Consider the following 64,387-nt stretch of genomic DNA (forward strand, 5'->3'; position numbering starts at 1 on the left):
GTAAAATTTTTGCTTATTCCTTTTATACATATCAGTGAAGTAGGACTAGAAAAGTTGAGAAAAAGGGGGGGATTTCTTATAGTGGCAAGCAAAAAAAAAGACCTTTACATGTAATCCATATTTTATATCATAATATTCTAGAAATAAGCCAATGTCTTCTTTCGTAGTCACTTAATATTTAAAAAAAAAATGACAAAATGGGAGAGGGGCGTATAGTTTTGTCCCTCACTTTAATTGGTATGGTACCCTACACCCCTGAATTTATATATCCCCTCCACACCAAGATAAAAGCATAAATACGTACAAACAAATTGCAACTGATTTTATGCTTTTTATGGGCTCTGTAATTTGGGAAATAAAAATATTCTATTCTATTCACAGGCACTTGTCTCAGAAAAAAAATTTCCTATATACCTTAATATAACGTTATATTAAGGTATATAGGCGGAAAAATTCTGAGACAAGTGCCTGTGAGTGTGATTTTATTCGATTCTATTCTTTTAAACTGGAATCCGCTTGTATTACGCTACACTCAAACTATGAACAAAGTGTAGTAGTCAGCCGAGAACCAGCTTACTATTCTTTGTGAGTAGACCCACATATTGATCACGTGACATACATTTTTTTTTCATTTTACGTCCCTGGCAGAGGTTTGTACATGGAAATATTTTATCGTTAAAGTACTCTTGTAGTCAGTAACTTCGTTGACACATTATTTAATTTCAGCATTTTGGTACATAGTTAGCTTTTTATAAATATAATTCGTATGAACACTTTTCATATAAACAGGTTGGGAACAACCCCTCAATGTAATGACTATCCCTTTTATGAGGGGTACTTTTCAAGTGATAAAAAAATATTTTTTTGTAAAAACCACTTCTTAGTACAAAAGGGCATATATTTATATTGTTTGAAGAATATTTTCCCAAAGAACTATACATCTATCTGGTATTATATGGTTAAAACATGTCCAAGAATTTTGTAATATTCAATTCAATTCAATTCAAAATTTTATTGGAAAGAGCACAATAGAGGCGTGATCCAAGTACAGACAATAATATATATTCAACAATAACATCTACTATAAATGAAATAAAGATCAATGTAACAACAAGTCATAAGTCAATTCTAGATATGGTCTATGGATACCATATAAGGCCAACTAAAATTAATTAGTAGATTTTCATCCAAATTTTTGAAAAAAATGGGGCGGGTGGGAGGATTTTATTTTTATTTCCTCTGAAACCCTTTTGTGACGTGTTTTTCATATGCCAGTCTGATTAAAACCAGCCCCCACTATCAATTTGCCTTTGTAGATAGTGGGGGCTGGTTTCAATCAGACTGTTCATATGCAAGGGTAATATTAAGCTTATAACATGTATATATAAGGAATTCTACATAATTTTTCAAATTCTTAATAAAGATTTCAGATTGGCAACCACTGTTCTACATGTGATTGCGGCTTTAGAAACCAATTTTTAGTAAATAGCAAAAAGGTGGAGAAATGTTCTCTTTTAGACTACCTACATCAAATTTATTTTGCTTTCTAAGTAGTACTTTGTAGTGCCCATTACAAGTATTATGAGTACAGAGTGAAATAAAAACTCAAACCAGTGGCGGATCTAGAATTTTTCACAAGTGGGGGCCCACTGACTGCCTAAGAGGGGGCCCGCTCCAGTCATGCTTCAGTGAATCCCTATATAACCAACCAAATTTTTCCCCAAAAAGGGGGGGCCCAGGCCCCCCCCTAAATCCACCTCTGCAAACTGTGTTGCAAATACTATGGTTTATTCTTTGAAGGTTCATGTGGACCCTTTGGATAAAATGGCTGCATTTTCACCTCAAAATTTACTCTGAGTACAGATAACCCTGTGTATCTGGAAAAGTTTTAAGACATAGCATTACGTTAGCCGACTTTTTTGTACTCAATATATGGTCTTAGATCGCACAAGTTCGTGCTTGTGTCAATTTCTTTCTCTCCCAGTCATTTTTTTTTATTGCAGCAATGTGTTCCACGATTCTTATGCTTTGGATATCATTCACAGTCCAAATTTCCTGACACAAAGTCAATGTATAAATTAAAAAATCCACAGGTTTCTAATCACTGACCGCGATTTGCGTTCTTGGACACCGATTGTTACTCGTATATTTCATGCCCTTCTCGTAAGCAATCTCTTTTCTTGGAAGATAATGCTGTCATCATAGAGCAGCAGAATATAAACTTAATCATTTTGGTTAAATTACTCGAAGAAATACAAAAACCGAAATTTGCTACAGGAAGTTATGAATGAAACGAAATTTTTGGTGGTTTCCGGTAACGGAAATGAACAAAATCCGGAAATCGTAAGGGGATGAAAATCTATCAATTAATTTTAATTGGCCTAACATTCAGAATTCTTCATGATACCATACACATATACATCATGATTATTCTAAGTTTTCATAATTTTACTTAAAAACACAGTCATCTATATATATGATATATGTGTATATGCACAAGCGGCTATAAAGGATTATTATCCGATGAAACAGTATGCATATGGTGGTCTCTCAAATCAAGAGCTTCTTCAATATACATACAAATTGGTTTTAGTTCTTGTCAGAATTGGGATTTAAAATTTTGATAAAATTTTCATTCGAATTATTTGAATTTATTTCATTGATTTTATATTTAGATCTAATTTTGTTATATTGAGAACATTCAATCAAGAAATGTATCTCATTTTCAATTTGTCCTGTGCAAAATTTACAAAACCTCTCATTAGAGCGTATTATTGGTCTTGCATACCTACCAGTTTCTATTGCTAATGAGTGTGCACTTATTCTTAATTTGGGGACTTTTTTTCTGAGATATTTAGGAACATTATAGTTTAAATATTCTTGTTGTTTAAATTTAGTATAAATTTTACTAACAAATAAAAGTTTGCCACAGTTTCCATCTTTTATTTTAGATAGTTCAAATATAATTTTATTTTTGTAGAAATCTTCTAGTTTCTGTTTGAAATTAATATTACAATGCTTGTTTAAGGATATATTCCAATATATTTTGATAATTCAGATAATTTATTAGACCATGAATTTTCTCTACTTGTTAGAGTTTTGTCCACTTCAAAAGCAGCCTTGAGAATTTCATGTGGACCACCAGACTGTTCACCAATATCACTGAGACGCACATAGTATTTATACATAAGTTGATAACATTTTTAATGCTAATAAGTAATGTAGCCAATTCACACCGAAATGCTAGATTGGAAGACTTTCCATGAACCCTAAGTATGTTTTTAAATATGGAGTTATGTGTTTAAAATTAACTTTTGTCTAAAGCTTCAAAATTTGGTTTGGATTCTGATATCCATACTTCTGATCCATTAGTTAAAATAGGAATTATCATTGAGTTAAAAAGCTGGAGACAAGTTTTAACAGACAAGTTTTCACTGTATGGGAGTTTAGACCAATGCAAAATATGCTTTCTTAGCTTTATCTGAGAGGCTTGACACTGCCTGTATAAATTTTCCAGAGCTATGAAAATCAACTAATTTTATAATAATCAACGATTTCGATTGCATTAGAACTGTAATAAAAGTAGAAATTTTCTTGAATTACTTTATTTTGAGAAAATTATAATTTTTGTTTTTTTTAAAGTTCACATCCAGTTTCCATTCAGCACTATATTTTTGCAAAGAATCAAGACAGTTCTGGAGACCAGTTGTAGATTTAGATATCAATAACAAATCATCAGCATACAATAAATGGTTCAATTTTTGATCATGTAAATTAACTGCACTTGTCTAGTTGATTTGGTATCAAAGTATTTTCCTATGTCATCGACAAATATATTAAATAAAGTAGGACTTAAACTGTCTCCTTGTTTGACTCCTTGATTAGCAAGAAAAGGCTTAGTAAACATATTCTGATATTTACATGAATATAACGTATTAGAGTACATGTCATGCAGTATGTTATAAAATTTGCCTCGGATTCCTTTGTCTTTACTTGTAATTTTAAGAATAGAGCTGATCTCCAGACACTGTCAAAAGCCTTTTTAAAATTAGAAATACAAAACACACATATAGTTTCTTTTTGCATTTAAACAAATATTTGTTTATTATTGTTTTTAAAATAAAGACATGATCTACAGTTCTGTAATTTTTTCTAAAACCACCTTGATTTGAACATAATAAATTATTTGTTTCAAGAAAATCACTTAAGTCTTTTTTGTAATGTGGAGGTAAATACTTTATCAAGACAGCTTGTTATGCTTATACCTCTATAATTCCCACAATCAGATGAGTCACCAGATTTATAAATTGATGTCAATAGAGAAATGTTCCAAATTTGGGATATTTTTCTGAATTAAGTATGACTTATTAAAAAGTTTTGTCAGAAGTAAAACTAAAGTGTTTGACCCTACCTTTAGAAACTCATTAATTATCAGATTAGGACCTCCAGATTTTCCCTTTTTTAACTTCTTAATGCACTGTCTTTGATTTCTTTACATGTAATAGGGACATTAAGGAATGTATTAGTACAGTTATGGTCTTTGTTCTCTATATTTTGATTAGTATCAGTTTTATCATTTTCACTTGAAGCATTTAGTAAATTTTTATAATGAATCTCCCATTCTTTGGCAGAAATAGCAGGTTCACAGTTATTGTTCTTTTTTTTTGAAATTATTAATGCTACCCCAAAATTCTTTTGTGTTCTTTGGATTTATATTATCATTTATTTGTTTTATCAAGGATTGAAAAAAACCTTTTCTAGTTTATTTTTAAGTTTATTGTACAGTATGATGGATTTTTTAAAATTTGCTTTGAAAGAAACTGATTTTTTTGTGGCTTCTAAATACATTTCATTAGTTTTGGTCAATAAGAAGTCAGTATCATTAAAACTATTATTGTCAATTAGTTTGTTTAAAGATAGAATGTCTTCTACACGATTTTCTTCTAATAAAGGGTCAATATAAATGTCCTTGCCCTGATCAGTCCAATTAAAAGTACCAGGAAGGGACCATAGTTCTTCCTTCTTTATTTCTTTAGGGTGTTTAAAATTAAAAATATTCAATGCTATTAAACAATGATCTGATAGATCAGTAGGTGGTTTTACCATAAAGTTATTGATGGTATAAAATAAATTCTATGATGTCAGCATATAATCTACTGTGCTCTTACCATTACTATTACAAAATGTAAAGTAGCCAAGTGAGTCACCAAGAAATCTTCCGTTCACAATTCTCACTTGAGAGGACTTACAAATATCAACTAGTAGATTCCCATGTAAATTGCTTTTTTGATCTAATTGATTTCTCTCTAAGGGTAAATCAGGTGTATAATCTTCAGGTACTGGACAGTCTGTAAAATTGTCATTAACACCATCATTTTGAATAAAGTCATTTAACCCCACCTGTGCGTGCATTAAAATCACCGCTTATAATCACCTCACCTTAAGATAGAAAAAAAGGAAATATCATTTTCCATTTTTGTGAATGTCAATTCAGAAAATCCTTATTATTATATGGTTTGATGTAAGTAAAACATAAAAATATGTCTTTCTCTAAATTGAGGAAAGTTCCATCTATTTTTAGCTATATTGAGAAGTTGTTCTGTTTTATTTCAGAAATTACATAGTTTCAGCAAAAAAAAACTATATCATATTTACAAACATTTTCAATAAACAAATCATCCTGAAATTTATCTTCATTCAAACCATGGATATTCCAATAGGCAATATTCATATAGTAAGTCAAAAATCTATTTACAAAGGACACGGGGAAAGGGAAATAACTCCATTATTATTACTTTACAGATCTTTTTTGTTAATATATGCAGGGACATATAAGTCATTGATATATATGTGTAATGTGTATATTTTCTATTTCATTTAGTTATCAAAATAATATATAAATATATAAGTTTCTTTTACTTTAACTTAAAACACAATAATGAGTTTCAAACATGGGACAAGGGAAGTAAATCTAAATTTTTCTGTTTCATGAGATGTGTGCTAATTTTATGTATCATAAAACATTGATAGCAATATGTATGTAATAGTGCCTAGACTACAGTATACTTTTAAAGAGTGTATAATACAATATACATGTAATTAATGACATTTGCAAGCAACATAAATAAAAAATTAAAACATACTATTGTGATTTTTGTACAAAAATAAAAATAACTATAATAAATGCTTATTATTCTAATTGGCCTTAATTAAAGTATATGGCTAAATGTACTGTACTGTATAGCTTTTCAGTTAAATCTATAGCTGAATTATTGTGCAAGTTCAATATTAGTCTACTCACTGAGTCTACTGAGAAGTAGGTTCATTTCACTTTTTGTTAGCGATATGATATTGTTGACTACCGGTATAATAGTTATAGGGGTTTTGGTTTTCATTGTACATGTAGTTTTGCCTGTAAGACTGATTTTCATTGTTTTGTCAACCATGGTAGTGGTTTATGTTTTAAGTTTCCGTTTTGTGTTTTACTTGTAGAAATAGAAGTTTTGTACTCATTACAAGGTTTAAGTCTAAATACTGGGTTCAAATGTGTTTTTTAAGATTCTGACGAGGCATTTTTTGACTGATTGATTAAAATAAATGCCATCCTCTTGAAAAATGGACGTGTTAATACCACTTATGTCACTGTTCAAAATGAATTTAACATCTGATTGATTTTCGCAATATTTCTTTATTTCTTCATTGAATTCTTTTGCTTTTTTGTTGAAATGGGGCTGTTTCACACGATCAAATGTTGGTAAAACATGTATGTGGGAACGAGTATGACTGTTTTTTGTGTTTTCTATAAGGTTTTTCATTTCATTTACACATACAGTAGTTGTTTAAATACTCAAGTCATTGCTTCCCACACCTAATACAATATGTCTGGTGTCTTTGTTGGTTGTTTAAAGAATAGTCTCCCCTGCACCTTTTATATTCTTCATTCCTGGTCCAAGAACCTTGATTTTGGATTGTATGTTTCTGTACAGTTTTGAGGACAATAGACTTTCCATGAGAGTCAATAATTATTTCTAGATCTTGAGCATACCTGTATGTTTTTTCTTTAGGAATACTGTTAAAATTATCATCATCTTTCTTTACCTTTTGTTCATCTCTGATTTTTTCATGAACTGTTATCATCATCTTTCTTTACTTTTTGTTCATCTCTGATTTTTTTCACTTATATCTGTCATGTCATCATTTTGTGTTGTAAGACCTGTAAATCGGTTGTGTGTGCTTATGGTTGCCTTGTATTCAATTTCAGGTAAATGTTATTGATCTCATGAAGTTGTTTTTCAAGATCAGATAGTTTCGTGTTAAAAACTGATTTTGCTCCTCAAGAGCCTCGTTTTGTGTTCATAGTTTTGAGTTTGACGACTCAATCCAAATTTGTCAACACTTTCTTAAGTCAGAATTTTCCTTTAATGTGACAGTGTAAGTATAACTTCGTTTCTTTGTAAATTTATTTTTGTCAAAATTGACTTTTCAAAGTCTACAAGTTTCTTGTCAAGGACTGCTGAACTTACAAATTGTTTCTTCATCTGATTAAATGATAACACAAGAAGCTCTTTTTCTAATTTTTGTTGATTTTCTTTCAGGTCACCAAGATTTTGATTTAGTTCTGACATTTTGCTATTATAGTTATTGTTATCTGTAGGGTTGTCATCTTTTAAGCCTGCACAGGTGTTTGACACTTCACATAGTTTACTCTCTAATAGTTGCAATGATGCAAGAATATTTTCAGTAGATTGTTTATTTATCACAGTATCGTGTTCTTGGCGTTACAATTCTAAGGGTTGACATTTTCATAGGTTTTGTCTCACTTTGGTCTAATTGTGTTGTGAAGAAAGTGTATTCTGTGTTTGATGAATCAAGAAGACTATTGTGTTCACCAATTGATTAAAGATATTAAAACTCTGTTTTTGCCCATGATAATTAAATAATGTGTTCCTTGAACTGTTATGAGAAAGGTTGTTGGATATATATTAATTATATATAAATGAAATGTAAGTATATATATAGTTTGTTTGAGTCAGAATTTATTTCTGACACCTATGTTGCCCTCTTTAGTATTTTTTTTTTCTGTCCACTTGCATTAGTATAGTTGTCAAGAGCCCCAAATAGGGAATGGTAGCGAAAAGCAAAAGTTTTTATCCAAAGCAGAAACCGATCTTTTGATTCAACATAGAATGCTACCATACACGCAGCTGGCCTGTACAAATCGTGATAAAGTTTTTCAAAAGGTGCCTTGATAGCAATGCCTGTTGGAGGTTTTGGTTGATCAGGCAACTTATACTTAATAAATTCAGTGTCGGGCATCCAAAGATTGGATTGAGTAACACTCTCAATGGCAATTTTAGGTAGATCGTCAAATATTAAGATGTCATATTATTGTTAGTTTTTACAATGACTTGACAAGTTTTGGGTCAAAGAATGTAGATAATGGGCAGGATGGTGATAATTGGCTGTTGTGGTGGATGTTATCAATATAAGGAGTCTTTATATATTACTTGGAACCATTCCCTTAACTTTTGTCCTTCTATATTTAGGAATTGTTTATCATAGTTTGTCCGGAACCGGAAGTAATATTGATGGACTTGAATGTATATCTTCTTTATTATTAAAAATAAGTGGACCCCTTTTTTAGAAAAGTTGTTCCAAAAATAATGAATTTTTCCACTTTTAAGTTAAAAAAGCTAAGATTTTCTTTTTTCTTTTCTACAACAGCAAAATGACCCCTTGTCTGGGGGACAGTCCTTCATTTAAGGGATATCCCTCATTTGGAGGGTTGTTCCCAACCTGATAAATTATATTTATAAATCAAGGTAATTAGGTCACAAGGTGTACGTTAAGGATAAAGTGATAAAAGATAAAAGTGAACTCAATGAATGCACCAGTGACTTATTCATAAAAAGAGTCTGTGTATCTTCATACAAAGTGTCCTGTTACACACCCCTGTACTGTTTTTTACTAAGCTATGCTGGGGGCAAAGTTGTACAACTTATATTAAAACTTTTCCCTTTAGGGGAATGTTTTATTATCTGAACAAAATTCTGTTACATAATTTGGTGAAATACCTTTGTCAGGTTAAGTCTAGGTTAGTCTATGGAAAGGTATATACTATGAAATTTAGAGCGAGGGGCTTGCCCCAAGCTCTTAATTTCATAGTATATACCTTTCCATAGACTATCCAATTTAGCACATATTTACAACTGGAGTAATCTTTTAATTGGTCTATTGATAGTTTATTTTGGCTGACTACTTGTATCACAGGTGTTTGTAAAACGGAGCTCATTAACGAATTTTGTAAATCTACTCACCAGTATCATTGTAAAATATGTGATTTCAAAAGGCCCTTCACTCCAGAATGAAAAGATGGTAGCTGCTGGTGTAAGTATGTATACTGATATAAAGCGGTGTTTTACTATACATGTTCTTCTTAGGTAAGATGACAAAATGAATTGACCAAAATCAGGTAATAATGAAATTGCAGTGGAAGCTTTACATGTTTTGAAAACATTTTTTAATTTCACAGTAAAACTAAAGCTATAATAAATTTGAAACATATAGATAGTTTGTCCCCAAAGATATAGTCTAGCAGATAGGCATTAAAAAGCAACTACAAATAGATCAGAGATTATAGGTTTTGTGTGTTTTTTTTTATTAGTTCAAAGTAAAAACTAAAAGATTTATCAGAATATGTTTATATATATATATATATATATAGGTGGCACATTATCTTCAGACATAATCACAGTTTTTCAATTCATGACATCGTCCTGAACATGCAGGAAATATTTGCCACTGGACATTAAGCAACCAATAATCAATAAATCAATCAATTCATGACGAAGTAGATCACTTTCCTTAAGAAAGTTTAAAAAATTATTACCAAGTTGCTTTAATTTTCCTTCACAAGTTTTCATAGTACACACTTTTCTGTGTACAAAGTAATTGCATGGATGATACATTATCTAATTTTAAGATATCGTTGTACTCTAATCAAGGTATAAAGAACCATATGTATTACCCTTTATTTTAATGATAAAATTTGCAATTGTCAAAAACATTTTTTAGATCCAAAGATTTTAATAGCAGGATATTTAAAAATCAATGTGAAAACTAATTACAAACTATTTAATTTAATGTCTTTAATTTGGAACACAGCATTTTATTTCAAAATAGCCAGTGGCAATTTTTGTTTTAAATATCTTGATTACGATACAATGAAATCTTACCCTTGTGGTCATTCATGCGTAGTTACTTAGTACACAGGAAAAGTATGTACTATGAAAATTAGAAGGCAAATATAAGCAATTTGATTGGACAAGAAGTTGTAAGTATGTGCTAAATTATTTTTGTACACAGCCAGTTACTCAAGTGTGAAGTGAGTAGATGTGAGTGAACAGTTTTATTTCCTGTATGATCATGTGATCAAAAGGTTAGAAGTTGACTCCAAATTATAAGTTTGATCTTTAATTCCTTGAATAAAGACATGGATTATTTCCTTAGAATTTTGTTGGTACACTAAAGAGGTTTATGAGGAGTTTAAGGTATTAATTAGTTATAATTATTTGCTTCAATGCGATCTCTTTGGGATTTAAAAGCTTTTAATTCTAGAAAATTACTTTTATAGAATCAAAAAGATTTCACAAAATTTTCATGCATAATAAGGTTGGATGTGAAACAAAATGGTGACTATTACAGTTTCTTCACATTAGTTTATATATTAAACACTCTTCCAAATGTCCGTACATGTCTACAAATTACAAGTTTTGCAAAAGCAGAGACTGATTTAAGGGGGTGCCCTTCCCCTTATGGAGCTACATTTATGGGCCCCCCTTTTCAAAATCCTGGATCTGAAAACCTTATATTTATTAATATTTCTAGGGTCATTTGACTTAATGAAAATCCAAATGTATTGCAGCGAGTTTGACTTCTCTCATCAGCAAGTAGATTGTTCTAGTCGACCGGTATGTGATTATTTTTATGACCTGTTTTAATATTAAATGTTTCTTTTCAGTTTTTGGAGTACTATGAACTTACAGTCGTCTAACTTTGTATTCAAATGCATTTAGGATAGCCAGACATTCTTACAACTCCATTATATAGACTTTCAACAATGGTAGACACAGTGTATACAGGTATAATAGTTTAAAAAAAAACAAAAAAACTTTTACAAACCCTGTTTTTTTTTACCTTTTGGATACTTGTAGCTAAAAAAATTAATCAGATATAAATTATAACATATCTTTTCAACATAATAATATCTGTCTGTTTCTTTGCTTTAGTTATGAGCTGATATTCAGTATTTACAAATATTTGCCATGTATTATATAATTTATAGCCATCTACATCTACATCCATATGAACCGCAATAGGTCACGGAACAATAACCTTAATCTTACTTAATGATATTTACATGCAAAGAAATGTTTTATGGTTTAAGTTTTACAGAATAATATTAACATTATATATTGGATATGTTTTTATTCTTGTTGAGATAGATATATTAGAAATTGATTGAAATATGATATTGATTAAAGGAGAATTTTTTGTACTAAAGAAAACATAAACAATCCGGGTTACGTACACTTATCAATCCTTTAAATAAACTTATTCTAAAAGGTTACCTATTCAACAGTGTAAATAAATCTTTGAATATTGTTTTTATTGGTGTAAATATTGATTTTGTTATCAATGAATTAAAACCATACTAAATATTACACATGTGTACTTTCACGGTTCTACAATCTGTCAATACCTATAGTTTGGCATTGCACAAGGTCATGTTTTTCTCTGACTATTATTGACGTCTTTACCCTTAATCCATTGGATGTTGGATGTGAACTGATTGATATTTAAGCCTTAGATACATGATTTTTATGCCCATTTATGGGCATAATGTTTTTCGGTCTGTGGGTCTGTTCGTTTGTCCGTTCATTAGTCTGTTCGTTCGTTTGTCTGTCGGTTCGTTCATCTGTCGGTTATTCGTCTGTCGGTTCTTTCGTTCGTCTGTCTTTCCTGCTTCAGGTTAAAGTTTTTAGGTTAAAGTTTTTGGTCAAGGTAGTTTTTGATGAAGTTGAACTTGTTACTTTAGTACACATGTTCCCTATGATATGTTTTTTATTAGTTGTTATTGGCTTTGAACTAGCTGTCAGTAACTGCGAGTACTCGCAGATCTGTACTTTGTGCCTTTTTGCTTTTGGGATGTATAAGTACCCGTTTTTGTTAGATGTATTTCTATTTGTTACTGTAATAATCCATCTGATGGGTAAAGCCTTTTTCAACTGATTTTTATAGTTTGATGTTGTACTGTTACACCTCTGTCCCAGGTTAGGGGGAGTGTTGAACACTTACAAACATGCATGTTTAACCCCGACACATTTCATTCTTTATGTGCCTGTCACAAGTCAGGAGCCTGAAAGTTCAGTGGTTGTCCTTGGTTCATTTTTGTCATATTTGTTTTTATGTAAACTGTTTATAAATTAGGCTGTTAGTTTTCTCAATTGAATTGTTTCATATTTTTAGTGTCTTAGGGCCTTTTAAACCAGACCATATGATTTAGGTTTATCTCATTGTTGAAGGCCGTACAGTTGCCAGTATAATGACTTGACTCTACTTCATTTGAACTTTGGTGGACAGTAATGTCTCATCATACCACATCTCCTTATTTTTATATGAATGTCTTAGATTAAATAAACATTTTATAAAGAAGTCTATAAATAAAATAAAGTTTTAAGTTTCCATCCTTTCAAATATTTTATACTTATCTGATATTTTAGAGGAACCGAACAACTGAACAGAGCAGAACAGTATTCAATGACCTTGAAGAGCAAGCAATGTGTACAGTGAAACAGCTATCTTTGTAGTTACCAAAGGGTTACGGCAAAAACCTCATCTATAATTATATCTGGTGAGTATTTTTTTGTTGGTTAAAAATTATGCAATAGGGTACTATAATTTTTTTTCTTGGAGTATTTACCTATTAGGTACTTGGGACAGGACAATTTACTTTTAACACTCCCCCTTTTTTCCAGAATCTCTTATTTTTTTGTTTTCTATTAATTTCAATTATTTTTGCGTTTTTCTGTTGTATGAACATAAATATACTAAAAATAATTTGTAGTTGCTATTTTCTGTCAATTTCAAGTTTACTATCCACAGCGGTCACTGATATATATTATATAGAGGGAAGGTATCTCACCTCATACCTCATCACCTATTTTCCTACTTGAATTCTTTGAGAGATCCCTAATCTAATTCATAAAATATTAAATTTCCTTCAGGTCAGTGGGCATGACTCTTTTCTGTTATCATTCCTCATATATTTTCATGTATATTGTTGTATATATATTTATTTTTTATATAGGTTTCTTCAAAGAATTGATGGTAAGGTAGCTACGGAACTGTAGCTCTTAGGTCTTTATAATATATCATAAGGACCTAATTAAGAGCTATGGTTCCACACCTAATAGTAAGATTGGTGGATTTATTTCATTTTATATATTTTCATGTATATTGTTGTATATATATTTATTTTTTATATAGGTTTCTTCAAAGAATTGATGGTAAGGTAGCTGTGGAACCGTAGCTCTTAGGTCTTTATAATATATCATAAGGACCTAATTAAGAACTACAGTTCCGCACCTAATAGTAAGATTGGTTGATTTATTTCATTTTATATATTTTCATGTGTATATGGTTGTATATATATTTATTTTTAGCTCACCTGGCCCAAAGGGCCAAGTGAGCTTTTCTCATCACTTGGCGTCCGTCATCCGTCGTCCGTTGTCGTTAACTTTTACAAAAATCTTCTCCTCTGAAACTACTTGGCCAAATTTAACCAAACTTGGCCACAATCATCATTGGGGTATCTAGTTTAAAAAATGTGTCCGGTGACCCGGCCAACCAACCAAGATGGCCACCATGGCTAAAAATAGAACATAGGGGTAAAATGTAGATTTTGGCTTATATCTCTGAAACCAAAGCATTTAGAGCAAATCTGACATGGGGTAAAATTGTTTATCAGGTCAAGATCTATCTGCCCTGAAATTTTCAGATGAATCGGACAATCCTTTGTTGGGTTGATGCCCCTGAATTGGTAATTTAATGGAAATTTTGCCGTTTTTGGTTATTATCTTGAATATTATTATAGATAGAGATAAACTGTAAACAGCAATAATGTTCAGCAAAGTAAGATCTACAAATAAGTCAACTTGACCAAAATGGTCAGTTGACCCCTTAAGGAGTTATTGCCCTTTATAGTCAATTTTTAACCATTTTTCATAAATTTTTGTAATCTTTTACAAAAATCTTCTCCTCTGAAACTACTTGGCCAAATCAAACCAAACTTGGCCACAATCATCATTGGGGTATCTAGTTTAATAAATGTGTCCGATGACCCAGCCAACCAACCAAGATGGCCGCCATGGCTAAAAATAGAACATAGGGGTAAAATGTAGATTTTGGCTTATATCTCTGAAACCAAAGCATTTAGAGCAAATCTGATGGGGTAAAATTGTTTATCAGGTCAAGATCTATCTGCCCTGAAATTTTCAGATGAATCGGACAACGCGTTGTTAGGTTGCTGCCCTTGAATTGGTAATTTAAAGGAAATTTTGCCGTTTTTGTTTATTATCTTGAATATTATTATAGATAGAGATAAACTGTAAACAGCAATAATGTTCAGCAAAGTAAGATCTACAAATAAGTCAATTGACCAAAATGGTCAGTTGACCCCTTAAGGAGTTATTGCCCTTTATTGTCAATTTTTAACCATTTTTCGTAAATTTTTGTAATCTTTTACAAAAATCTTCTCCTCTGAAACTACTAAGACAAATTTAACCAAACTTGTCCACAATCATCATTAGGGTATCTAGTTAAAAAAATGTGTCCGATGACCCCGCCCGCGAACCAAGATGGCCGACATGGCTAAAAAATAGTACATAGGGTAAAATGCAGTTTTTGGCTCATATCTCTGAAACCAAAGCATTTAGAGCAAATCTGACGAGGATAAAATTGTTCATTAGGTCAAGATCTATCTTCCCTGAAATTTTCAGACCAATCAGGCAACACATTGTTGGGTTGCTGCCCCTGAATTGGTAATTTTAAGAAAATTTTGCAGCTTTTGGTTATTATCTTGAATATTATTATAGATAGAGATAAACTGTAAACAGCAATAATGTACAGCTAAGTAAGATCTACAAATAAGTCAACATGACGAAAATTGTCAATTGACCCCTTAAGGAGTTATTGCCCTTTAAATTAAATTTTTTACAATTTTCATAAATTTTGTAAATTTTTGTAAATTTTTACAAAATATTTTCCACTGTACCTACTGGGCCAAGTTCATTATAGATAGAGATAATTGTAAGCAGCAAGAATGTTCAGTAAAGGAAGATCTACAAACACATCACCATCACCAAAACACAATTTTGTCATGAATCCATCTATATCCTTTGTTTAATATGCACATAGACCAAGGTGAGCGACACAGGCTCTTTAGAGCCTCTAGTTTATATAGGTTTCTTCAAAGAATTGATGGTAAGGTAGCTGCGGAACCGTAGCTCTTAGGTCTTTATGATATATCATAAGGACCTAATTAAGAGCTATGGTTCCGCACCTAATAGTAAGATTGGTTGATTTATTTCATTTTATATATTTTCATGTGTATATGGTTGTATATATATTTATTTTTTATATAGGTTTCTTCAAAGAATTGATGGTAAGGTAGCTGCGGAACCGTAGCTCTTAGGTCTTTATAATATATCACAAGGACCTAATTAAGAGCTATGGTTCCCCACCTAATAGTAAGATTGGTTGATTTATTTTATTTTATATATTTTCATGTGTATATGATTGTATATATCTTTATTTTTTATATAGGTTTCTTCAAAGAATTGATGGTAAGGTATCTGCGGAACCGTAGCTCTTAGGTCTTTATAATATATCATAAGGACCTAATTAAGAGCTATGGTTCCGCACCATATAGTAAGATTGGTTGATTTATTTCATTTTATATATTTTCATGTATATTGTTGTATATATATTTATTTTTTATATAGATTTCTTCAAAGAATTGATGGTAAGGTAGCTGTGGAACCGTAGCTCTTAGGTCTTTATAATATATCATAAGGACCTAATTAAGAGCTATGGTTCTGCACCATATAGTAAGATTGGTTGATTTATTTCATTTTATATATTTTCATGTATATTGTTGTATATATATTTATTTTTTATATAGGTTTCTTCAAAGAATTGATGGTAAGGTAGCTGTGGAACTGTAGCTCTTAGGTCTTTACAATACATCGTAAGGACCTAATTAAGAGCTACGGTTCCGCACCTAATAGTAAGATTGGTTGATTATTTTCATTTTATATATTTTCATGGATATTGTTGTATATATATTTATTTTTTATATAGGTTTCTTCAAAGAATTGATGGTAAGGTAGCTGCAGAACCGTAGCTCTTAGGTCTTTATGATATATCATAAGGACCTAATTAAGAGCTATGGTTCCGCACCTAATAGTAAGATTGGTGGATTTATTTCATTTTATATATTTTCATGGATATTGTTGTATATATATTTATTTTTTATATAGGTTTCTTCAAAGAATTAATGGTAAGGTAGCTGTGGAACCGTAGCTCTTAAGTCTTTATAATATATCATAAGGACCTAATTAAGAGCTATGGTTCTGCACCATATAGTAAGATTGGTTGATTTATTTCATTTTATATATTTTTCATGTATATTGTTGTATATACATTTATTTTTTATATAGGTTTCTTCAAAGAATTGATGGTAACGTAGCTGTGGAACCGTAGCTCTTAGGTCTTTACAATATATCATAAGGACCTAATTAAGAGCTACGGTTCTGCACCTAATAGTAAGATTGGTTGATTATTTTCATTTTATATATTTTCATGGATATTGTTGTATTTATATTTATTTTTTATATAGGTTTCTTCAAAGAATTGATGGTAAGGTAGCTGCGGAACAGTAGCTCTTAGGTCTTTATAATATATCATAAGGACCTAATTAAGAGCTATGGTTCCACACCTAATAGTAAGATTGGTTGATTTATTTCATTTTATATATTTTCATGTGTATATGGTTGTAGGTATATTTATTTTTTAAATAGGTTTCTTCAAAGAATTGATGGTACGGTAACTGCGGAACGGTAGCTCTTAGGTCCTTATAATATATCATAAGGACCTAATTAAGAGCTATGGTTCCGCACCTAATTGTTAGATTGGTTGATTATTTTCATTTTTGTCGAGCCTTCGACTTTAGTCGAAAAAGCGAGACATAGCGATCCTACATTCCGTCGGCGTCGTCGGCGGCGTCCACAAATATTCACTCTGTGGTTAAAGTTTTTGAAATTTTAATAACTTTCTTAAACTATCCTGGATTTCTACCAAACTTGGATAGAAGCTTGTTTATGATCATAAGATAGTATCCAGTAGTAAATTTTGTAAAAATAAAATTCCATTTTTTCCGTATTTTACTTATAAATGGACTTAGTTTTTCTGCCGGGAAATATTACATTCACTCTGTGGTTAAAGTTTTTAAAATTTTAATAACTTTCTTAAACTATCCTGGATTTGTACCAAACTTGGACAGAAGCTTGTTTATGATCATAAGATAGTATCCAGAAGTAAATTTTGTAAAAAAATAAATCCATTTTTTCCTTATTTTACTTTTAAATGGACTTAGATTTTCTGTCAGGAAACAACACATTCACTCTGTGGTTAAAGTTTTTAAAATTTTAATAACTTTCTTAAACTATCCTGGATTTGTACCAGACTTGGACAGAAGCTTGTTTATGATCAAAAGCTAGTATCTAGAAGGACATTTTGTAAAAAAATAAATTCATTTTTTCCGTATTTTACTTTTAAATGGACTTAGATTTTCTGCCAGGAAACAACACATTCACTCTGTGGTTAAAGTTTTTAAAATTTTAATAACTTTCTTATACTATTTTGGATTTGTACCAAACTTGGACAGAAGCTTGTTTATGATCAAATGGTAGTATCCAGAAGGAAATTTTGTTTTCTTCCAGTTAACATTACATTCAGTCTGCAGTTAAAGTTTTTAAACATTTATTAGATTCATAAACTATCCTGGATTTTTACCGAACTTGGACAGAAGCTTCTTACAATCAAAAGACAGTATCAAGAGGAATATTTTTATTGATTTACTCCCTGATTTTTGTTGAGCCTGCGATTAACAGAAAAAGTAGGCGAGACACTGGGTTCCGCGGAACCCTTACGAATTTTATATATTTTCATGGATATTGTTGTATATATATTTATTTTTTATATAGGTTTCTTCAAAGAATTAATGGTAAGGTAGCTGTTGAACCGTAGCTCTTAAGTCTTTATAATATATCATAAAGACCTAATTAAGAGCTATGGTTCCGCACCTAATAGTAAGATTGGTTGATTTATTTCATTTTATATATTTTCATGTGTATATGGTTGTATATATATTTATTTTTTATATAGGTTTCTTCAAAGAATTGATGGTAAGGTAGCTGCTGAACCATAGCTCTTAGGTCTTTATAATATATCATAAGGACCTAATTAAGAGCTAAGGTTCCGCACCTAATAGTAAGATTGGTTGATTTATTTCATTTTATATATTTTCATGTATATTGTTGTATATATATTTATTTTTTATATAGATTTCTTCAAAGAATTGATGGTAATGTAGCTGTCGAACCGTAGCTCTTAAGTCTTTATAATATATCATAAGGACCTAATTAAGAGCTATGGTTCCGCACCTAATAGTAAGATTGGTGGATTTATTTCATTTTATATATTTTCATGGATATTGTTGTATATATATTTATTTTTTATATAGGTTTCTTCAAAGAATTAATGGTAAGGTAGCTGTGGAACCGTAGCTCTTAGGTCTTTATAATATATCATAAGGACCTAATTAAGAGCTATGGATCGACACCTTATAGTAAGATTGGTGGATTTATATCATTTTATATATTTTCATGTATATTGTATATATATTTATTTTTTATATAGGTTTCTTCAAAGAATTGATGGTAAGGTAGCTGTGGAACAGTAGCTCTTAGGTCTTTACAATATATCATAAGGACCTAATTAAGAGCTACGGTTCCGCACCTAATAGTAAGATTGGTTGATTATTTTCATTTTATATATTTTCATGGATATTGTTGTATATATATTTATTTTTTATATAGGTTTCTTCAAAGAATTGATGGTAAGGTAGCTGTGGAACTGTAGCTGTAAGTCTTTATAATATATCATAAGGACCTAATTAAGAGCTACGGTTCCCCACCTAATAGTAAGATTGGTTGATTTATTTCATTTTATATATTTTCATGTGTATATGGTTGTATATATATTTATTTTTTATATAGGTTTCTTTAAAGAATTGATGGTAAGGTAGCTGCGGAACCGTAGCTCTTAGGTCTTTATAATATATCATAAAGACCTGATTAAGAGCTATGGTTCCGCACCTAATAGTAAGATTAGTTGATTTATTTCATTTTATATATTTTCATGTATATTGTTGTATATATATTTATTTTTTATATAGGTTTCTTCAAAGAATTGATGGTAAGGTAGCTGTGGAACCGTAGCTCTTAGGTCTTTGTTATATATCATAAGGACCTAATTAAGAGCTATGGTTCCACACCTAATAGTAAGATTTGTTGATTATTTTCATGTATATATATTTTCATGGATATTGTTGTATATATATTTTTTTTTTATATAGGTTTCTTCAAAGAATTGATGGTAAGATAACTGCAGAACCATAGCGCTTAGGTCTTTATAATATATCATAAGGACCTAATTAAGAGCTATGGATCGACACCTTATAGTAAGATTGGTTAATTTATTTCATTTTATATATTTTCATGTGTATATGGTTGTATATATATTTATTTTTTATATAGGTTTCTTCAAAGAATTGATGGTAAGGTAACTGCGGAACCGTAGCTCTTAGGTCTTTATAATATATCATAAGGACCTAATTAAGAGCTATGGTTCCGCACCTAATAGTAAGATTGGTTGATTTATTTCATTTTATATATTTTCATGTATATTGTTGTATTGATATTTATTTATAATATAGGTTTCTTCAAAGAATTGATGGTAAGGTAGCTGTGGAACCGTAGCTCTTAGGTCTTTATAATATATCATACCTAATTAAGAGCTAAGGTTCCGCACCTAATAGTAAGATTAGTTGATTTATTTCATTTTATATATTTTCATGTATATTGTTGTATATATATTTATTTTTTATATAGGTTTCTTCAAAGAATTGATGGTAAGGTAGCTGCAGAATCGTAGCTCTTAGGTCTTTATGATATATCATAAAGACCTAATTAAGAGCTATGGTTCCGCACCTAATAGTAAGATTGGTGGATTTATTTCATTTTATATATTTTCATGGATATTGTTGTCTATATATTTATTTTTACAGAGGATGACCTTGAGGTCATTCCGATGTATTGCTATCGCCTAAATTTCCATTATGCAAATTAGTTTTGGGATTTCAACCGATCTATAAAAATTATAGATCCGCAGTCATTACAAGGGAAAAAAGTGCATTTTTATACCTGCGATTCCGTTCTCCGTTCGTACGATGTTTCATCAAAAAATTGAATCATTTCAGTTGTTGATTTAGTACTGAAAATTTGACTGAATTATCTCCTTATTAAATACGGTTTTATATGTTTAATAGGTGTTTAAGAAAGAGGTCAGGTGCTCATGTTCATTCATAAAATTATCGTTCATTCATGAATTTATCGTAAAATCAAAATCACTACACAGGTCACACAGGTTGTATACGTAGTGTCAAAAGATTACTTGTATAGTATCTAAAAATAGACAAACTTAACTGACTCCCCTTACTGTAGTGTGTGATAACATTTTGTGAGGGAATTCGATGTTTGCTATACCACTGTTCATTTCAACGCACTTTATGACGATACCACTTTATCAATATGAATGAAATTTTTTGCAGTGTTTTAAGAAATAATTTTACTTTAAAATCGCGTATCATTTGTGAACTATTAAATGTTTTACAAGGACGAATTTTCTGTATAAAGTCAATAATTGTGTGAACTTTTGAAGCCCAAACTTTTTATAGCCTTTAATACGCTAATGAAAGATCTGAAAACTATACCCATACAGAACGACATGTTTTTGAAATTGTAGCAAAACTTTTGGTTGACAAATTTTAATTCGTTATTGCATAAATATTAACTTGAAATATCTGTCATTTTCTCCCTACCCAGTTTACCTCTATTACTCATTATGATGTGGACTTGACATTGTTATTGAATCTTATGCAATTTGATTGGATTAAGTTATTATTAGATTACCTTCAAACTGTTCATGCTTTTTCGTACGAGTATATTGATTAAATCAGAGCGTGCATGAATGTGTACAGAAAATTAAATGACCTGCAAACTGGACACTGGACCAGTCCATATTACGTTTTATCAATGAATAGATTTTTTTTTTATTTCCCAAATTACAGGGCCCATAAAGGGCATAAAATCAGATACAATTGATTTACATAATTGGTAACAACAACAATAATAGCGGCATATAAAAAGATATTTAGTATATAAGCATTGGTCAGAATCAGATGAACGAAACTTAAGGTATGAAAGGTAACAATTGCCACTTTTTATCTTTTCACATAATTTTCCACATACACATTAGATAAATTATTTTTGATAGCCTATTGCGGAGAAAAAAGAGAAAGTTTACTGTATTAACTTTCTATTCCATTAAATACGCCATTTTTCGAAGATAAATGCAGAAAAACATGAACGGCTACGCCAGGTAAAATTGTTGTTTATCCTAAAAAAAAATACAATTTTCAGTTTCATTAGAATATTATAATAATAATAAATCCCAAATTTATGTAGTCATTAGATAAAGTCCTTATATGTCCGATCTGCCTATTTTTGGACATCAAAAGACAATACGATCGTTTTAAGGTCAATTTCGTCTACCTCACACAATCTTGTTAGGCACTATAATGAAATGGACCTGAAATTTATTTCACATGTTTCCTGAAAATTGATAAATATCAAAGCAACATAGAGCTGTTTGTTCTAGTTCGTATAATGACAATTTAATGTCATGTTTGTTTGTGATGACCCCCCTTTTCGGGATTGCATCAGAATTATAGTTATCTCGTATCGCATGAGGATGACACATGTCAACTGAGCAATTATGTTTGGGACTTAGTTTTAAGAAATGATGTCAAAGTAACATTATGAAAATATTTTTAGTAAGCTGAAATATATATTTATTTTTTACATGTTTATGTCTTGTAAGATATTTTATTTCTGTCCCGTTTTTCAACATTTGCGTCTGGAAAGTTGAAATGTTTTAACTGAATGGTTAATTTAAATTAATTATGAAAATGGTTAAAATTAAATCAATAAAGGAAATTATTGCCCAGTTACAAACACTACCAGGGGATAATCCATAATGATTTTTTTTTCAGTTATATGTTTCAGCACATGTATAATTAACCCCAACTTTAGCCTGGTAAACTTGTTGTCTCCTTGTAAAATATAAAACATATTTAAAATGATTTCCTGCTAAAGTCTTATATTGATATAAAGTTAAAACCGTCTTGCTTCTCACTAGTTAACACTCCTGTCCTGTCAGGTTTAATTCTTATATATATGGATGAAAAATAAAAGTCCACAAAACATTAACTTGGCAGCAATTGCTTATACAGCCTTTAAGACTTTGATTTTTTTTTACAGAAGAGTGTCCACCATGCACTTGCATTACACTATAATAATAGTAGAATAGTATGATATACAAATAGATGAAAATTATATATACATGCAACCGTAATATTAATATAATATATAACAACAAACCAGTGTATTCTCTGGAACTATTATTATATTAGTATAATAGTCTAAGGTATACTGATTTGTATCACAACAATATAATAGTTATTACGGTGAGGTTGAATTTCCTGTCATTTATTCATCATCCAAGCACGAACTTGTATAAGAAAAAAAAATCTCTGTAAATTAACCTCAGTTTAAGGTATAGAGATGTGATCTGTTTCTGTGACATGTGCTTTTGACCATCCACAAGAACCTGCGGTCATCTGATGTTCAGTACTTCAGTACTTTGATTATATAGGTTTCTTCAAAGAATTAATGGTAAGGTAGCTGTGGAACCGTAGCTCTTAGGTCTTTATAATATATCATAAGGACCTAATTAAGAGCTATGGTTCTGCACCATATAGTAAGATTGGTTGATTTATTTCATTTTATATATTTTCATGTATATTGTTGTATATATATTTATTTTTTATATAGGTTTCTTCAAAGAATTGATGGTAAGGTAGCTGTGGAACCGTAGCTCTTAGGTCTTTACAATATATCATAAGGACCTAATTAAGAGCTACGGTTCTGCACCTAATAGTAAGATTGGTTGATTATTTTCATTTTATATATTTTCATGGATATTGTTGTATATATATTTATTTTTTATATAGGTTTCTTCAAAGAATTGATGGTAAGGTAGCTGTGGAACCGTAGCTCTAAGTCTTTATAATATATCATAAGGACCTAATTAAGAGCTATGGTTCCGCACCTAATAGTAAGATTGGTTGATTTATTTTTTATATAGGTTTCTTCAAAGAATTGATGGTAAGGTAGCTGCAGAACTGTAGCTCTTAGGTCTTTATGATATATCATAAGGACCTAATTAAGAGCTATGGTTCCGCACCTAATAGTAAGATTGGTGGATTTATTTCATTTTATATATTTTCATGGATATTGTTGTATATAAATTTATTTTTTATATAGGTTTCTTCAAAGAATTAATGGTAAGGTAGCTGCGGAACCGTAGCTCTTAGGTCTTTATAATATATCATAAGGACCTAATTAAGAGCTATGGTTCCGCACCTAATAGTAAGATTAGTTGATTTATTTCATTTTATATATTTTCATGTATATTGTTGTATATATATTTATTTTTTATATAGGTTTCTTCAAAGAATTGATGGTAAGGTAGCTGTGGAACAGTAGCTCTTAGGTCTTTACAATATATCATAAGGACCTAATTAAGAGCTACGGTTCCGCACCTAATAGTAAGATTGGTTGATTATTTTCATTTTATATATTTTCATGGATATTGTTGTATATATATTTATTTTTTATATAGGTTTCTTCAAAGAATTGATGGTAAGGTAGCTGTGGAACCGTAGCTCTAAGTCTTTATAATATATCATAAGGACCTAATTAAGAGCTATGGTTCTGCACCTAATAGTAAGATTGGTTGATTTATTTCATTTTATATATTTTCATGTGTATATGGTTGTATATATATTTATTTTTTATATAGGTTTCTTCAAATAATTGATGGTAAGGTAGCTGCGGAACCGTAGCTCTTAGGTCTTTATAATATATCATAAGGACCTAATTAAGAGCTATGGTTCCGCACCTAATAGTAAGATTAGTTGATTTATTTCATTTTATATATTTTCATGTATATTGTTGTATATATATTTATTTTTTATATAGGTTTCTTCAAAGAATTGATGGTAAGGTAGCTGCGGAACCGTAGCTTTTAGGTCTTTATAATATATCATAAGGACCTAATTAAAAGCTATGGTTCCGCACCTAATAGTAAGATTGGTTGACTTATTTCATTTTATATATTTTTATGTGTATTGTTGTATATATATTTATTTTTTATATAGGTTTCTTCAAAGAATTGATGGTTAGATAACTGCAGAACCATAGCGCTTAGGTCTTTATAATATATCATAAGGACCTAATTAAGAGCTATGGTTCCGCACCTAATAGTAAGATTGGTTAATTTATTTCATTTTATATATTTTCATGTGTATATGGTTGTATATAAATTTATTTTTTAAATAGGTTTCTTCAAAGAATTGATGGTAAGGTAACTGCGGAACCGTAGCTCTTTGGTCTTTATAATATATCATAAGGACCTAATTAAGAGCTATGGTTCCGCACCTAATAGTAAGATTGGTTGATTTATTTCATTTTATATATTTTCATGTATATCGTTGTATTTATATTTATTTATAATATAGGTTTCTTCAAAGAATTGATGGTAAGGTAGCTGTGGAACAGTAGCTCTTAGGTCTTTACAATATATCATAAGGACCTAATTAAGAGCTACGGTTCCGCACCTAATAGTAAGATTGGTTGATTATTTTCATTTTATATATTTTCATGGATATTGTTGTATATATATTATATAGGTTTCTTCAAAGAATTGATGGTAAGGTAGCTGTGGAACCGTAGCTCTAAGTCTTTATAATATATCATAAGGACCTAATTAAGAGCTATGGTTCCGCACCTAATAGTAAGATTGGTTGACTTATTTCATTTTATATATTTTTATGTGTATTGTTGTATATATATTTATTTTTTATATAGGTTTCTTCAAAGAATTGATGGTTAGATAACTGCAGAACCATAGCGCTTAGGTCTTTATAATATATCATAAGGACCTAATTAAGAGCTATGGTTCCGCACCTAATAGTAAGATTGGTTAATTTATTTCATTTTATATATTTTCATGTGTATATGGTTGTATATAAATTTATTTTTTAAATAGGTTTCTTCAAAGAATTGATGGTAAGGTAAATGCGGAACCGTAGCTCTTTGGTCTTTATAATATATCATAAGGACCTAATTAAGAGCTATGGTTCCGCACCTAATAGTAAGATTGGTTGATTTATTTCATTTTATATATTTTCATGTATATCGTTGTATTTATATTTATTTATAATATAGGTTTCTTCAAAGAATTGATGGTAAGGTAGCTGTGGAACAGTAGCTCTTAGGTCTTTACAATATATCATAAGGACCTAATTAAGAGCTACGGTTCCGCACCTAATAGTAAGATTGGTTGATTATTTTCATTTTATATATTTTCATGGATATTGTTGTATATATATTTATTTTTTATATAGGTTTCTTCAAAGAATTGATGGTAAGGTAGCTGTGGAACCGTAGCTCTAAGTCTTTATAATATATCATAAGGACCTAATTAAGAGCTATGGTTCCGCACCTAATAGTAAGATTGGTTGATTTTTTTCTTTTTATATATTTTCATGTGTATATGGTTGTATATATATTTATTTTTTATATAGGTTTCTTCAAATAATTGATGGTAAGGTAGCTGCGGAACCGTAGCTCTTAGGTCTTTATAATATATCATAAGGACCTAATTAAGAGCTATGGTTCCGCACCTAATAGTAAGATTAGTTGATTTATTTTATTTTATATATTTTCATGTATATTGTTGTATATATATTTATTTTTTATATAGGTTTCTTCAAAGAATTGATGGTTAGGTAGCTGTGGAACTGTAGCTCTTAAGTCTTTATAATATATCATAAGGACCTAATTAAGAGCTATAGTTCCGCACCTAATAGTAAGATTGGTTGATTTATTTCATTTTATACATTTTCATGTGTATATGGTTGTATATATATTTATTTTTTATATAGGTTTCTTCAAAGAATTGATGGTAAGATAGCTGCGGAACCGTAGCTCTTAGGTCTTTATAATATACCATAAGGACCTAATTAAGAGCTATGGTTCCGCCCCTAATAGTAAGATTAGTTGATTTATTTCATTTTATATATTTTCATGTATATTGTTGTATATATATTTATTTTTTGTATAGGTTTCTTCAAAGAATTGATGGTAAGGTAGCTGTGGAACCGTAGCTCTTGAGTCTTTATAATATATCATAAGGACCTAATTAAGAGCTATGGTTCCGCACCTAATAGTAAGATTAGTTGATTTATTTCATTTTATATATTTTCATGTATATTGTTGTATATATATTTATTTTTTATATAGGTTTCTTCAAAGAATTGATGGTAAGGTAGCTGCAGAACCGTAGCTCTTAGGTCTTGATGATATATCATAAGGACCTAATTAAGAGCTATGGTTCCGCACCTAATAGTAAGATTGGTTGATTTATTTCATTTTATATATTTTCATGTATATTGTTGTATATATATTTATTTTTTATATAGGTTTCTTCAAAAAATTGATGGTCAGGTAACTGCAGAACCATAGCGCTTAGGTCTTTATAATATATCATAAGGACCTAATTAAGAGCTATGGATCCGCACCTAATAGTAAGATTGCTTTATTTATTTCATTTTATATATTTTCATGTGTATATGGTTGTATATAAATTTATTTTTTATATACCGGTAGGTTTTTTCAAAGAATTGATGGTAAGGTAGCTGTGGAACCGTAGCTCTTAAGTCTTTATAATATATCATAAGGATCTAATTAAGAGCTACGGGTCCGCACCTATTAGTAAGATTGGTTGATTTATTTCATTTTATATATTTTCATGTTTATTGTTGTATATATATTTATTTTTTATATAGGTTTCTTCAAAGAATTGATGGTAAGGTACTGCAGAACTGTAGCTCTTAGGTCTTTATAATATATCATAAGGACCTAATTAAGAGCTATGGATCTATACCTAATATTAAGATTGGTTGATTTATTTCACTTTATATATTTTCATGTGTATATGGTTGTATATATATATTTATTTTTTATATAGGTTTCTTCAAAGAATTGATGGTAAGGTAGCTGCGGAACCGTAGCTATTAGGTCTTTATAATATATCATAACGACCTAATTAAGAGCTACGGTTCCACACCTAATAGTAAGATTGGTTGATTTATTTCATTTTATATATTTTCATGTGTGTATTGTTGTATATATATTTATTTTTTATATAGGTTTCTTCAAAAAATTGATGGTCAGGTAACTGCAGAACCATAGCGCTTAGGTCTTTATAATATATCATAAGGACCTAATTAAGAGCTATGGATCTATACCTAATATTAAGATTGGTTGATTTATTTCATTTTATATATTTTCATGTGTATATGGTTGTATATATATTTATTTTTTATATAGGTTTCTTCTAAGAATTGATGGTAAGGTAGCTGCAGAACCGTAGCTCTGAGGTCTTTATAATATATCATAAGGACCTAATTAAGAGCTACGGTTCCGCACCTAATAGTAAGATTAGTTGATTTATTTCATAAAATATTTTCATGTAAATTGTTGTATATATATTTATTTTTGATATAGGTTTCTTGAAGGAATTGATGGTAAGGTAGCTGCGGAACCATAGCTCTTAGGTCTTTATAATATATCATAAGGACCTAATTGAGAGCTATGGTTCTGCAACTTATAGTAAGATTGGTTGATTTATTTCATTTTGTATATTTTCATGTATATTGTTATATATATATTTATTTTTCATATAGGTTTCTTCAAAGAATTGATGGTGAGGTAGCTGCGGAACCTTAGCTCTTAGGTCCTTGTGATATTTTTTGACTATTTGAGGACCATCTATGTTCAATAAATATAAGGACCAAAGAGCTATGGTTCCACAGCTATAAATAGTATGGTTGGTTGATCTATTTCATTTTATATATTTTCATGTATATTGTTGTATATATATTTATTTTTTAAATAGGTCTCTTCAAAGAATTGATGGTAAGGTAACTGCAGAACCATAGCTCTTAGGTCTTTATAATATATCATAAGGACCTAATTAAGAGCTACGATTCCGCACCTAATAGTAAGATTGGTTGATTTATTTCATTTTATATATTTTCATGTATATTGTTGTATATATATTTATTTTTTATATAGGTTTCTTCAAAGAATTGATGGTAAGGTAGCTGCGGAACGGTAGCTCTTAGGTCTTTATAATATATCATAAGGACCTAACTAAGAGCTATGGTTCTGCACCTAATAGTAAGATTGGTAGATTTATTTCATTTTATTTATTTTCATGTATATTGTTATATATTTATTTATTTTTATATAGGTTTCTTCAAAGAATTGATGGTAAGGTAGCTGCGGAACCTTAGGTCTTTATAATATATCATAAGGACTTAATTAAGAGCTATGGTTCCGCACCTAAAAGTAAGATTAGTAGATTTATTTCATTTTATTTATTTTCATGTATATTGTTGTATATTTATTTATTTTTATATAGGTTTCTTTAAAGAATTGATGGTAAGGTAGCAGCTGATCCGTAGCTCTTAGGTCTTTATAATATATCATAAGGACCTAATTAAGAGCTATGGTTCTGCACCTAATAGTAAGATTGGTTGATTTATTTCATTTTATATATTTTCAAGTATATTGTTGTATATATATTTATTTTTTATATAGGTTTCTTCACAGAATTGATGGTAAGGTAGCTGCAGAACCATAGCTCTCAGGTCTTTATAATATATCATAAGGACCTAATTAAGAGCTATGGTTCTGCACCTAATAGTAAGATTGGTTGATTTATTTCATTTTATATATTTTGATGTATATTGTTGTATATATATTTATTTTTTATATAGGTTTCTTCACAGAATTGATGGTAAGGTAGCTGCAGAACCATAGCTCTTAGGTCTTTATAATATATCATAAGGACCTAATTAAGAGCTATGGTTCTGCACCTAATAGTAAGATTGGTTGATTTATTTCATTTTATATATTTTGATGTATATTGTTGTATATATATTTATTTTTTATATAGGTTTCTTCACAGAATTGATGGTAAGGTAGCTGCAGAACCATAGCTCTTAGGTCTTTATAATATATCATAAGGACCTAATTAAGAGCTATGTTTCTGCACCTAATAGTAAGATTGGTTGATTTATTTCATTTTATATATTTTCATGTATATATGGTTGTATATATATTTATTTTTTATATAGGTTTCTTCAAAGAATTGATGGTAAGGTAGCTGTGGAACCGTAGCTCTTAGGTCTTTACAATATATCATAAGGACCTAATTAAGAGCTACGGTTCTGCACCTAATAGTAAGATTGGTTGATTTATTTCATTTTATATATTTTCATGTATATTGTTGTATATATATTTATTTTTTATATAGGTTTCTTCAAAGAACTGATGGTAAGGTAGCTGCGGAACTGTAGCCCTTAAGTCTCTTTGATATTTTTTGACTATTTGAGGAACATCTATGTTCAATAAAATAAATTTGTAATAAAATCTATGTTCCGCAAAATAAATTTGACCCCTGTTTTATATAACACGGTAGTTTCTCACTTTCCATTTTGGTCAGATTCTTTTAATCATATGCATTTGCTTTGCAAATGAATGTTTTTCAATAGATAATTAAACTGTTTTTCCTATTTTATTATATTTTATGATAAATTAGAGTTCAAACTTGTGTATCATTACTTTTGTTGACTAGTATATTTATATTTATACCCCACGCAACGAGTTGCGGAGGGTATAATGTTTTTGACCTGTCCGTCTGTCAGTCCGTCAGTCCTGTTTCTTGTCATCGCAACTCCTCTCAAACCACACAACAGAATTTCACGAAACCTTTTTAGATAATAAGGACATACTATGTAGTTGTGCATATCGACAGGAAATTGCGATTCAATTTTATTTCTAGGAGTTACGCCCCTTTGAACTTATTTACTTTAATGTACTACTGCAACAGTTTGTCATCGCAACTCCTCTGATACCACACAACAGAATTTCATGAAACCTTTTTAGATAATAAGGACATACTATGTAGATGTGCATATCGACAGGAAATTAAGGTTCAATTTTTTTTCTAGGAGTTACGCCCCTTTGAACTTATTTGCTTCAATGTACTATGCAACAGTTTGTCATCGCAACTCCTCTGATACCACACAACAGAATTTCATGAAACCTTTTTAGATAATAAGGACATACTATGTAGATGTGCATATTGACAGGAAACTACGGTTCAATTTTTTTTCTAGGAGTTACGCCCCTTTGAACTTATTTACTTTAATGTACTACTGCAACAGTTTGTCATCGCAACTCCTCTGATACCACACAACAGAATTTCATGAAACCTTTTTAGATAATAAGGACATACTATGTAGATGTGCATATCGACAGGAAATTACGGTTCAATTTTTTTTCTAGGAGTTACACCCCTTTGAACTTATATGCTTCAATGTACTACTGCAAAAGTTTGTCATCACAACTCCTCTGAAACCACACAACAGAATTTCATGAAACTTTGTAGATAATAAGGTCATACTATGTAGATGTGCATATCGACAGGAAATTATGATTCAATATTTTTTCTAGGAGTTACGCCCCTTTGAACTTATTTGCTTCAATGTCTTCTGCAACAGTTTTTCATGGCAACTCCTCTGAAACCACACAACATAATTTCATGAAACTTTGTAGATAATAAGGACATACAATGTAGATGTGCATATTGACAGGAAATTATGATTCAATTTTATTTCTCCAATGACAATGTGAGGACGTGGGGTATGTGAGCGCGCTCACTAAGGTTCTTTAATTCATTTCAGAGTTCACTCACAGATGTTTAATTTGTAATTTTGGATTTTTGCAGATTCAGCTTAGAGAGGATGTTTCAGTTGTCGACCTTGAATATGGCTAACAGACCAGGAAGAGTGGCATATAGATTTCCGTAACTCTATACTCTATAATACCTTATATATTTTATTTTTATCACAGATGAAGCTAAATCTACTGTAAGCTTTTAAGAGAGCCTGCTTTGATAGAAGTGACAACAATTTTTCAAACATCACTTATCTTTATTATTTGTTTCTATTACAGAGTTCTTACGGAGATATATAGGTTACAATACTGTATTTATTATTTCTGATGGTCTTTATATGTCCTATGTGTGTAATTGTTTGTTTTAAAGAAATAAAATATGGTATTGACTATTGATTTTAATGGGATAAAACAAACAGAAGAAATCAACTTAAATACCTTTATAAAGTATCAACACCATTTTAAGAAAGTTTTGCAAATACTAATGGTATGATATTATACACCATTACATGTACATTGGCCAGTTGAATTCTTATCAGGATAATTAAAACACAAAAAATTAAAAGATAACTGTATGAGAACATATTTTCCAAGTTAGAAAACTGAAAACTAAAAATTGTGAAAACATCTACCCGACCGAGAATTATTTTACCAGTTTAATATTTAAAGAAACAAGTTGTACCAAGTATATTGACAAGATTTTCTAAAAAAATAGCAAGAGTAAATCCTGAGATTGGAATAGAGCTTCCAAGATTTGTTAATTCAATGGGATATAACTCTGTAAAATATGCAGATTTTAATGCAGTTGATATTCAAATCATTATTCTTTGACTTCCTTTTAGTTTTCCATCTTTATATATTAATTTTACAAACTTAGGTGTTGATGTTATACTATTGTGAACATGTAGTAAGAAATCAAAACAATATTTAGTAAATGTTTATGTTGACAGAAATGGATTTATAAAATATATAATAATGTATCCATTTTAATTCCTTTTTAGGTAACCTTTCTGTGACATGATTTTCATGGTGTTGGATTATAAAACTTTGGGGTCTAATACATCTAAAAGGAAGGTAAGTACCAGAATGTTATATCAGTTTTGAAGAGAAAAAAAACACCAAATGTATTATAAAATTTCTTTGGAAAATTCTCTAGGCTTTTAGGAGTTGGTCAGAAGTCTACTCTTTCGTTTATCAGCTACCATTATATAAGTAAATCTTAGGATCTGATGTAATTACATAAAAAGTTTGCTGGGTTGCTGGATAGCTTTAGACGATTTATAATTACACAATTTATACACATGTTCTCAACATCTATTACACATTTATAGACTACCATTGTTTATATTAAATATATATAAGTATACCAACATTGATCAGTTTAAACAATTTTTGATGATGAAGCATTTTATATTTCAGGTTAACATCACAGCTTGTCCGTAAGGATTGAGGTTGGGAATGGCCATTGGAGCTGACTTTTTTGGTAAGAGAATTAGTACATAGATTTATGAACTATTCAACTTAGAGCATGTCACTAGATTTTTGTCTCGCTTGACAGAGTCAAAAAGCGAGACTTAGGTATGCTGTTTCCGGTGGCGGCGGCAGTGTCAACAATGTATTAGTTTGTGATTAGGTCTAGTTTGTGGTGAACCACAAGTTGTAGGTCAATCATATTTGGTATACAGTTGTATTAGCATTGGCACATCTCAATTCCATGGAGATTATTTGGCCCTGCCCCCTCAGTCATGGTCTATTGACTTTGAAACTTTTGCTTATTTTACATGTATTAGTTTGTGATTAGGTCAGTTTATGAGCAACCGTTAGCGGTAGGTCAGGGACTTTCTATACTAACGGGACTCGTCTCAATTGATTTTAACTGATTACTAAGCCGCCTGTTTAAAGCTACCACCCAACAATAAACTTAGTTTCGTATCTCTGATATACGATGCTAGTAGTTATTTGGGTATTTCACAGTTCATTGTAATTATATAATTATTATTAGTTGTTAATATAAAATCTGATTAATAGCCATTTACGATGACAAAAAATATAAGATTTTGAAAGAATGATGAATTATTAAACTTAGACGTATCGTTTTAAAGAACATCCCACGTGTGTAAAATGGTTTACCGTATCAAACAAGATGGCGGCTACTGAAAATTCAACGAACAAATACCTCAAAGTTCAAAGATCAATATTTAAAAAATGATCCGAGAAATCTTTTGAAAAACAACATTTTGCAATGACAAAATGTATAAAATTTCATAAAAACGAGTTTTTGTTAAACTTGAACATATAGTTATGAAGAACACTCCGTAAATGGGAAATGATTTGCTATAAAGTCACGTGACATCAGCTACGGCCGAGATCAGTCTGATAATTTGTATAGACATCGTTATAAGTGACCAGTCCCGTTAGTATAGAAAGTCCCTGGGTAGGTCAATGATATTTGGTATGCAGTTGTATAAGCATTGGCACATCTCATTTCCATGTAGATTATTTGGCTCAGCCCCCTCAGTCATGGTCTATTGACTTTGAAAATTTTGCTTAGTTAACATGTATTAGTTTGTGATTAGGTCAGTTCAAGAGGAACCATTAGTGGTAGGCCAATGTTAATTGGTATTCAGTTGTATAAGCATTAGCACATCTCACTTCAATGGAGAATATTTGGCCCCATCCCCTCAGTCATGGCCTATTGACTTTGAAACTTGCTTAGTTTACATATATTAGTTTGTGATAAGATCAGTTTAAGATGAACTGCTAATGTTAAGTTAATGATATTTGGTATGCAAATTTATTGGCATTTATAAGTATCGTTTCCATGGAGATTATATAGCTCCACCCGCTCTTCATGGTTCATTGACTTTGAAACTTTTACATAGTTTACAAGTTAATGATTGTGTTTAGGTTTGTTTAAAGGGAACAACTTATAATAAGTCAATGATATTTGGTGTGCAGTTGTATTAGCATTGGCGCATCTCATTTACATGAAGATGGTTTAGCCATGTACCTCAGTCATGGTTCATTGACTTTGAATATTAGCCTAACTTGTTAAGTATTGCCATTTTTATTTCAACATTTGCATAATCAAAATTACAAAAAATTGAGACGTATCTCTGTGATAACAGTTTATTCATGTTTTAAGTGTATGTATAATTCGGAAGGGGGTATCAAGATACAAGTAAGGGAAGTCAAAGATTTGAATTTTGGATATCTTCTCTCTGTTTTTTTTTTATCTAAATTAATCCCACTATATAGAAATTAAGAAATGTAGTATGATTGCCAACGAGATATTAATCAACCAATAACCACATGACAAGGATGTTAGCAACTATAGAATGCCATTTTATGGTCTTCAACAATGAGCAAAACCTATTCTGTATTGTAAGCTATATAAGGCCCCAACATGACAAAATGTGAAATAATTCATATGAGAAAACCAATGACTTGATATAGGATAAAACAATAAACAAAACAAATATGATAGACAACAAACAACGACTTGTTTTTCATCTTTTTTTGCCAACAAAGACTGGTAGTCTAAAAGTTATGTCCACAAGGCACTTTAAAGCTAAGTAAAGAAATGTTATATGCATCATAATTGTAATGCCCAGGTAATTATTCTTTTGCATTAAATATTGTTTCAATTATTTTCACATAGTTTTGACAGATATGTTTAAGAATGAATATTTCTTTTTCAGGTTACTTTAACTGTGGCTGCATGAAAATGATTGGGTGACTGTACCAGTAAAGAATGTAATTTAGACAATTTTTGTGTATGTTTGAGAAAATGTTTATAATTTTTTACAAAAAAACAAATAGTGTAAAGATTCTCCATTTTCAACAAGATTGTAAGTTATAGATAACTTATTTTGAATTTTAAAATCCTCTTTTTTTTACCATTAAAACCAAAGGATATATTCAGGTAGCTCTACTCATGTCCATTCTTGACAATTTTTTTGTCATGCATATTGATACTGAATTGGTTTTTGGTATGTATAGTTTTGTTTTGAGTTCATAGTTCAGATTCAATCATGTATTCATTATTTTTTTTCCCCTGTGGCTAGATTTAATTGGTACTTTGAAAATGAATTGAAATGGACCAATTTTATTTGAAGACCTACTCTTTTAGATATATTAATAATGGTCCGTGTCTAGTCAAAACACTTCCAGAAGTTAAGGATGGAGAATCTTAAAAAAAAAAGAAAAAATGAAATGTATATTTTGGCTTTCACCGTTGTTAAATATATATCTTTTCCGACTTTTTTCCTTTTTTTATGCCCCTGCCATAGGGAAAGGACGTCCTTCTGTCCTTTTGTTGTTCCTTTTGTCCCATTTTTGTTTCTGCACTAAATTTTAAGAGGTATGCCCCTTTATCAGTTGGAAAGTTGCAAATTTGGGCAGTGAGTCACTTACTTTTCTAGAGTTATGCTCCTTTTTCAATTTTTAAAATTGCAAAGCTTGAGCAAGGGCATTGTGTCCTCAGACACATTCTTTTATTTTTTAGCTGAGTTTAATATAATTTATATTTTTATCAATTGTTTTGTTCTTAATAATTATACATTTTTTTATACTGTCTAAAGTATACTTCCTGAGACGGTCTTTAGAGCATTAGGTTTTGGACTCAGGTTTCCAACATTTTCCCACTACAAATTCAGTTTTTAAAGAAGTTTGACCAAGTTCACTCGTTTTAGTTGGTTGTCATGGTTGTTCCTGGCAGGGAGATTGTTGATGATAGAGATTTTGTCATTATTTAGTATTTAACTTGAAATACAGCATAGAAGCATTTCATCAATTATAATTTTTATGATTATCTTTTATGTATATATGCTTACAATTTGTATACATGGATATTGTTTTAAAAATCATTAAAATCTGGTGTCCAGATGAGCTGTCTGGGTTATCAGGAACATGAATATATTGTTAGTTTTGTTTAAGCCTAAATATTTAAGGGATTATAGAAGTTATAGTAATATTATATGAATTATAAGTCTCGTTAATGAAATTTATTTGAGAATGTCATGGACCATAAAAGTACAGGTCAAGTTAGATTTTGATTTTTATACCCCACGCAACAAAGTTGTGGAGGGTATAATGTTTTTGACCCATCTGTCCGTCCGTCTGTCTGTCCGTTCGTCAGTCAGTCCTGTTCTTGTCATCGCAACTCCTCTGAAATCATTCACTCATTCATTTTTAATTTTGGTATTTCATTTACTGTTTTTTTTTCTGCATGCAGATGTATCTGCTCAATTACCTGGTATTAGATCTAAAAATCTAGATTAAATCTGGACGGCCAATGCCAGTAACAGGAAAGAGGTTTCTGAAATTAGGAGTGTTTCACATGATTTTATTTCAATCACTCAGTTAAGTTTAGTTTATGACTATTTTATTTCTGATCGAGACAAAAGGGATAGCCACAACTTATGAACTTGTAGAAATTGTATAAATGGATTCAAGTTAATATTTCGAAAGTTGCACACTGCATACATATGGGATAAAAACACGTTGTTTTGGTCCTTCATGGTTTTTTTATTCACTTTTGTGCTACATTGTGCTCTCTACACAAATGAGATCCTTTGCAGTGTTTTTAGAGGCCAGTATGTGTACATGTATGTTGTGGGACTTGTGTCACATGTTGATTTGAAAAAGCAGTTCAAGGAACAGATTATGTATTGCCTATTGATTGTGTTTTGTGTATCAGTTGAACAAAAAAAACAACATTCATTTTCATACAAAATACACAAAAAATGCTGAAAAGTAGCTTAATACCAACACTTAACATCCTCCATCCTAACCTTAAAAAAAATCTCCTGTGAAATTACAAGGCCAAATTTACCAGACTTTATCTGAATGCTTCTTAGAGTATCTAGTTTAGAAAGACTTGGCCACTGATGCTTAAGAATTAAACAATTTTACCCCATGTCACATTTGCTCTAAAAGATTTAGTTTTTGAGATAAAAGGCAAAAACTGCATTTGACCCTTATGTTCTATTTTTAGCCATGGCGGCCATGTTTGTCGATGGATACAAACTTCGGATACAATTTATAAACAAGATACCCTAAGGAACATTTAGTTAAAGTTTGAAGGTAATTGGCAGAGTAGTTTCAGAGGAGAATATTTTTAAATGTTAGCAAACTTGATGAACAAATTGTGTAAAATTGTCTTTAAAGGGCAATAACTCCTTAAGGGGTTAATTGACAATTATGGTCAAATAATCTTTTTTGTAGATCTTACTCTGCTGAACATTATTGCTGCTTACAGTTTAAATATATCTATAATAATATTCAAAATAATAACAAAAAACTGCAAAATTTTGTTAAAACTACCAATTCGGTGGCAGCAACCCAATAATGGGTTGTTCGATTTGTCTGAAAATTTCAGAGCTGATAGATATAAGCCAAAAACTGCATTTGACCCCTATGTTCTATTTTTAGCCATGGCAGCAATGATTGTCGATGGATCAAAACTTTGGATACAATTTATAAACTAGACACCCTAAGGAACATTTAGTTAAAGTTTGAAGGTATTTGGCCCAGTAGTTTCAAAGGAGAAGATTTTTGAAATAGTTTACGACGACGACGACAGACGACGGACGCCAAGTGATGGCATAAGCTCACATGGGGCCCTTTGGGCCCCGGTGAGCTAAAAAGGTATTGCAAAAATATTCTCTTTTCAATTTTTTTTGTTATATGGATACAAATATAAGTGATACCTGGCAATACAGTAAGGCAGTTTTGTTGTGGTATGAAAGTGTAGTAATTAACATTTACTGTTAATTCACACAAATTAAGAAATAAACAAATGAATAATAAATGTTGAACATTTACAATGAAATATAGTTTTAGAAATCAATTAGTCCACATAGGCCTTATAAATTTTGGTCTTTTTTTTAACATACTGAATGACCATTTACACTCAGGACTGATTCGTCAGTAGGCGCAGTACAGATGTATAATAAAATGCTCCGCTGGGGCGCAGCTTGATACGACCGCAGAGGTCGAACCCTGAAAAGTTGGGGCAAGTATGGACACAACATTCAAGCTTGATACAGCACTGAATTTGGATTGTAATTAAATATTTGACACAGCATAGGTTTCTGACACAGAATGAATGTGGTCTAAGAACTTAAAAAATTTTAATTAACCTATTCAAACCATATCATTATTATTTGCTTTTATATATAAATCAGAAATAACCAATTTAAAATGGAAAATTTTAAAGAAAAAAAAGGAAACCCCCCCAAATTTTTTGAACCCCCTTATGATTCATCACCCCCAAACTCAATCCCAACCTTCCCTTTGTGGTATGGTACCTTGCAGTACAATTTCAGAGAGATCCATACATTTGAACACAAGTTATTGTCCTGAAACTAGAAAAATGCTTGTTTTTTTGCCCTTTTATGGCCCCTAATTCCTAAAATTTTGAGGCAATTACCCCCAAAATCAATCCTAGCCTTCCCTTTGTGGTATGGTACCTTGCAGTACAATTTCAGAGAGATCCATACACTTGGTGACCATCTGCTGTTGTCTGTTCTATGGTCGGGTTGTTATCTCTTTGACACATTCCCCATTTCCATTCTCAATTTAACTTGAACACAAGTTATTGTCTGGAAACTAGAAAAATGCTTATTTTTGGCCCCTTATTCCTAAACGTTTTGGGCAATCACCCTTTAACTCAATTCCAGATTTCCCTTTGTGATATGGAACCTTATAGTACCATTTCATAAAGATCCATACACTTACACACAAGTTATTGTCATGAAACTAGAAAAATGCTTGTTTTTTGCCCCTTTTTGGCCCCTAATTCCTAAAATTTGGAGGCAATTACCCCCAAAATCAATCCCAGCATTCCCTTTGTGATATGGAACCTTGTGGTACAATGTCAGGGAGATCCATAAACTTACACACAAGTTATTGTCATGAAACTAGAAAAATGCTTGTTTTTTGCCCCTTTTTGGCCCCCAATTCCTAAGATTTGGAGGCAATTACCCCCAAAATCAATCCCAGCATTCCCTTTGTGATATGGAACCTTGTGGTACAATGTCAGAGGGATCTATACACTAACACACAAGTTATGTCTGGAAGTTACAAAAATGCTTATTTTTGGCCCCTTTTTGGCCCCTAATTCCTTAACTGTTGGTACCATAACCCCCAAAATCAATCCCCACCTTCCTTTTGTGGTATTGAACCTTATGGTAAAATTTCATAGAGATCCATTCACTTAAACTAAAGTTAAAGTGCGAAAACCAATGTGTCTTCGGACGACGACGACGCCGGACGACGACGACGACGACGACGCCAACGTCATACCAATTTACGACCGCAAAATGTTTTTGCGGTCGTATAAAAATAAAGTGTAACAAAACAACCTAGCATCATATTGCTAGTAGCGCGAGTAGCATTGTTTGGTAAACTTGTGCTTTTTTTTAAATTTGGCTTATGGACAAAAAATGTTTGGTTCAAATCTAAATAAAATGCTTTTATCTCCCTATTACTTACATTGTACATAGAATGGATACTACTTTGACAATTCCTTGTACATGAGAGTTGTCTGTCAAATCTTTATTTCACAAAGAATGAATTGCATAACAATGAACTGAGCTCAAAGCAAAGCACTTTAATAATACACTTAGACAAAGAGCTCAATCCAGTGATATACTTTGTACTACAGGTCCTTCATGAACATCCTATCGGCCAAAACCATATCTCACAAACATGCCATACTACATGGTTGGATCAGAAGTCCTGAAAAAGACATGAATTTTATTATCTTATTTTAAGTATATATACACCGGTTAAAACTTTCACAAATTTGTGGTACTGAAATCATTCAGTATCTAGCAACTATCAATCGCTTCATGCACAAATTGATATAGGTTGAGTGCCCCTCTGTCGGAAATAGGTTGAGTGCCCCTCTGTCGGAAATAAGAACATACCTCCACCTAATTTTAGTTAACTGATGAAGAAACATTCAAAACTATAAAATGTTATCTAAGACTTGTCAGTGTCTATTTACCATCACCACTGAATCAATAATATATGTATACACATATAAGACTAAAATTGACGTACATATATAAGACTAAAACTGACATTTGGTCTTTTACTCCACCTTCATTCCTCAAGTCGTGTTCAAATCTGACTTTATGATAAAATAAGATTCCATATCTACAACCAATGAAATACCCCTCTATATATATATAATAGACTAGCCGCAATGAAATCCCAGTTTTCTAAAATGGTAGGTGGAACCTAAAACTCAAAAAAATTTAAACGATATATTTTAAATATTGAAAATACATGTAATAATAATTCTTCTAAAAAATTCGCTATATTTTTCCTTATTTTGTCTTTTGTTCGAGACTTTATATTGACCTCTAGATGTCTTTCAATTACATCCAGTTTGGCGTGGGTTGATGTTTGATTGTTGTACATGTTATATATCGACGTGGGATTTGTTTATATAAATAACAACTATTCCCTTAAATTCAAATAAAATAGATGTAAATAAGAAATTATAGGCAACCATATGCATACCACCTTCAATAAACAGCTGCGCCATGAGCGCATGATATGCGCGTCACATTTACAAAGAATAAAGTTCAATTACTTCTAAATGTCATATAAGAAAATTTATGAAAATCAAAAAGGGAGCTTACATCAATAGATATAAACAATTCACCAAAGTTTAATGAGAATTGCTGAAAACATTGTCCAAAACTGGAAAATCCCCCCTTTTTAATATATAAAACCCCGTAACTTGGAAATGTAAAATGTAAAATTTATAAAATTCTAAAGGCAGCAGCTTACATCACTAGATATAAACAATTCACCAATGTTTCATGAGAACTGCTGAAAGCATTTTTGAGTTATAGTCTGAACACTGGAAAATCCCCCTTTTTTTAAGAATAAACTCGGAAATTCCCAACATAGAAGAAAAATATTTTGATCAGGGAGAAATGAAACAAATTCTGAGTAGGTTTTTTTGCCTTTATTTGATGCTTGCGTGGTACATGTACCACCAAAAATCAGATTGAACCCCCTCCCTCAAATTTAAATAGTCGTTCACGCTCTTGAAAAACATGTCCCGGGAAAATTATCTCAGCGTGCTGCAAAACAGGCGATACGTCTAAAAACCACTAAAGACTTATAATATGCCACTAAGGACTAGAAGGGGTGCTGTTTCATGTACATCGTTTTTATATTATGGTAGAGATTGATATTTAATGCATAAATTCCAAATTTCATTAAAAAAAAAGACTGAACCAACAAATAAATGAGTAATTGAACAATGTTTAAGCACGTGCCGGTTTTTCTTTGATATTGCCGAATATCAGTGAAACGATCGACACGAGCCAACTCACATAACAACCGATTAAACAATAAACAAATTCAATCATAATCTTTTTATTTAAAGTAATTAACAATTGTAAAGACTAGTGCTAAATATGTATAATCAAATGTTTTGTTCTTATTTACAATGATTAAAAGGACAAATCATTTTGCTTTGATTTGTTTTATTTATCTTCTGACAAAGTTATTTGCTATAGGTGCATGGCTTTGGTGTGCGTCAACTATTAAGTTAGAGTGTTGTCAGCTTGTAAAAATGTTTATTTATTAAAGAGGTACCAAGACAAATGGAAAAGATATATTTTTAATTTTATTCCGACAACGATGCGTTTATTTACAAAATGGTTTCACTAAAAAATATGAGAAAATTTTGCATAACTATAAAAAATCAAAGTACTGAAGTACTGAACATCGGATGACCGCAAGTTCTTGTGGATGGTCAAAAGCACTTGTCACAGAAAAAAATCACATCTCTATACCTGAAACTGAGGTTAATGTACAGAGATAGTAACAGATAGAAAACTCAGGGTAAACATTCATAGAACCGAGACAAGGGGCAGTGGCAAATATTTCATGTATATTTTGAACACAAAGAGGATTACCCCGGTACCCTTTGCCAAACATAATCTTTTTTTTTCTTCTATTTGCCAACGGACTTTCTGTTATGAATTGTAGTTTCACTTTCCATATTCGGTATTTATTCTAATTTAAGCTCCACGTAGTAAAAATCACGTGATTCAGGAATATAGTATCTTTGATTTAGACTATTTCTTTCTTTTCGGGCGGGGACTCCAAGCAATCAACATGCATGTGTATTACGGCACTGTAGATTTTCTTATTAAATAAAAAAAGTTGCCGGTCCGGTACATGAATAGATCGGTTAGAAATCAAAGTTTTACTTTTAATTAGATTAGAGGGTTGAAAATAGAGAGCACAAAAAAGGGGGGTTGGGGGTGTTCCACAGGGAATATTTCCTTCTTATGAACTCTACATCTGAAAGGTTTATATATTTTTTTTATTTAATTGAAAGAGGGAAAAACAAATGTAAGACAAATTGTGAATGGTCTTTTCTTCCTTTCTCCCATGCCAAGAAATTGCCTCCGTTGAAATTTTGCAAACATCCCATAGAGCAAATTACATGGATGATTAATTTTAACCATTTGGTATATGGCTGTGTTTTAAGTGAGACGTACACGCGGGTCATAAATTAATTTATTGAATGAAATCAAATCTTTAACTACTAATGGATGCCGTGGGAGGTCGACCGGAATTTTTAGCGAGGATTTCTTGGCATGTAACAGATAGAAAACTCAGGGTAAACATTCATAGAACCGAGACAAGGGGCAGTGGCAAATATTTCATGTATATTTTGAACACAAAGAGGATTACCCCGGTACCCTTTGCCAAACATAATTTTTTTTTCTTCTATTTGCCAACGAACTTTCTGTTATGAATTGTAGTTTCACTTTCCATATTCGGTATTTATTCTAATTTAAGCTCCACGTAGTAAAAATCACGTGATTCAGGAATATAGTATCTTGGATTTAGACTATTTCTTTCTTTTCGGGCGGGGATTCCAAGCAATCAACATGCATGTGTATAACGGCACTGTAGATTTTCTTATTAAATAAAAAAAGTTGCCGGTCCGGTACATGAATAGATCGGTTAGAAATCAAAGTTTTACTTTTAATTAGATTAGAGGGTTGAAAATAGAGAGCACAAAAAGGGGGGGGGGGTGTTCCACAGGGAATATTTCCTTCTTATGAACTCTACATCTGAAAGGTTTATATATTTTTTTTATTTAATTGAAAGAGAGAAAAAAATATGTAAGACAAATTGTGAATGGTCTTTTCTTCCTTTCTCCCATGCCAAGAAATTGCCTCCGTTGAAATTTTGCAAACATCCCATAGAGCAAATTACATGGATGATTAATTTTGACCATTTGGTATATGGCTGTGTTTTAAGTGAGACATACACGCGGGTCATAAATTAATTTATTGAATGAAATCAAATCTTTAACTACTAATGGATGCCGTGGGAGGTCGACCGGAATTTTTAGCGAGGATTTCTTGGCATGTCAAGTCTTCATGAAAGGGGAGATGTATAGAGCAGAGAACTATCGATCAATATGTCTGACCTGCATCTACTGCACACTCTTAGAACACATAGTCACAAGCCACATCATGAACCATGTAGAAAGCCACGAAATTCTCTACCCATTACAACACGGCTTTCGTTCTAAACGATCTTGCGAGACCCAAATTTTTGGGAGACATCACCATTAACTTGAGTACAGATAAACAGATCGACGTACTGCTTATGGATTTCTCTAAAGTGTTCGACAAGGTCATTCATAGTCTCCTCGAACATAAAGTAACTCGAACACTATGGAAACAGAGGAAATGTCAAAAGATGGATTGCTAGCTTTCTGTTGCATCGGACACAAGCAGTAGTAGTGGATGAAGAGCGTTCATCACATATTGATGTTTAGTCTGGGTTACCCCAAGGCTCAGCCCTTGTGCCTTCATTATTCCTGTTCTACATCAACCACATGCCCGATAAATTAAATCCACTATCCGACTATTTGTAGACGACACAATAGATATATTTATTAAAGGTATTGGTCACATGACGTAGTAACGGTCAAGTGATTGTTTACTATAAACACGTGTGTGTGTTTACATCAAGCACATGGTGTGTGTTTATGTTCTATTTGATTGGATGGTATATACCCGCAATGCGGTTTTACGGGTATATGCGCTCATGCGATTCGTGAAAAGCATGATTAAGTATTACTTAAGGGTTCGTTTGAGAAAATAAAGTTATTCGAAGTTTGCCTATAGTTAACGTAGCAGCAGTTCGTTATTATGTTTACCCACCCACCCACCCACCCCTTTTATGAGTTGGTTATTGTTAATGTGGGCATATACAAATATTACACTATATTAATATGAATTTTTCCTCTTTTGTAGATAGTTTTTGATTGTGTTACTGTATATTCTATTATATGATTGGATTGGTAGTGTGCTTGCCTGAATTTATAGTGAAGGACTTTAGTTTGAAGAATTGTGAATGTAATTAATATTAAAGGCTGCTACACCTGTAGGCACACTTATCCTATTTATGTGTTGTTTTATTTATTAAATAATTTATATTCGTTTGAGCTGTCGAATTAGAATATAACATACCTTACTATATTATCAAACACAGACTCGAACGACCTACACAAAAATCTTGATAAACTTGCAACATGGGAAACCAAATGGAAAATGTCCTTCCACCCAGACAAGTGCAATGTACTTTTACCACCAGCCGGAAAAAAACAATACCATTGAAACATCCTACAATCTACATGGTCACACTCTAGAACCTGTTAAAAGCGCCAAATACCTAGGCTGCATAAAACTTGCAACATGGAAACCAAATGGAAAATGTCCTTCCACCCAGACAAGTGCAATGTACTTTTACCACAATCGGCTTCCTAAAACGAAATCTAAACATTGGATCAACTTCTGTAAAGAAAAATGTGCATAAAACACTCGCAAGACCTATAACAGAATATGTCAGTCCTTTGACCGACTAGAGATGGTCCAGAACGGGATAGCATGATATGTGATGATTAAACACCACAATCAATCAAATGTATACATAAGCAAGTATAAGCAAGATGCTAATTTCTTAGAATGGAAATCGTTGGAACAAAGACGAAAAGATGCAAGACTTACCATGCTCTTTAAAGTTATAAACGATAAGGTTGCAGTAATAAAGGAAGGTCGTCTGATGCCACCGAAACGACATTCAAGAAACATGCATGACAGAAGCTTCCAAATTTCAGCATCAAGTGATTACCGGAATTATTCTTTTTTTTTCACGAGCCATCAGAGATTGCAACTTTCAAAGCCTCGGTGACAAAGCTGAACTAAATTCAAAACACATTCGGCGGAGGGGAGGGTCCGTATGCGCATAAAAGTCATAGCAGAATAATCAGTTTCGTTGATTGTGGCCATTATCTGGTAGAAGCAGGCGGTGCAGATCAGTGAATGTGCACATAAAGTTAAATGTAGTATACAATACAGATATCAGTCTACCTCACAGTCAGTTCTTGATCGAAAGTTAGTCTTCATTTTAAGAGGGCAAACGAGTTTACTTAGAACAGGTACTGTAAAATCGGACATGGCAGGAAAGAAAAAGAGGGACGAAAGATACCAGAGGGACAGTCAAACTCATAGATCGAAAACAAACTGACAACGCCATGGCCAAAAATAAAAAGACAAACAGACAAATAATAGTACAGATGACACAACATAGAAAACTAAAGACTAGGCAACACGAACCCCACCAAAAACTGGGGGTGATCTCAGGTGCTCCGGAAGGGTAAGCAGATCCTGCTCCACATGTGGCACCCGTCGTGTTGCTTATGTTATTACAAATCCGGTAAATAGTCTAATTCGGTAGGTCACATTCGTGAAAAAGGAAGGATATTGTAGTTACGACATAAGGAACATATCCGATATCATCTGTGAAACGGTTATTCCATAACGGTCAACCAACTCGTGATGGCGTCCGTAAAATTTACGAAGGGATGATTTCAACTTCACCATTTGGAACTCTTGGTTTAATAGCTTCCTTGTGAGCAGCAATCCTCTAATAAGGAAATCATGATAGGAAATACAAGCCCGATAATATCGTATCAATTGGGAGATATATACTCCATAAGCAGGCGCTGCTGGAATGTTGCTATATAGAAATGGAAAGTTCACAATTGGGAAGCTGAAATCATCTCTTTTGTCGTAAAGTTTTGTTTTCAACCGACCCTCATTGTCAATTTCTAGATGTAAGTCAAGATATGAGGCAGACTTAACTGTATCTGTAGTATCCTTTATCTCTAGTTCGATGGGATAGATTCGTTCAACATAGTCACCAAATTTTGTATTATTTAGTGAGAGAACATCGTCTATATAGCGGAACGCAAAGTTAAAGGATATTGCTAACTTCTTATCTTTCTTCCTAAGAAGTTCCTGTATGAAGTCAGCCTCATAATAATAAAGAAACAAGTCGGCAAGAAGAGGGGCACAATTGGTTCCCATTGGAATTCCGACAGTCTGTTGAAAAACACGTCCTCCAAACGTAACAAATATGTTGTCAATCAAGAAATCAAGCATTTTGGTTATGTCAGTTTCAGAGAATTTTTTGTTTGAATCGGAGTGATTCTTTACAAAGTAGGATTTATCCCTCCCCAAGACAATTAAGATACTTGTATCTACGTTCGCCATTCTTTTTAATGAAACAAAGTAATACCAACTCTTTCAATTTGTCTTTTAGTTTGGAATGGGGAATACTTGTGTAAAGTGTAGAAAAATCAAATGTTTTAATACTATTGCAAGATGAGAAAAAATGTCTGTTTCAGATCTAATCGGTAGATATGAACAAAATCATTATTAAACTCACTCAAAAGTAGATCAGCTGTACTGTTCTGTACAACTGGACATCGTGAGAATAATTGACCATTTAGTAAGATTAGAACATTTTCAACAACCATTATACAGAAACATAACAATAATATTGTTTACATATGAAACCAGAAGTAATCCGTGAATATTGTTTAAATATTTGAATTAAGTTAGTAGTAACAAAATGTGAAAATTAAAGACCAAATTCCAATGCCTATTTACATTTTATTGTCCAGTAGGTGTCGTTTTTCAAAATCATCTGGTGTCTTTCGGCGTATTTGAGTAAATATTTGCAATGTTGAACTAGTGAAGCATTTTTAAAAACAACAAAGTATTACAACATACACAAAGGTTACATAAGAAGTTTTCTTGTTTGGAAGTGTTCCAACTCGACAAAAGGCTAAATTTTATTTGATATATTGATAGTAGGTATTCAATTCATACAAAAGCTAATCTTTTCTTGGCTGAAAGACGAATCTTTTGATTCCGTCATATGTTTTCAATTTGTACGATAACATCATATCTAATTGTTCGAGTACTTCTTGCAAACGGTTATGCTTAAAAATACACAAATGGTATTAATTTGAAAAAAATAGTTGACAATATACTGTAAATATAAATCGATATAAATTTATATCAATAAATTATTATCATATGATAATGATCTACATGTAAAATAATGATTGAAATTTAATGAATTTTATTATATTTTGAGAGCTATCAACTTTGAAATTGACATCTTTATTATGCCAATTGCAGCTACATAACGTATAATAATTAATTTAAAGTGAGATTTAGTGAAACTGCTTTCATCTCAGTAGACAGTTACTGCCGCAGTTTTGTGTTTAAACTTTCAGATTCAAAAGTAAATATAATTATTTTTTCCATTTCGAAATTCTAAATATAAGAATTGGATGGTGTGTTGTTTATACAAAATGAAAGCAAGTGAGCATCACATTTTAAGCAAAAAGCGCGGTAATATAGTTAATCGTGACTGATATCAAGTGGTCATATTTTTTCACTCTTTATATTTCAAAGACCAGTAAATTATTAATACAGAAGATAAAAAAAAATTCAAGTTAAATATTTGTCTTTAACATGGCAAAAAAAAAAACTGAATGGAAATTAATTTTAAAATCCTACAACAGATTATAAAGTTTGGACTTTAAGGCATGAGTTTGAATTCAAGCATGCCAGATGAAAATTAAATTAAAAAAAACAGATATTAGTACATTAATCTTTAAAGACGAAGTTCAATCGTGATACCCGGATCAAAGCATTCGTTCATGTCAAATATTATACTTACAAGGAAAACATTATTTTTTTTGTTTTTTATGATCGATGGACAATTATCAAAAGCTTTTGAATATTATGGTAGATTTATTTTGATCATACAATTTACATAAACCATACACAAAAAGTAAATATGGCCAATAAACCCCGTTTTTCATTAATATATAAACGAATACTTATAACTAAATGAGGATTGGTGTTCCTGAAAGGTAAGCAGTGACTACTCCAATAATGGGCAGGAAAGCACCGTAAACAGACTATAGTCGGTTTAGATATTTATTTAACACAATTTATTTATTAGGACACGTTAAGTCAATGTGTTTTATGTTTGAATTTCGAACGCTGACTTGTAATACTCTCAGATCTCAGATTACAAGTACTAAAATGAATATACTATATTTCATTAGAAGCTGTCTGTTTCGTTCGTTTGGTTTGGAGATTAATAATGCTTTGCAATTAAGCCATTTTTTGTACAGGACTTAATAACTCGTTAAAACTTATTAAAATAGTTTCTTTCATTTTAAAAATTCCTACCGTATAATGCTATGTAAATCATAAATGAAAAAAAATCGACCTTGCTTAAACTTTTAATGAAAAAAAATCCCTGTTTATGTACATTTAATTGACAGTAATTATTTGTTTGAGGTGGAAAGTGTTTACATGATAAATCATGATATATTAAATTCATTGTTATTGCAAACAGTATAACTACTATTTAATTTTGTACCTATTAAATAAAGGTCTGTATTTTTGTATTCATTAAACTAAAGTGTCACATATTTGTTTATAAATTTATATACATATTATATACTAGTAATATTATACATTGTACAGTAATAAAATAAAATAAGACAAATACCCAGCCAAAGTTGGCTTATGAGACACTTTATATACATTATATAAACTATTTAAAAAACTAAAATACAAATGGTGGAACTATACAAATCCTTGGTGGAACATAGTAAAATGTCAATAATGTTAATTATTAGAATTTTTCACATAAAAAAAGAGAAAAAAGTAAGACTATAAATAAAAACAACACAATGGAGTATGACGTAAAAATAAATAAATTGAAAATAAAAAAGAATAGCTATAGTTGAATAGTGTCCTTATATAATGATAGTCTGGATTGGGGGTTCTTTATTTTTCTGTATTCTATAAGATTTTAGGTTCATTTTTCTCTATTCTGCATAAATTTTGCCTGTTATTCTCTTTTCTTTATATTTTAGCACCCCTCATTCTGTATTCTGTATTTTTTGGAAAATTTTTCTCTATTCTTTATTTGTTGGTCCATTTTCTTTAGTATTTACCCATTACTCTATATTCTGTTAATCGACCAAATGTTCAAATGTACTCTTTCCTTACAATTAAGACATAGTTGTCAATTAAGTGAACTATTAACAACTTTATACAAACTTCATAGTTTCGACATATGAAAAAATATAAAATACAAGATTGTAAACGTGTCAGGAACGGGAGAAAGGCTCTTTCCTAAATCTATGGAATTTTAACAAAAATTGTACAAGGTAAATTCTCAAGTGTCCCAATGTCAAACTAGATAATTATGTCTTGTAATTTTTCAGTTATGAACTTAAAGATTTAATTTGAATCAGTTTTGCGCGAAAGGACCTTTTTCAATATTTAATCCTGTTCAGGGCCAATTCTGGACTAAATTTAATGAGTAGCATATTTTAAGTATATGCCTAATCAGGAAAAATAAAACCGTTATTATAAATCAATTGATCATGACTACGTTTAGATGCGACATGTCTTCGAATAGAAATTGGTCGCAGAATACACTTGAAACATAATGAAAAATATTACGTTTTCTTAGTTCTACTTTGCCAAATAAGTTTGCGCACACCTCTCCTCTGCACATAGTTTTGAAAGACAGAAAATCACTTGATCTATTCTCTATCGCCCTTTTAGTAAGTTTTGTCGTGAACCGAGTTTGAACGGTACACCAAACGGAATTTAAACTGTATAAATAAAAGGAGATGAGCGGTATACATCAGTGAGACAGCAACTCAACAACAACAAAATAACCAAACGACACCAATATTCAGCTTTTAATAATAGAGAGGTGTTTACACATTGTGTTTAGCTCTGAATCGTCCCAAATCTTTATAAAAACTGTGATGAAATTCCACCAAAACAATAATAGATCTGTCACTAAAACCCAATTCTCCAAATAACGCTGCCGTTAAAGAGTAAGCCCCAAAATAAAATAAAAGATTCATAATTTATAAGTAACAAACCTTATATACTGTTTATGTTCCCCCTTTCTGTGTACAGGAGAACTGTCCCAATTGAATGGCCATGGACACTGTCGTCTGCATTTAAAATCATGTTGGCTGGAATTTTTTTTCTCTCCAAAACGTTTAAAAAAATTGATGACGTCATGTTTTAAAACAGTTCTCTCCAAAACGTTTTAAAAAATTGATGACGTCATGTTTTAAAACAGTTATTGACCAATCAAATCGGTATATGTTAGTTATACCGCACAGAACGGTAACCCGTTGACCCGAACTCATGATGTCGTTCGGGTCAAGTAGGGTCACCTAAGATGTGCACAATAATTAGTAATACCGACTTGATTCTATAACCATAACATATATTTTGAATTTTAAATTTACAAATAAGAGTTATAGATATATTTTGAAATTTTCAATTTACAAAATAAGAGTTATAGATATATTTTCAATTTTCAATTTACAAAATAAGAGTTATAAATTTTCAAATTCTAAAATAGGAAATATGATATCAAAAAAGGGATAAGCATGAGAGAAACAGATTCTCAAAACACGGCAATCGAAATTTGACCATTTTAGATTTGCTAAATATTAACGAAACTACGGACACAGCATTCCTTCTTTTGCTTTAAAGGGGCATTAGCTGTCAAATTCATGTTCACCGATTTGACTCAAATTCTCATATTTGATTTATAACATACTAAAACGTTTATCCAAATTACAATAAGTCTGAAATTAACAATGCATTGACTCGATAATATATATCAGCATTTCATGTGTATTTTAGTCTAGACGCCATCTAATTAACCATCGAGATGACCTCCGAAAACTGCCGACGGTCACATAACCCGATTTAAACATACACATAAATATGAATAGATAGCGATCTGTGCAATTGGACTTTTCTAGGTTTTTTTTAGTTCATGTTATAGGTTAAAAACATAATTTAATCATCGTTTTTAACTGTATAAGAATGAGTTTTTGTGGATCGAGGCAGTCAACGAAATGGTTCACTTTCGATATTGACATTCTTTTCCCTTTAATGGCTGTACATGACTAATACATAAGTAAACAAACTCTAGCTAATGGGTTAAATTGCAGGTCACACGAATACGGATTCAATGAGGTCGAATTATTCACTTGTTAACTTATTTTGACAAAATTGAACTAAACTGGCTGCTGAAAGCGAATTAGTATTTCACTATTTCACTTTCATATCTGATTGAAAAAAAAATCATATTTTATTTTTTTTAATTCTCGTAGCTAATGCCCCTTTAAGCTCTTAATACTTTTCATGATTTTAAAATGCTATCTCGTCTTTAATTTTATATTTATTTGAATAAATGTAATCATCTTGGTTTGCCAACATGAAAATATTATATTCGTTTATTTCCAATATTTTAAGCTGGTTTTTTATGTTTTATGTCTAGGTGGGTCAACAATTGTTTGTCCAATATTTCATGATGCGATCTTTTGACTTTAATCATGAGAGCATAAACTACGATCAAAACGGTTTTCCCAATATTAAAGCCTTGGAGCATGTCATTTCATTTAAAGTTAATCGAATGATTCCTTGGCTTATATTACCGTTTGGTTCTTTTTTATCTCTTTTTGTCTATAACATATCAATTTTCCTTTTGAAGCTTCTAAACAATAAATGCTCTGTAAAACAGTGTCGGACTTCTTTGTTGTGGCTTAAATGATTTTTCGGTGATAACGACCTCTGAACCATTTACATAGTTGTTAAAAATTAAAATTCAAAATAAATTTACTTCAATTTAATTTCCGAATTGGGTTTTGTGGATAACATAAATATAACATCACACTACAAAATACAAAAGTCCAGTTAAGACAGATTTATGAGACACGATAAATGCTACAGAAGATATATTAAAAGATATCAAAGTACTAAAACTAGCAGGTTTATATACAATTTACAAACTCTGATATTTAAAAAATAAGGTTGCAGGTATTGACACAAAATCTAAATACATTGATAGCTATAAAAATAAGAATGCCAATTTTAAACAATTTTCAAAACTCTAAAAATTTGGTTCAAATTTTAACTTCTTGAGATAGAACTTCTCTAAAATCTTGATAAAACGGATATCCTAAAAGTACATGGGGTTCATCTCCCACGAAAAATCAAAATTTAGAGATAGCAGTGCGATAACAGAATGACATTACAATGTATGCTCTGACTTGTGTAGAGACTAAAAAAGGAACATGCACGCAGTTGGTCCCATCAAACCAATGTCGGAAGAAAATTTGTTGACACTCCTATAATTCGTTCAAAATCCAAACCTCAAAATTTACAGTTACATAGCAATAAAAAAATGGCTACCTTAACTTTTCATATAAATTTATAACTTTTACAATTGACATATTTATATTGAGTATGCCTTCAATTTCACATGCACTCCTAATGTCTTATATTGTTGACTTAAGAGGGTATTCTAGAGCAGTTTGATAACATTTCTTACCAGTTTTACAGTGTGATTTGATGAAATGCTCTACTGAAAAACTAGTTTTAACGCGCAACATGTTCGTCCCTGTCCCAAAGATTCTAAATTTGCAAAAACACACAATTTTCTTCATTTAGATAAACATTATTACAAATGTATTACATTCCTCTCTCAAAATTTGCACATTTCATTAAAGATCTAGACCGATTGTTTTCTGCTATTTAACAATCCAAGATGGCGGAAGACACCCGATCTACCTTAAATATTTACTTTGAATATACACTTTATGACGAAAGCTGTAGAAAGGAAAGAAAGAAGTACGTAGGTAAATTTAAACTAGGCATAGCTTAATGACTCTTCTGAACATTTGAAGGTCCCCATTTTGTATTGGCTACCTGAGATCACCACCAGTTTTTGATGGGATTCGTGTGGTTGCTCAGTCTTTAGTTTTCTATGTTGTGTTTTGTGTACTATTGTTTGTCTGTTGGTCTTTTTTCTTTTTTAGCCATGGCGTTGTCAGTTTTTCGACTTATGAGTTTGAATGTCCCTTTGATATCTTTCTCTTTTAAACTATACAAAAAAAAAACACAGTCAAAAATCGTTTCCATCTGTAGTAAGTGTTCTCCAGCTAATCTTTCTGTGATTTTAACTAGCTCCCTACCTTACTATCATCAAATAATGTATCATTAACTTATGAAATAAAGCATATGAAAATAATGGGATTTATCATGTCTGGAGTGCAAGAAATGCTTTGGATGTTTAAGATAAATTACGTGCTTTTGATAGTCCTTTTACTTCGATTGACAGTTTGACTATTCGACTCTCTACATTACACTTCCAAACAATCTTATTAAACGAAAGGTTTCCTATTTAGATAATGATCCTTTGAAAAAATCTGATTCCAAATTTAATTGCTGTAACTTATATAAACTTTCTTCTGTAACGAAAAAGGAAATATGCTAGATAAACTTACTGGAAGTGTAATGAGATTATTAAAGCTGTCTATTTTCTCCATGACAACATGTAGTTATTCCTATGGGTACCAATTGCACCCTTTTAATAACAGAATTGTTCCTGTATTTTTCTTAATCACATTTTATGGCCAAACTTAGTAAAGATCCGTCTAAATTTCATTTAATTGAGATATTCTACCATACTTACCGTTACCTTGATCATATTTAACTAATCAAGAATTGTCTCAATGTACTGATAGTTACCCAAAGGAAATAAATCTAATGTAAACAGCAATAACTGCCCTATCCTGTATTTATATTTTTCAGTTTTATACGGGAAACTCATTACCAAAATTTACTACAAAAGGGACGATTTTTTCGTTCCCTATGGTTAATTTTCCTTTTTTGAATAGTGATTTTCCTTTGATACCATCTTACTGTATATATATATCCCCACTCGTTCGCTATTCCCGTGTCTGTAGGTACGTTATAAGTTATAGATTTTAATGATCGTAATGTGTGTATCAATGGTAAATTATTAATTCAAGGATTTGTTTCCACAAATTACATAAAACTGTTACCCAATTCATTTATGTATACAAAAATTTAGTTCGGAAGTTTGGTTGTACATGTAGAAAACTTATAACTAACGAGATATCACACACATCCTTATCTTTATTGTCCCCCGCGTATCGCGTTGCAGGGGACATGGAAATACCGGGCGTTCGTCCGTCCGTCCGATCTAACGAGGCCATTTTCCATAAATTTAATATTTTCCAAGGGGCATAACTCTTTTAAAAAAAGTCGATCGGCCACCATTATAGAACTTGTCCGAGATATTGCTGATATTAACCTATATTATAAGTTTTATAAAAATCTGGCAATAATTGTACCTGTGAGAGCGATGACAAGACCGGACGGACGGACGGACGGACTCTCTTGGGTACAATTCTTGCCAGATTTTTATAAAACTTATACTATAGATTAAAATCAGCAAAATCTCGGACAAGTTCTATAATAATGGCCGATCGACTTTTTTTAAAAGAGTTATGCCCCATGGAAATATTAAATTTATGGAAAATGGCCTCGTTAGCGCTCTCACAGGTACAATTCTTGCCAGATTTTTATCAAACTTATACTATAGGTTAATATCAGCAATATCTCGGACAAGTTCTATAATGGTGGACGATCGACTTTTTAAAAAAGAGTAATACCCCTTGGAAATATAAAATATGTTCAACGCGGGGGACATTGGAACTCTGTTCTTTTATTGAGATATCGTTTTAGAGTCGTAAATTTAGATACGATCTATGTAGGTTATCGATCCTCTGAATAAACTTATTCTCAAAGGTTAGCAATTTACATTGTAAATAGATCTTTGAATGTTGTTTTCATCGGTACTAACATTAATTTTCTTATCAATAAATTAAAAGTCTTGGATACATGTTCATGGTGTTTTATTAGTTGTTATTGGCTTCGAACTAGCCTTCTGTAACTGCGAGTACTCTCATGTCGGTACTTTGTGTCTTTAGTGTTTTGCTTTTACACCATTGTCCAAGGTTTAGCGTGGGCAAGTTTAACCCTACCACATTCTTATTCATAAATCAGGCCGTTGGTTTTCACATTTACATTGTTAAATACATTTTGTTATGTCTGGGCATTTTATAGCTTTCTATGCCGTATGGTTTTGCTCATTGCTGAAAGCCGTACGGCGACCTTTTGCTGCTAACACCCACGTTATTTGGTTTATGGTGAAAAGTTGTCTCATTGGCAATCATATCACATCTGCTTATTTTTATACATAAAAATCACAAAACAAAGAATTAGCCTCAGTTGAGCTCTTTAACGGACTATGGTTATACATGAACTGAGAATTAATTGCTTACACAGAGGCGACCATAGCCTGTTCAGGTAGCTTGTCCACGGGAAGTAACGTCGTAATATTGAGGAGCGTTTTATACAATGATTTTGTCATAGTTTGGTTAAGGTGGTCATGGTTTAGTTAGGTTACTTTCCAGAACGATTGCCCCAGTTATTTTCAAATGAGCAAATAAAAAGCAAATAAGATGTTTGAATCTATATTGAAAGTCAAACGATCTACATTGGAATTGTTGTTTTTAAGAAATTAACACAGGATAACCAAAATATCGAAATTGATATGGTTTGGTTAAGCGATTGACATGGCTCGGTTAAGTGCCTAGAAAATCGTCATGGTTTTGATCATATTTGTCATGGTTTAGATCCAAATTAATACATACATATTAAATGTATTTGTTTCACATTAATATTGATAGTTTGTTAAAAGGCGCTTGTGAAAAAAAGAAGTTACACAATTTACCAATTACCAAGAGAAAAAGCCTTTTTTAACAAATTTGGTAGGCGTAATCGGTAAACCGTACATTATACATTTTTGCTTGTCGTGTGTTGATAGAATTAATATAGCCATTGCTCTATTTAACTGGCATTCGATCAAATAAATTACAAAAACAGAAAGCGTTGCTTCTGTTTCACCTAGAATCTTTTCTCCGTATATCCATGATTGACTTTGTCGGGAATATTATGAGTGGCGTCACTAGTCTATTTTCAAAGTTCCAAATGTAAATATATGAAAGATCATAGTTTCGAATTAGAATTAGGTCGATATAATGTCTATTTTTATCAATGACTAGTATTATTACGAATGAATAAAAATGATTATGTTTTGTCATATTGTATAAATGCATTGTGTAGCATCACTTAACCCGTTTAAGCTTTTTTTTTCTTTTATGCAATAAAGTTTCGATAATATCAGAAAAGCTCTGTCGATCTAGTATTTAATATGAGAAATTGTACATTATTAAATGTGATTGAAAAAAAAATGTAATTCCAAGATGCACGTGTTATTTTGTTTGGTACATTTAAACTGTGTACGACCTTATTTTTGACCCAAGACAAGAAATCATCGTTCTTAATAGCAGAGAATATAAAGATGGATATTGGCAGCAGAAAACCATTCTGAAATTAAGAAAAAGTAACGTTTTGTCTTGGATTCATAATTTTTAGATGTTACTGACTTGGAACTAGCTTCCAGTAAATGCGAGTACTCCCAGATCGGTTCTTTGTGTCTTTGGTGTTTCTGTTATTTGATTATTTTTGCTTTGTATCTATTTGATGAGTCAAGTCCTTTTCAACTGATTTTTATAGTTTGTTCTTCTTTGTTATTTTGTTACACCACTGCCCAGGTTAAGGCGAGGAGAGGGTTTGGAGCTCGCAAACATGTTTAACCTCGTCATATTCTGTATGTGCCTGCATGTCCCAAGTCCACGGTCTGTAATGCAGTGGCTGTCGTTTGTTACTGTATATCATATTTGTTTTTCGCTTATTGTTTAGAACATAAATCTGGCCGTTGGTTTTCTCATTTGAATTGTTTTATTTTTTTATTTGTCGGAGCCTTTTATGGCTTTCTAAGAGGTATGGGTTTTGTTTGTTGTTGATGACCGTACGGCGACCTATACTTGCTAACATCTACGTCATTTGGTCTCGGGTGGAAAGTTGTCTCATTGGCAATCATATCGCATCTACTTATTATATACTACTATGTGCTTTCTTAGGTCCTTTTGTATTCCAAATTAAAATACTTTTTAAGAAAATTGACTTTGAAATGCATTTTATATATGTTATCCTCCTGATTTCTTTATACATGTGTTCTATAATATAACTATAATGACAAGTTATTTTCTCGAGCGATATATTTTCCCGAGAAGGAAATCAACGTAAATATGTAAAGCTTAGATCTACTCGTATGGAAACAAAACAACAACATTAGAAAATGGAGACAATAAATGTGACCCGCCATGAACTTGATTTCCAACTTTTGGAGGTATAACGTCATTGATAGAAAAACGCCGTTAACCATCTTGCTGCCGAGTTTTGTGTTTAGAAGATATAAATGTCCCTTTGGTAGCAAGGGGGATAACTAGAATATTACGTAACGTTTTGTAAACATACTGAATTGAATTGTTAGGAGTCCAAATCCTCGAAATATCCACATATAACCAAACAGAAAGATCAGAAACAATATTAGACATTTATCATAGAAGTCCAAAGAGGTCGTAGTTATGTTAGCATAGTAGATTAAAAATATATTTTGAAAGTAAATCAAACGCTTACAAATTAAAAAATGTTTTCAGATAATTCCTTGAATTTCTTCTGGTATTTAATATTGTTTTATCATTAAGTTTTAAGTTTTCGTTAAAGGGGATAAGCAGAGGAAATGTTCAATAGTAGAGGGTCTGGATGGGGTTTCCAGAATAGAGAATAATAGGCAAACAGTGCAAAATAAAGGTCTAAAAAAAATAGACAAAAATATACAACAAAATAAGAATAGACAAAAATATACAAAAAAATAAGAATGGACAAAAATATACAAAAAAAATAAGAATGGACAAAAATATACAAAAAAATGAGAATAGAGAATAATAGTGTGCTAAAATTACAGTATAGAGAAAAATGATATAAAGAATTAAAGAATAACAAAATGAGGGACCCCCATCCACACACTCATAGTAGATGTCATCCAAATTTGCAATGTAGACAATAGTTTGTAAAAATTAATGATTTGTATTAGAATATTGTGCTTAAGATTTTGATATTTATGTTTCTAAAGATGTTTAGATATGATTTTATAGAATTAATTATTTACTATTATTCATTGTCTCTTCATTCCAGTTATTATGTATAATCCCTGACATTTTTTCTAGTCAGGGATTATACATTATAACTGGAATGAAGAGACAATGAATGAATAATGTATAATTCCTGAACATTTTAGTAATTATATATAATCACTAAAGTCACCAGTGATTATACATAATCCCTAAAAATTTCAGGGTTTACACATAATCCCTAATTCTACAAAGCCACCGTAACATACACGCACTATCCCACGGAACATACAAACCATGGTAGTGTGGGTTATTTACACTCTCGACCCAAACATGCTGGACGTGTTTTCTTTCTGCAGGTCAGACATTGGGTAAACATGACCCTGCCTATAAGTCCCGAAATGCAAACCTGTTTCATGATATACACCACCCTCCCAAAAAATGTTATAAATGCTAAATTGTTGAAATACAATAAAAAAATTTAAAAATAACTATTACCTTATCAACATTGTAAATATTCGGGACATTCTTGTTCTAAAAAAAAAGTTAAATTCCCCCTTGCCAGGATTCTAGTTTGAGTTGTAGTCCCTTTACCATCAAAAACAGTCAATTTACTATGCATTGACGTCACTGTCCAAAGGGGTTCATATTAGACAATCTGGTTAAAACTTTAACTAAAGCATAATGTCATACCCTGACTGCCAGGTATGGAAGCGTCCACTGGTTGGCACCGCCAATCTGTTTCTTTGCAAGTGGTGTAAAGAGCTTGGTGTGAATTTACAAATGGTCAAATGATCTAATATAACAGAGAGTGCTTGAGCTTTAGAAAGTATTATAATGCTTAAGATTCTCTGACTTTTTGTCTATTTTTTTTTTTGGGGGGGGGGGGGGGATTTAAAGAAAAAATCCGAAGAAAAGGGGAATGAACCAATGGATCCATTCGTTTTGACCAGACAATTATATACATATAGTATATTTATATTTTATTTGTTTATATCTTTCTGAGATACATATCTTGGTAGTTCTCTTTGAATAGTGAACACATTTTTAATTGAAATTACAAATGTTTTATTGAGTGAACGCGTTAATGTATGTATATAATGGTTCATAATGAATAAATGTAAAACTTGAAGATAATTCTTAGTCAAGTTGATTTTTAATGTTGTTTATGTAACGCCAAGTGGCTGGTATATTTCGTCTAAATTCTGCATGATAGGAAAGTTGTGTTGTAGATTTGCCGTAAAATAGACTAGATTTTAATGCACCAGAATCACAATCTAGTTTTAACATGAAAGTTTTTTGCTGGTAAGACATTTTAATCATAACTGGTTCAATAACTAGGTTTAAATAATTTCATCTTTTTGACCATTGGTTTACCTTCAACGAGTTGTCATAACAAATCAACACCTTTCACACGGTGATTAGTTGGTGCGTGACTTCATTGATTTCTAAAAACGGAATCTACTAGAAGGTAAGATTTAAGTTTAAATTTATAAAATAGAAGATTATATAAAAAAACACGAAATTAATAATTTTTCAAAGAAAAAAAATGTTTTATTTATGAGTTTGCAATTAGTTGCACAGGCGTTTTCCTATTTTATTGTTTTAATTTTTTTTTAGTAAATATTCTTTTATATTTTTACTTTCTTTTTTTCAGTTGTTTAATGTGTTCTTGCTCTCATCCTTACGATGTTACAATAACAATAGTTTATATATTTCGTGGAAAATAAGGATAGGTGGTTAACATATATAGTCACTACTGAAAAGGATGATTTGTCCTATTTGATAACTTCGGAATATATTATGCGGCGCGGATCTTGATTTTTTTTTACGATAGAGGTTGTATGAGATTCTCTGACTTTTTATGTCTATTTTTTTTAGGGGGGGGATTTAAAGAAAAAATCCGAAGAAAAGGGGAATAAACCAACGGATCCATTCGTTTTGACCAGACAATTATATGCATATAGTATATTTATTCAGCCTTTTATTTGTTTATATCTTTCTGAGATACATATCTTGGTAGTTCTCTTTGAATAGTGAACGCATTTTCAATTGAAATGCTCGAAAAAGTTAGAAAAGTCATATGCCTGGGGCCAATTTTCACAAAGCTGTGTAAGGATGGTCTTACGACATATCTTAGTCCTAAGTGGGTTTCACAAAGTGGTCCTAACTTAGGATCTCTCATAATGTTGTTCATAAAGTTAGGACTATACGAGAGGTGTCTTATGACGGTCTTAGGATAGTCACAAGTTTATTTATAAAATACACTTATTTTTTTGTATTAATTTTGCAAATTATCATATTATGGAATATTAAACAATACGTTTAGTTAATTGGGAAAGACATTCTACATTTCATGAATTTTCCATAAATACATGTTGATATTTAAAAATTTAAAGAACTTGCGACAGGTTTAGGATATCTTTGCTAAGATCATCCTAAGACAGCTTCGAGGCGAGGTCTGATGTATGTCCCAAGATAGTCACAAGAGGACCATAAGACATGTCCTGAGATCAATCTTATGACAGGTCTTAGGATATCTTCGTGAAACTGGCCCCAGGAGCCTTTCAGTTACTTTTCTGACATTATTGGAACTTCGGTATATTCCTTAATTTTAAGACAAGTTGCTTATGCTTTCTGAATCTCAAATTAATTGATTCTATTTAGAAAACAAAAACACATGCCTATCTTAAACGGAATTGGTAATTAAAGAAGAAATGATTGGAACTACATGAATACCCGCTTTCGATAATTTATTGACCATTATATATTGACTTTTTGAAAGCTTTAAACACAAACAACAATATTTACTTATAAAATGGAGTTGGTAGATAAAGAAGACATGATTGGAACTACATGAATACCTGGTTTTCGATCATTTATTTACCATTATATATAATGACTTTTTAAAAGCTTTAAACACAAACAATAATATTTAATGATAACGCGTTTAGCAATATGACATGTCAATGAATGTGATAACAGTTATGTTAATTGTTTATAGTACCCGAATAGAGTCATGATAAAGCAAAAGCTGATTGGTTTTGTCATTATGTAATTATTAAGCTGGATTAGCAACACAAGTTAATTTTCACTGGCCTATTGGTATTTTGTTGGAAGAGATTTTGAAAACCATGCGATTGTTGCTACACATGAAAACAAAATGGAAATCTATATACTAAAACCATGTCCGATATAAATTATAAATCGTTCCTATATTAGATATAATATTTATATATGAATATAGAATATATTTATTTCAGGCAAAATGGAATTCTTCCAAAGTTGTGCGAGCTTAGACTTTCGGATAAACTCAACTGACGAAGACTGGATTTACCAAGAAGAGCCACACACTGCTCGTAGGAAAGAGATTTTAAGAAAATACCCAGAAATTAAGAAACTAATGGGATATGATCCATCAATTGCTTATATTGTTACAGCAGAAGTCATTGTTCAACTGTTTATGTGTTGGTTGCTACAAGGGGCTAATTGGAGTTCAATTTTTATTCTAGCCTACTGCTTAGGTGGAGTATTGAATCATTCGCTCGGAAGTGCAATACACGAAATAGGACATAACTTAGCCTTTGGTCATGCAAGACCCTGGGCTAATAGATTGCTTAGTATTTGGTGTAACATTCCCATAATAGTACCAATGGCTATAAGTTATAAGAAATACCACGCAGACCACCATAAATACCTCGGAGAAGAGAATCAAGATGTTGATATTCCTACGCGCTTAGAAGGATATCTTTTTCGCCACCCCATAACAAAAGTGTTATGGCTACTTATTCATCCTGCAATTCACGGAATTCGTCCATTCTATAAAAGTCCAAAACCTTTGACTGCATGGGAAATGATAAATAGCGCTATACAAATGACCTTCAACTTAATTATCTTGAAATATTTGGGCGTTAAATCAATCGTTTACCTTTTAAGTGGCACTCTTTTTGGACTAGGCTTCCATCCGCTTGCTGGACATTTTATTTCCGAACACTATTTGTTCAATAAAGGACAAGCAACACATTCATACTATGGGCCTTTAAATTTTATTCTGTTTAATGTTGGATACCATATCGAACACCACGACTTCCCATACATACCATACCATAAATTACCGGAAGTGAAAAGAATTGCCGCGGAATATTACGACCAACCTTATCATACATCATGGTTAAAAGTCTTGTGGGATTTCATTTTTAACAAAGACATGGGACCTCATTCTCGTGGTGTTGGATATTTGAAAGATGAAAAACACATGCTGTTATTGAGCAAGAATGGCCACTTTTTGAAGAAGGAATCGTAGAATTTGAACATTTGCAAAATAAAAAATTTCCAAGTGAAATTTTCAATCATATAAAGAAAGATGAAACTCATACAATTGCTGCATATCATTAAATATATATTGTAATTTACTTGTCAAAGGGGAATATAAAAAGTAATCAAATATTTATAGATAACTTTGAGAGCACCGTTGATGACCAAAACTAAATCAATGCATTGATATATTTGTAAATCAATGCATTGATATATAACATGAGCAACACGACGGGTGCCACCTGTGGGGCAAGATCTGCCTACCCTTCTGGAGCACCTGAGTATTTGGTGGGGTTCGTGTTGATCAGTCTTTAGTTTTCTATGTTGTGTTTTGTGAACTATTGTTTGTCTGTTGGTCTTTTTCTATTTTAGCCATTGCGTTGTCAGTTTATTTTCGACTTTATGAGTTTGAATGTCCATTTGGTATCTTTCGCCTCTCTCTTAAATGTTTGGTCTTTTATATACCGAAAGAGAAAAGGCATTTACCAAATGACATAACTTTCGATGGTAAGCAAAATTGAAAAATTAAAACTCGGTGTTCCCTTATGGTAATTATTTATTACTATGTTAGATATTTTTATTTTGCAACATTATAACATTATCACCCCACCAAATTTCTTCGACACAATATCAATTATTTGCACCTGTTGTGATTTAAAATAATTTCATAACATTTTAAGTTTTTCTAACAAAAAAAAGTGTCGTGAATGCCAACCCCATTGCCTGCCAACTCAATTGCCTGTTCATTTTCTTCGTGGTGTTTAAAATATTTTTGTGGGTAACGTTTATTTTGTCATCATATAAGTTCATATTTATTAGACAAACACATTTTATGACCTTTACAGATCATGCAGATTATAAGCTGTACTATTTTGTGTCATCTTAAAATTAAAAAAAAAACAATATTTTTATTTCAGAGATACATAGTAAAACCAAATGATTTTTTTATTATGTAAATAAGTCTATCCGGCGACACACTAATGCATATTTGAATCGCTGCCTTGGATGTCGTCACAAATACCCCATACCTTTCTCCGGTGGCGTGTTCGACCTCTATACTACAATATAGTGTGTAATAAGTCTATTTAATTTTCTACACTTCATCTACTATCAATACTGGATGTCTGTTCTGATATACATTGTATTTTGTTTAATTGCCAATGAGACACCACTCCGCCAGAGACCAAATGACATAGAAGTTAACAAATATAGGTCACCGTACGGCCCTCAACCAAAACCGTTTTCAGATAAGAACAACTTGACAGTGATT

At 31.3% G+C, this 64,387-nt stretch overlaps 1 protein-coding gene and 1 long non-coding RNA gene across 6 annotated transcripts; both read left to right on the top strand.

The window, feature by feature from the left end:
- The first annotated feature begins 592 nt into the window (after positions 1-592).
- LOC127735698 (uncharacterized) lies at positions 593-36,313 on the top strand. Of its 5 annotated transcripts, none has more exons than XR_007998564.1 (5): positions 593-650; positions 11,021-11,141; positions 32,399-32,471; positions 32,817-32,880; positions 35,099-36,313. It is a non-coding gene; the product is annotated as an uncharacterized LOC127735698 (long non-coding RNA). The 5 variants fall into 5 exon arrangements; XR_007998566.1 differs by lacking the exon at positions 593-650 and adding an exon at positions 10,436-10,550; XR_007998563.1 differs by lacking the exons at positions 593-650; positions 11,021-11,141 and adding an exon at positions 31,324-31,591.
- A 25,758-nt stretch (positions 36,314-62,071) lies between these two features.
- LOC127733706 (sphingolipid delta(4)-desaturase DES1-like) lies at positions 62,072-63,249 on the top strand. The gene has a single exon (XM_052243019.1). It carries the CDS (start codon positions 62,072-62,074, stop codon positions 63,104-63,106), a length of 1,035 nt encoding a protein of 344 aa, XP_052098979.1. The 3' UTR covers positions 63,107-63,249.
- The last annotated feature ends 1,138 nt before the right edge of the window (positions 63,250-64,387 follow it).

Source organism: Mytilus californianus, unplaced genomic scaffold (genome assembly GCF_021869535.1).
Source record: "Mytilus californianus isolate M0D057914Y unplaced genomic scaffold, xbMytCali1.0.p SCAF_3, whole genome shotgun sequence".
NCBI lineage: Eukaryota > Metazoa > Mollusca > Bivalvia > Mytilida > Mytilidae > Mytilus > Mytilus californianus.

What these genes read in the sequence shown, in the direction of transcription:
- LOC127733706 (XM_052243019.1), top strand. Translation starts at nt 62,072, where the DNA reads ATGGAATTCTTCCAAAGTTGTGCGAGCTTAGACTTTCGGATAAACTCA.